The sequence below is a fragment of the Gossypium hirsutum genome, chromosome A08 (genome assembly GCF_007990345.1).
Source record: "Gossypium hirsutum isolate 1008001.06 chromosome A08, Gossypium_hirsutum_v2.1, whole genome shotgun sequence".
NCBI lineage: Eukaryota > Viridiplantae > Streptophyta > Magnoliopsida > Malvales > Malvaceae > Gossypium > Gossypium hirsutum.
The window spans coordinates 114,259,233-114,331,321 of NC_053431.1; the positions used below are offsets into that span (position 1 = coordinate 114,259,233).

Consider the following 72,089-nt stretch of genomic DNA (forward strand, 5'->3'; position numbering starts at 1 on the left):
GTATAAGCCTCATAATATGATGAAATGAAATCAATGATTGTATAAATGCATGCATATGAATTATTTTGATGTTTGAGTTGAACGTATTTTTGTTATAGTAGCTTGAGTTGTTTTGGCGATGTAATGTGACATTGCATACTTGGGTTCGATGATCAAGTTTGATAGGGGGTGTTACATCACCTATCTTTAAAGGCTACTACTAAGCATATATAGTACTTTGGTAGTAGGTATTCCATGCACATGATTGAGAATCGAAGTTGCCTTAAGGAATTTCAAAAAACCATAAAAGGAAAGTGATCTTTGGTGATGGTAAAAAGGGAAGAATCTTTAGCAATGGAGATCCTAAATGTTGAAGGAATGTCACTGTAACGATTCGAAAGTTGGGGTGTTGGAAAACATACTCCCGAGACCCCGCCTAATATCCTGAAAATTTATATAGTAAGATATTATTCTTAATATAAAAAAATAAGGAAAAATAAGGAAATAAGTGACAAAAAGGGAAGTTTTGAGTTATGACAACATTGGGAAGTAAATTATGATATCTTGATTCAGGAAAGGACTAAATTGTAGAAGTGTGAAAAGTTTTATTGCCTAAGACCAAATACTCAAAACTTGAGGGGTTAAAGTGTAAATATGAAAATTTGAAGGCCAATAGTATAATTATTTTAAGGGTGGAATGATCTAGAAACAAAGGAAAATGGATGAATTAGGACCAAATTGAATAGGTGAAGAGTTATAAGGGACTAAATTGCAATTTTACTAAATTAAATGATGACTCAATGATGGAATTTTAAAAGATAATAAAGGAAAAAATGGTCAATTGGAAGAGAGAGAAATCTAGAAAGTAATGATGATGTGGATGATATTTTATAATTATTTAATTAAAATAAATATTATTTTAATATTTTAATGAGATATTTTACTATTTATTATTATTTTATTATTAATTTATTTAATATATAAGGAAGGAAAGATGAAGAATTTCTATCATCTTTTCATCCATCCAATTCACGTTAGAAGAAAAGAAAAGAAAGAAAATTTTCTTTTCTTTACAATTTGGTCCTTCCACCAATAATCCACCATTTTCACTTAGAAATCAAAAGAATTTCCTTAGCTATCAAGAGAGAAAGATGACAAGGAGACTATGAGGAGCTTTAATATCAAGTTATATTCAAGAAATAGAAGCTGGAGGAGAGAGAAAATCAAGTTAAAGATTGAAATCAATAAGACAAGGTAAGAACATCAAGATTTCAATATATTTTTAAGTTTGATACTATTGAAAAAGAATGGAAATGATGTTAACATAAGTTTTCTTATATAATTTTTTACGTTCTTGATATGTTAGTGAAGAGAAAATAAGAGAAAGTAATGAGAAATAGTGTAGAGAAAGAAAATAAGGTTGTTACAAACATGGTAAATAAATATCTTGCACTAAAATAGTTTTGGATAAAAGCAGTAGGCTAACTTTGAAAAATCACCATAAATTTTGGAAATAGAATTAGAGAATTAAAAAATAAATAATTAAATCTTATTGAGTATAGTTTTTATAGAAGAAACGGTGTAAGCAATGGAATTTTTAATTATGAGATATAATAAATTTTGTGAGACAAGGTCAGAATGATTTCGGGTTCCCCTTTTCTAATTTTGGAAAATCATTAAAAATTGGATAAAAATAATTAAGGGCTTAAATTTATATGTTTGAAATCCTTAATGAGTCTATTTTTAAGAGAAATAAGCAGAAACATCATTTGAATCTTGTGACAGCCCAAAATTGACCCTAGTCGGGAAGTGGTTTCGGGACCGGTAAACCGAGTCATAAAAATAATTAGCTGTCATATTTGATGCTTATTGTATGTATATATGCATGTGTGAAAATTTCATATTTGAATTTTGTTTATTTGTAGGTGAATTTTAGTAAATGGGACTTATGTGAAAAAATTTAGAAATGTGCTAGGCAAATGTAAAGTGGCTTATTAATGCATGTTATAGAAATGGTGGGTTTGAATGTCAAATTGCCCAATATTTGAGCTAGTGGCCGGCCATGCTATGAGTGGAAACATGTCACAAACATGTTATGTTAGTGATGTATGTTAGGAACAATAAAATAAGGAGTATGGGTAATAAAGAAATGGAAAAGGGAAAGAATGTGTGTGATTGTTCTTCCCCTCCCCATTGCCGTGAATGTAAGAAAGAAAACAAAAAAAAAAGTGTCCATCTTTCTTCATTTCTCTTGGCCGAATGTTCTAAGGAAGAAAGAAAAACAAGTTGTGTTCTTTGGTTCTTCTTGGCCGAATTGAAAGGAAGAAAAAGGGAGTGAAGCAATCGGTCATCTTAGGTCACTATTAAGGTAAGGAAGTTTGTACTAGCTTTTGAAATTTTAGTTGATATTGAGTGAGTTATCAAGTGATTTTTGTAAACCATGTTCAAATTTTGATTTTGGGGGTGAGTATAGTTTTCGGCTATAAAAGATTAATAAGGGTGATGATTGTGTTTCATGCTAAACTTAGATTAATAATGGTAGTTGCTTACATCTTGATATCTATGAGTTCCTTTCTTGGTTCTACCATAGACCCACGAAGTATATGTTTAGTTGGTGTTGTTGGAGGTTTATGATAGAAGCTAATGACTGAGAGTTTGATAAGTACTATGAGGTTAAACTTCATGAGATTGTAAGCTTGTAAGTTGGATGATGAAATTCATGCTTTGTGAAGGTAAATGGTGTAGAAGGAGCATTCGGCCATGAAAACAAAAAAAGGGAAATTTATGATGAATTAAGTTGGAAGCTATTATAATGTACTTGTGCATTCGGGTATAGGATGAAAAAAAATATGAGATGGCTATAATCAGCCTTGTGATTCGGCTCTTGCATATATATATATTTGCACATGGTGTATTGGTATGATACATATATATATCATCCCAAGGTATATGTTTATATATGGTGGTGGTTTAGTTATGGAGTAAATGATGGATGCATATTGAGTTATAATATGTAATGCATTAGTTAGTAAAATGTATGTCATTTATATGTGGTACTAAGTATATAATTGGCCTCAACGTAGACATGCATATTCGGCCACATGAGATGGATTGGCGTTGCATGTATTCGGTTAGAGGCAAGCATATTGATGCTTTTATCTTGGCTTAGACAATCGGCTAAAAGGAGTGTGGGATAATATGTTGAGTTGATGCATGATTTCACATGTATGTGACTTTAATGTCTAATGTATAAATATGGGCTAAGTGCCTTGTGTTCCTCTTTTCGATGCTCAAATGATTAAATCAATTTATTTGTCTAATTAAGCTCAAGAGCAAAGGGGATCTAAATCCGATAAAGGGAAGGAAAAAGTGGTCGAATAGCTATCGGAATCATTCGACAACATCCGAGGTAAGTTCTTGAGTAATAGAGCTTAAATTATGATTTGGTTAGATCATGTTTTAAGCAAATCAAAATCATGCTCTTTGTGTGTGGCTATTGAGCCGAAATTGCAAGAATGATAAGTGTCTTGTGTTTGAGTTTTGCTAACGAAAACGAAATACGAATGTGCCATGATTTATTGTTAAATGTGCATGGTTATTTGAATGATGTCCGGGCTAAGTCCCGAAGGCTTTGTGCTAAGTGACTATATCCGGACTAAGATCCGAAGGCATTTGTGCGAGAAACTAATTCCGGGCTAAGCCCGAAGGCATTTGTGCGAGTTACTAAATCCGGGTTAAGTCCCGAAGGCATTTGTGCGAGTTACTATAACCGGGCTATGTCCCGAAGGCATTTGAACGAGTAGCTATATCCGGTTAAATTCCGAAGGTACGTGATTTGGGAATGAATGATCTTGCTGTAAAAATTTCAGTTAATACGCTTGAAACATCCCAACATTAAGGTATGTTTCGTATGTGCTTTGAATTAGTTGAGCCCTTACAAATAAGTATTCGCTCAGTTGATAAATGAGCTACCGGCCTTTGGCTAAGTTGATCTTTGTGTATGAATAAAAGGGTTGGTAATGTGAAGTAAGTATGATATTGAAAAATTGTGCATATGAAATTATCCGTTTAGCTACATGAATGCTATACTTTTGTTGTGCTGGAATCCCTTGCTCAAAACTTACTAAGCATAAATTGCTTACTCCGTCTCTTTGATTCCCTGTTTTATAGATTTTGGTTCTCCAGCTATCGGACTCGGGATTTTGAAGTCGAAGTCGCCCACACTATCAAAGCCCCCCCTTTTGGTACAATTTTGGTTGAACTTCGAAATGGCATGTATAGGACTACCCTTTTTGTTGTGGGTCATGGACCCTTTGGATTTGTATAATTTTGGATAGCCATGCGAAAATGACTTATATATGTTTGAGCATAATGTTAAAATCATTTGGTATGGATATGGTTATTGAGAGGTGTGGATATGCTTAACAAGGATTGGCCATGGGAATGGTTAATCACTATCATAATTTGTGCTATTTATGCTAAAAGGGCTAGTTGAATCATGGAAACTATGAAATAGGTAAAGTCTACCTTAAAGGCAGATGCTGACAGCAGCAGTGATGTAGATTTAGAAAATCACTAAAAATAGTAGGAATGGAATTAAATAGTGAATAAATTATGTAAACGAACCTTTATGAATCTATTTTTACAATAAAGTAACGAAACGATCATATGGATAGTATGTTAAGAGATATTCAGGTTCTCGTGAGACAGGGCCAGAACGGTTTCTGGATTCCCTGTTCCGACTTTGTAAATTCATTATAAATTAACCAGAGATAATTAGGAGTCATGCCATATATTTATAGATTCCTCTCTGAGTCTAGTTTCTATAGAAACAAACGGAATCAGTATTGAAGCTCTGTGCAGGGAGATATCCAAGTCGTAATGCGCAAAGGTCAGTGTAGTCGATCCCTGTAACATGGAAGACTTTGACTAATAAACTGTACTAATTGGCCTGACCAAAAATTCTAGAAAAAAATATGTAAATGGGAATATGAGTCTAGTTTCAGGGAAAATTTACGAAACTGATTTTTGAGTTGTGAAACTCAAGATATGATTTTTAAGGTGACAGTGACGCAGTTAGCCAACTGCCTGGAAATTTTTAAAATGGATTGTGCAAAGAAGTGATATAAGTCTGCAAACCCCTCGTGTCCGACTCCGGCGACGGACTCGGGTACGGGGTGTTACAATTTTATTGGTATCAGAGCTACGGTTTAGTCGATTCTAGGACTACCGTAATGAGTTGGGTCTAGCTATACATGCCATTTTATGTGATTATTTGATAGTGTGGTGATTTCTGACATTTGCAAATGTGTTTATTTATAGTAATGGATCCCGATCCCGACCGAGCGGTAGCTGATGATCTTGAGAGTGTAGCGCCTGCTCCCGCACAAGGGACAGCGCCAGTGGACTCTCAACCTAATGCTAGTAACCCGAATGATGAAGCTAGACAAGCTTTCTATAGCGTGATGAATGATTGGTTCAACCAATACATTCGAACTAATACGGCTGTTCCACAACCTCCCTTCCCGACTAATACAACCCCCGCACCTACAATACCTCCGGTAACTGACCAAATAAGGTCAAATAAGCCCCCAGTTGACAGAATCCGAAAACATGGGGCTACTGAATTTAAAGCTACGGATAGCGACGATGCCGAGCAAGCTGAATTTTGGTTGGACAACACTATCCGGGTACTCGATGAGCTATCTTGTACACCCGATGAATGCCTAAAGTGTACTATCTCCTTGCTACGTGATTCTGCCTACTATTGGTGGAGTACTCTGACTTCTGTTGTGCCCCGAGAGCAAGTAACTTGGGAGTTTTTCCAAACTGAGTTTCGGAAAAAGTATATCAGTCAGAGATTTGTTGATCAAAAACGGAAGGAATTTCTTGAGCTTAAGCAAGGTTCCATGTCGGTTACTGATTACGAGCGAAAATTTGTTAGACTTAGCAAATACGCTCGGGAATGTGTTTCGTCCGAGGCTATCATGTGTAAACGCTTCGAGGACGGGCTGAATGAAGATATAAAAATGTTCGTTGGCATTCTTGAAATACGAGAGTTCGTAGTACTTGTCGAGCGAGCTTGTAAAGCCGAAGAGCTTAGAAAAGAAAAACAAAAAGTTGATGTGGGAACTGGAGAGTTTCGTAAAAGATCCTCGGGAAAGTCTCTTCAACAAGCATCGAAGAAATTTCGAGATGATGTGGGCCAGTCTAGAGGCACTTCGGGCCTTCTTAGACGAGATCGTGATCGACCCCCTGTGGGTACACGAGGCACTTCGGTCGCCAGTGTTGGGAATGAACATCGAGACAGAACGGAATGTCGATATTGCGGTAAGTGGCATTCGGGGAGTTGTAGATTCCATGACCGCTCCTGTTACAAGTGCGGATCAGTTGACCACTTCATTAAAGATTGCCCGAGGTCGTCTGAACAGAATGTAAATCAGAGTGGGAAACCGGGTGCTACCACTGCTCGAGGTAGACCATCTAGAAATACGGGCAATGCTAGTGGTGGTCAGAGAGGATCTAGAGATGCTACGACCAGATCCGAGGCTCGTGTGCCTGCTAGAGCTTATGCTATACGTGCCCGCGAGGATGCTTCTTCGCCTGATGTTATTACCGGTACTTTTACTCTCTTTGATACTAATGTAATTGCTTTGATTGACCCCGGTTCTACTCATTCTTACATATGTGAAACCTTAGCATCCAGTAAGACTTTACCTATTGAGTCTACTGAGTTCGTAATTCGGGTGTCAAATCCCTTGGGTCGTACGTGCTTGTCGACAAAGTGTGTAAGGAATGTCCCCTAGTAATTCGAGGTTCCTGTTTTCCGGCGGACTTGATGCTTTTGCCATTTGATGAATTTGATGTTATTCTTGGTTTGGATTGGCTGACCGCGCATGATGCAGTTGTAAACTGCAAAAGCAAGACTATTGATTTGAGGTGCGCAAATAACGAGATAATCCGAGTTGAGTCTACGGACTTAAAGGGGTTGCCAGCTGTAATATCCTCAATGTTGGCCCAGAAATATGTAAGAAAAGGGTGCGAAGCATACCTTGCGTATGTACTTGATGACAAAGAATTAGAAAAGAAACCCGAATCTGTGCCGATGGTTTGTGAATACTCGGATGTTTTTCCTGAAGAATTACCGGGTTTACCACCTGTTCGGGAGATAGAGTTTGGTATTGAGCTTGTACCTGGGACTACGCCGATTTCGATAGCTCCGTATCGTATGGCACCAACCGAGTTAAAAGAGTTGAAAGCTCAGTTGCAAGAATTGACGGATAGAGGTTTCGCTCGACCAAGCTTCTCACCTTGGGGTGCACCAGTATTGTTCGTGAAAAAGAAGGACGGAACCATGAGGTTGTGCATTGACTATCGTCAGCTGAATAAAGTGACAATAAAGAACAAATATCTGTTACCGCGTATCGATGATTTGTTCGACCAACTGAAGGGAGCCTCAGTGTTCTCAAAATAGATTTGAGATCGGGCTATTATCAGTTGCGAATTCGAGATTCGGACATACCCAAAACTGCCTTCAGAACGAGATATGGTCACTACGAGTTCTTAGTGATGCCGTTTGGGCTCACTAATGCCCTACGGTATTTATGGATTTGATGAATCGGATCTTCAGACCATATTTGGATCGGTTCGTAGTTGTGTTCATTGATGACATCTTGGTCTATTCAAAAGATGAGACCGAACATGCTGAGCACCTGAGACTAGTGTTGCAAATTTTGCGGGATAAGCAGTTATATGCTAAGTTCAGTAAGTGTGAGTTCTGGTTAAGAGAGGTTAGCTTCTTGGGTCATGTGGTATCCGCATCGGGTATTCGAGTTGACCCGAGCAAAATTTCAGCCATACTTAACTGGAAGCCTCCAAGAAATATTACCGAAGTTCGGAGCTTCCTGGGGCTCGCCGGTTATTACCGACGATTTGTCAAAGGTTTCTCGATGATAGCCACACCAATGACGAAGCTACTTCAAAAGGATGTTAAGTTCGAATGGACGGAGAAATGTCAGAAAAGTTTTGATCAACTAAAAACTTATTTGACTGAAGCTCCAATTTTAGTGCAACCCGAATCAGGCAAAGTGTTTGTCATTTATAGTGACACATCCCTACTTGGGTTGGGTTGCGTATTGATGCAAGAAGGTCGAGTGGTGGCCTATGCGTCGAGACAATTAAAGCCACATGAGAAAAATTATCCGACCCATGATCTCGAACTAGCTGCCATCGTATTCGCTTTAAAAATATGGCGACATTACTTATTTGGTGAAAAGTGCCATGTATTTTCGGATCACAAAAGTCTCAAATATTTGATGACTCAAAGAGACTTAAATCTGCGACAAAGACGTTGGCTTGAGTTGTTGAAAGATTACGAGCTTGTCATTGATTACCACCCGGGAAAGGCTAATGTAGTTGCGGACGCCTTAAGCCGGAAATCACTGTTTGCTTTACGAGCGATGAATGTGCACTTGTCTGTTCTACCCGACAATGTGTTAGTAGTTGAATTAAAGGCCAAACCATTATTGATTCGTCAAATTCGTGAAGCTCAGAAAGTCGACGATGAATTGGTTGCAAAACGGACTGAATGTGTTCCGAATAGGGAATCCGAATTTCAAATTGAGGATGACGATTGTTTGAGGTTCAGAAGTCGGTTGTGTGTTCCAAGAAACTCAGAACTCATTTCGATGATTCTGAACGAAGCCCATTGTAGCCGAATGTCAATTCACCCGGGGAGTACGAAAATGTACAACGATTTGAAACGTCGGTTTTGGTGGCATAGTATGAAACGAGACATCTCCGACTTTGTTTCGAGATGTTTAATATGTCAACAAGTGAAAGCAGAACATCAAGTGCCTTCAGGATTACTTCAGCCGATCACGATACCCGAGTGGAAATGGGATCGAGTCACAATGGACTTTGTGTCCGGACTGCCATTGTCAGCAAGTAAGAAAGATGCGATTTGGGTTGTTGTCGATAGACTGACTAAGTCGGCTCACTTTATACCCGTACGTACGGATTTTTCATTGGATAAACTAGTTGAATTGTACGTTTCTCAGATTGTGAGATTACACGGGGTACCTATTTCTATCGTGTCGGATAGAGATCTGAGATTCACCTCACGATTTTGGAAGAAATTGCAAGAAGCTTTGGGTACCAAGCTGCATTTTAGCACTGCTTTTCACCCCCAAACCGATGGTCAATCTGAGCGGATAATTCAGATACTTGAGGATATGTTGAGATGTTGCATCCTCGAGTTCAGTAGTTCATGGGAACAGTATTTACCTTTGATTGAATTGCTTACAACAATAGTTTTCAATCAAGTATTAAGATGGCACCTTACGAGGCTTTGTACGGTCGTAAATGCCGTACGCCATTGTTTTGGACCGAGCTAGGTGAAAGTAAAATTTTCGGAGTTGATTTGATTAAAGATGCCGAACAGAAAGTAAAGGTAATCCGTGAAAGTTTGAAGGCAGCCACAGATCGTCAAAAATCGTATGCGGATTTGAAACGAAAAGACATTGAATATCAGGTGGGAGATAAAGTGTTTCTTAAAGTTTCGCCTTGGAAAAAGGTACTCAGATTTGGCCGTAAGGGCAAGTTGAGCCCGAGATTCATTGGGCCGTACGAAATCTCCGAACGAGTTGGTCCGGTTGCGTATAGATTGATTTTGCCCCCTAAACTTGAAAAGATTCACGATGTCTTTCATGTTTCGATGCTTCGACGCTATAGATCCGATCCGTCACATGTGATTAATCCCTCAGAAGTTGAAATTCAATCTGACTTGAGTTATGAAGAAGAACCGATTCGTATCCTAGCTCGTGAAGTGAAAGAGTTGCGAAACAAAAGGGTTCCGTTAGTTAAGGTGTTATGGCTCAAACACGGGATCGAGGAAGCTACTTGGGAAACCGAGAGCTCGATGAAAGAACGATACCCAAACCTATTTACCGGTAAGATTTTCGGGGACGAAAATTTCTTAAGTGGGGGAGAGTTGTGACAGCCCAAAATTGACCCTAGTCGGGAAGTGGTTTCGGGACCGCTAAACCGAGTGATAAAAATAATTAGTTGTCATATTTGATGCTTATTGTATGTATATATGCATGTGTGAAAATTTCATATTTGAATTTTGTTTATTTGTAGGTGAATTTTAGTAAATGGGACTTATGTGAAAAAATTTAGAAATGTGCTAGGCAAATGTAAAGTGGCTTATTAATGCATGTTATAGAAATGGTGGGTTTGCATGTCAAATTGCCCAATATTTGAGCTAGTGGCCGGCCATGCTATGAGTGGAAACATGTCACAAACATGTTATGTTGGTGATGTATGTTAGGAACAATAAAATAAGGAGTATGGGTAATAAAGAAATGGAAAAAGGAAAGACTGTGTGTGATTGTTCTTCCCCTCCCCATTGCCGTGAATGTAAGAAAGAAAACAAAAAAAAGTGTCCATCTTTCTTCATTTCTCTTGGCCGAATGTTCTAAGGAAGAAAGAAAAACAAGTTGTGTTCTTTGGTTCTTCTTGGCCGAATTGAAAGGAAGAAAAAGGGAGTGAAGCAATCGGTCATCTTAGGTCACTATTAAGGTAAGGAAGTTTGTACTAGCTTTTGAAATTTTAGTTGATATTGAGTGAGTTATCAAGTGATTTTTGTAAACCATGTTAAAATTTTGATTTTGGGGGTGAGTATAGTTTTCAGCTATAAAAGATTAATAAGGGTGATGATTGTGTTTCATGCTAAACTTAGATTAATAATGGTAGTTGCTTACATCTTGATATCTATGAGTTCCTTTCTTGGTTCTACCATAGACCCACGAAGTATATGTTTAGTTGGTGTTGTTGGAGGTTTATGATAGAAGCTAATGAGTGAGAGTTTGATAGGTACTATGAGGTTAAACTTCATGAGATTGTAAGCTTGTAAGTTGGATGATGAAATTCATGCTTTGTGAAGGTAAATGGTGTAGAAGGAGCATTCGGCCATGAAAACAAAAAAAGGGAAATTTATGATGAATTAAGTTGGAAGCTATTATAATGTACTTGTGCATTCGGGTATAGGATGAAAAAAATATGAGATGGCTATAATCAGCCTTGTGATTCGGCTCTTGTATATATATATTTGCACATGGTGTATTGGTATGATACATATATATATCATCCCAAGGTATATGTTTATATATGGTGGTGGTTTAGTTATGGAGTAAATGATGGATGCATATTGAGTTATAATATGTAATGCATTAGTTAGTAAAATGTATGTCATTTATATGTGGTACTAAGTATATAATTGGCCTCAACGTAGACATGCATATTCGGCCACATGAGATGGATTGGCGTTGCATGTATTCGGTTAGAGGCAAGCATATTGATGCTTTTATCTTGGCTTAGACAATCGGCTAAAAGGAGTGTGGGATAATATGTTGAGTTGATGCATGATTTCACATGTATGTGACTTTAATGTCTAATGTACAAATATGGGCTAAGTGCCTTGTGTTCCTCTTTTCGATGCTCAAATGATTAAATCAATTTATTTGTCTAATTAAGCTCAAGAGCAAAGGGGATCTAAATCCGATAAAGGGAAGGAAAAAGTGGTCGAATAGCTATCGGAATCATTCGACAACATCCGAGGTAAGTTCTTGAGTAATAGAGCTTAAATTATGATTTGGTTAGATCATGTTTTAAGCAAATCAAAATCATGCTCTTTGTGTGTGGCTATTGAGCCGAAATTGCAAGAATGATAAGTGTCTTGTGTTTGAGTTTTGCTAACGAAAACGAAATACGAATGTGCCATGATTTATTGTTAAATGTGCATGGTTATTTGAATGATGTCCGGGCTAAGTCCCGAAGGCTTTGTGCTAAGTGACTATATCCGGACTAAGATCCGAAGGCATTTGTGCGAGATACTAATTCCGGGCTAAGCCCGAAGGCATTTGTGCGAGTTACTAAATCCGGGTTAAGTCCCAAAGGCATTTGTGCGAGTTACTATAACCGGGCTATGTCCCGAAGGCATTTGAACGAGTAGCTATATCCGGTTAAATTCCGAAGGTACGTGATTTGGGAATGAATGATCTTGCTGTAAAAATTTCAGTTAATACGCTTGAAACATCCCAACATTAAGGTATGTTTCGTATGTGCTTTGAATTAGTTGAGCCCTTACAAATAAGTATTCGCTCAGTTGATAAATGAGCTACCGGCCTTTGGCTAAGTTGATCTTTGTGTATGAATAAAAGGGTTGGTAATGTGAAGTAAGTATGATATTGAAAAATTGTGCATATGAAATTATCCGTTTAGCTACATGAATGCTATACTTTTGTTGTGCTGGAATCCCTTGCTCAAAACTTACTAAGCATAAATTGCTTACTCCGTCTCTTTGATTTTCTGTTTTATAGATTTTGGTTCTCCAGCTATCGGACTCGGGATTTTGAAGTCGAAGTCGCCCACACTATCAAAGCCCCCCCCCTTTTGGTACAATTTTGGTTGAACTTCGAAATGGCATGTATAGGACTACCCTTTTTGTTGTGGGTCATGGACCCTTTGGATTTGTATAATTTTGGATAGCCATGCGAAAATGGCTTATATATGTTTGAGCATAATGTTAAAATCATTTGGTATGGATATGGTTATTGAGAGGTGTGGATATGCTTAACAAGGATTGGCCATGGGAATGGTTAATCACTATCATAATTTGTGCTATTTATGCTAAAAGGGCTAGTTGAATCATGGAAACTATGAAATAGGTAAAGTCTACCTTAAAGGCAGATGCTGACAGCAGCAGTGATGTAGATTTAGAAAATCACTAAAAATAGTAGGAATGGATTTAAATAGTGAATAAATTATGTAAACGAACCTTTATGAATCTATTTACACAGGAAAGTAACGAAACTATCATATGGACAGTATGTTAAGAGATATTCAGGTTCTCGTGAGACAGGGCCAGAACAGTTTCTGGATTCCCTGTTACGACTTTGGAAATTCATTATAAATTAACCAGAGATAATTAGGAGTCATGCCATATATGTATAGATTCCTCTCTGAGTCTAGTTTCTATAGAAACAAACGGCATCAGTATTGAAGCTCTGTGCAGGGAGATATCCAAGTCGTAATGTGCAAAGGTCAGTGTAGTCGATCCCTGTAACATGGGAGACTTTGACTAATAAACTGTACTAATTGGCCTGACCAAAAATTCTAGAAAAAAATATGTAGATGGAAATATGAGTCTAGTTTCAGGGAAAATTTACGAAACTGATTTTTGAGTTGTGAAACTCAAGATATGATTTTTAAGGTGACAGTGACGCAGTTAGCCAACTGCCTGGAAATTTTTAAAATGGATTGTGCAAAGAAGTGATATAAGTCTGCAAACCCCTCGTGTCCGACTCCGGCGACGGACTCGGGTACGGGGTGTTACAAATCTCGTATGAGGAGATAATTAATCCTTAACGAAGAAGGGTCAGAACTGTCAGACAGCATAATTGGGGTAACTTTAAAGAATAAATTATACTTATTGGCTAAACCAAAAATTCTGAAAATTTTATGGTAAGAATATATGTAAATATAGTTTTAGGAAAAATTAGCATATCTTAATTTAGAGTTCTGTATCTTAAGATAAAAATAATTTAGTTACTATAACACGTATGGACAACTTTGAATAAACATATAAGTAAATAGTAAAATTATAGATAATGTTACTTATAAGCATGTTATATACATTAAGGATGTGGAATGGAGAGGAGGAGGAAAATATATATGAATATTCAGCTAGTATGGTTAATTTGCATGTTTCAGGCTCAATGACTAAATTAAATAAAAGTAAAACTTTAGGGGGAATTTTGTAAAAATATCAAAAATGACCAAATTGAAGGGAATGAATTTCTTTATTATCTAAATTAATAAATTGAATGAAATTATTAATTGAATATAGGGTGAAAATTGGGAAAATGGTAAATTATCAAAATGCCCTTAAATCTTGGTATTTCTGCAATTTAGTCAGATAGGTTCGTACAACTTGAATGAGCATGTAAATATGTCAATTTAAATATTGTATTGTATTTTATATGATGTTTGAATTGAATATATGAAATGTATAGATGTTGAAATGAAAGAAATAATACATGTGCTGAAACTACTTGAAAGGGATAAAATCTGTTTGAATATTAGGTTCCGGATGGATATAGGTGATTTCCCAAATGAAAGAGTTCCTGCATGTGTTGCAGAAATAGATAACCCAGACGGTTAATCTGACAAAGGCCTTCTCGAGAATATAAAGTGGATAGGATTCGTTCATAATTCACTATAATACCTCAAAGTGGATAGGATTTGTTCTTGATTCACTATGGTAATTTAAAGTGAATAGGATTTATTCCTGATTCACTGCGGAAACTTAAGGTGGATAGGATTTGACCTGAAAAGGTAATCCTGATTTGCTACGGTTACACAATATATAATTCCTTATAATAACTTAAGGTGTGTAGGATTTGACCTGAAAAGGTAATCCTGATTCACTACAGTTACATGAGATGTGACTCGAGAGAGTGCTTGATGATTAAACGTCCTAAAGGTTATTTCTGAATATGAATTGATGGAATATGGAAATGTACGCTTTGAGTGTTCTGTTGAAAAATCCATCGGAACTTCAATGATTCAACGGATAGAATATTTGACATGAAAAGTATGTTACATGAAACATGAAAATGAATACTAAATGATATAAATTAATTGAAATTATTTTGAAAATTTCGGTAATGCCTCGTATCCTATCCCGATCTCGGGTACGGGTATGGGGTGTTATAACCTTTGTATGTCGAGTTTAAATATATTGATATTATATTTTGGGAAATTACTTTAGAGGTAAATTGAACGTTAATTTGATAACTCTTAATTTTTAAGGGCTATATTATATATATGAAAAAAGAAATAGTTGCTAGGACTATTTGAATAAATAGTCCATTTCTTATGTTAGCCAAATAGAGTTATTGGATGAATATGAGACTAATAGATATAGACATATAGGTGATATCATTAATAATTATAATAGGATATCTATTATATATGAAAGGGAAGTGAATAAATAAAAGAAAAAGGAAAACAATGATGAATAAATTAATAATAATAAGAGATAAAAGAGAGAGTAGGTAAAAAGGAAGGTAGAAAAAGGGAGTAAAAGTTTTCATTCCCTCTTGCTGCCAAAAATTGAAGAAGAAAAGTAAGAATTATGTTCAGTTATGGGGGTTTCATATTTATATAAAAGTGAACGAATCAATCAGACGTGAACCGAGGAACAACGAAGGTAACAGAATAGCTATTGGTCTCACTAATACGACTATTTTGTTAAGGTAAATTCGTGGACTCAAACTTAAATTTGCTTCTAATTATTATTTAAATTGATTTATTGCTAAATTAATTCTTGATATCAAATGTATGCACATTATGGAATTAATGATAAGAAAATAAATGAGGTAGTTATAGAAGTAAATAATCGTACAATTGTCGATATAATTGACTAGCGCTGGGCGCAATTTTTGTCAGCTTGTCTGACTAGTGCTGGGCACACAACTGTTGGTTAACCCGACTAGTGCTGAGCTGGGCTCACAATTGTTATCGTCGGTTAACCCGACTAGCACTAGGTGCTATTATTGTTGGTTTATCCAACTAGAGCTAGGTTCACATTCATTATCGTCGGTTAACCCGACTAGCACTGGGCGTAACCTCTTCTACGAATTACCGCCAGGCACCAGTTGCGACATTGTTAACTGATATTACGATAGAGTTAAATGAATTAGCAAGAGATTAGAATTCTTATTTGGCGAAGTTAGAAATTTATATAAATGGAGATTGGGATTTCATTTAGTTAATAAATGAAACCTATTAATGATAAATTGCTTTACGTGTTACAGGTTAGATAGATAGTAGAGTTGGACTTGGCATCCAGTGAGAATCCCATCCTAAAAGTTGGTGATGTTTCTTCTTTTTGGTGTTTGAAATGTACCTAGGATGCAAATTTAATGATAGTGTCATTTTGTTTATTGAACACTAAAGTACTAGCTGTTGTAAGTGTATATGATGGTAAATACTTGTTGACATTTAATACTATGCTAAAATGATGTTTGTCTTAATGAGTCGAATATGAATGATAAATGAAGAATGTGCATTTAAAAAATTCAATGTTGTAAGTGGTAATGCTACAAGTTTTTAAGTCTAATTCTGAGTTGAATTGAATGCCTATTATATTATGGTCATACACATATGGTTGAATTTAGGTTGGTGTTAATTTGGGTGAGAAATAAGGATTGGAAAATAGCTTATTTTTGTCCACACGGGTAAAGACATGGGCGTGTGTGACACATGGCCTGCGCACAGGCCTGTGGTTTGGCCGTGTGACCCTGTATTTTAAAATGCATAAAAGTATTGCTCAGGTAACTTTACATGGGCAGGGACACGGGCATGTGTCTCAGCCGTGTGCGATGCAGGGCCTAGCACATGGGCGTGTGACTTGGCCGTGTAAACCTTACACTTAATTTGTGAATTTTACAATGTCCACACAGCCTGGGACATGAGCGTGTCTCCTGGCTGTGTAAACCACGCGGCCTGGCAACACGGGTGTGTGCTTGGTCGTGTGTCTCAAGTCAGTGAGTTCTACGGGTATGGACAGGGCTAGGACACAGTCGTGTGCCTTACATCGAATGTCCACACGGCCTGGGACACAGGCGTGTCTCCTGGCAGTGTAAGCCACACGGCTTGGCCACATGGGCGTATGTTCCCTGCATCTTTGAAAAATTTTCTTGAGTACTGGTTTAGCCCCGAACTAATTTTAATGATTATTTTGGACCTCGAGGGCTTATTTTAGAGACTATATGAATGTTTACGAATGGTTTGTGATTTGAATAAAATATGTGCAGGAGATGTTTGATTTATTAAGTTATAAGTCCGGTAATACTCCGTAACCTTATTTCGACGAATGACACAGGTTTAGGGTGTTACAGTCACAATACTAAAATGTGTTTTTAATGGAAGGTTTCAAAGCTAACCTGATCAGTATCAACCAATTGTATGATCAAGGTATGTTGGTGAACTTTACAAAAGAAAGGTACAAGGTAACTAGTAAATTATATAAGTACGTTATAGAAAGGGTCAAGACATTTGATAATTGTTATGGTAACTTGTAAAACCGTAGAATAGATTGGTCAACTTCATGAAGAACCATCATGATAAACCATAAAATTAACACATTTTAATTTCATGCTTAGCATGATTTTGGATTATTTATTATATAATTTAGTGAATTTGATGCTCCTAATTCTTAAATTTAATGTTTCTATACTTAGGTGAGCATAGGGGAACAAAAGGAGTGGAAAATGGGCCAAAATCGGACAAAACAAGCTATTTTAAGGATCCACACGGCCTAGCCAACTCCACATTGGCTGAGCACATGCCCGTGTGAGCCACACAGGATGGCCACGCGCCCATGTGCCCTGCCCGTGTCGATTTCACTCCTTGTTCCCTATTCACGCGAAAAAAGCCAAATTTTAGGGTTTCTGGGCATTTTAAAGTCTATAAATGCACACTAGAAGAGGACCTAAGGGGCACACTAGAGGAGAAAACAGAAATTACTCGAAGAAAGCCATTAGAATCATCTCGGAAGTAGATCGACTTCAAGATTGAAGATCTCCACTTAAATTTCTCTTGAAGTTTATTTGGGTTTTTTATGTCTTGTTGTTTTTCTAAATTTGAAATGTTTCCTTTTACATTATGAACTAAACTGCTTAAATACCTAGGGAAGATGAAACCTATGATGGATTTTATTATTTAATTATCTAAATTACACGATAAATACTTGTTCTTGTTCTTAATTATGTGTTTTTAATCCTTACCTTAATATTTTTAGGATATTAACCCAAGTTTGATGTGCTTATTCAGTGGAGCAAAAGTCCCTGTAGATCTAGCATAATTGAGTGGAGTTGATTGCAATTCTAGAAATAGGATGACATAAATCTGTTCGATTAGAGTCAAATCTAATAGGGGAATCCATAGATCGAGCTAATGCGACGATAGGGGTTTTAATTAGAAAGAGATTTCAGTTAATCAACCTAGATTTAGTTGTTCTTAGTCTCGAAAGAGATATTAACATGATTTAGGGATTTTTATGGATCAAGACAAGTGAATAAATCGTTTGATTCAGAGTCAGAATAATAAGTGAAGTCTAAGTGGATTCTTTTTGATAAACTGTAATTTATACATATTTTTATCCCATGCTTAGCACATGTTTGGATAATTTATCCTTAGATTTGGTGATTCTATGCTCCTAATCCTTTAAACTCATGTTTTATACTTAGGTCAGCATAAGAGAGTAAAAAGAGCGAGAAACAGGCTGAAAATGGAGAAAATGGACCAACATGTGAAATCAACACGGCTTGGACTTCCGTACACGGGCAAACCACACGCCGTGTAGTTCTAGCAGACTCTAACATGGCTTGGACTTCCTTACACGGGTAGACCACACGCTTGTGTCCTTTTAGCAAAATCAAGCATGACTTACATGGGTAAACCACATGCCCGTGTCTATTTAACAGCCTTGAACATGGATTGAAGAAATCGAACACGGACGTGTCACACGGGCATGTCCCTGTCGAGCCCAAGTTTAGTCCTATTCAGAAAATGCCACTCTTGAGGGCTTTTATGCATTCTAAAGCCTATTTAAACACACTAGAGGAGGATTAGAGGGGAGACACGGAGTAGGAGGCAAGGAATTACTTGAGGGAAGCTGGTTGATCCATCTCAGAAGCCAGATTCACCTTCAAGACTGAAGATCTCCCTTCAATTCCCTTCAAGAGTTCTTGGGTTTTCTTTATGTTTTGTTATCATTATTCTTTTGAGATGTGTTCTTTCATAAATATGAACTAAACCCCCTAGATACCTAAGGGGAATGAAACCTAAGACGGATCTTGTTATTATTTTCTGAATTGTACGATAAATATTTGACTTATTCTTAATTCTTGCTTTAATATTCCAAGATATTGATTCAAGTATTGATGTGCTTATTCAGAGGAGCAAAAGTCCCTGTCTAAGAGTAGATCTAGCATAATTGAGCAGAGTTGATTTACGCCTAGAGATAGGGTGACAAGATTTTGTCAGATTAAGGTGAAACCTAATAAGGGAATCCATAGATCGAGTTAATGCAACATTAGGGGTGTTAATTAGAAAGATATTTCAATTAATCAACCTAGGGTTAGTTGTTGTTAGTCTTGAGAGAGATAATAATATAACTTTGGGATTTTTACGAATCAAGTCAACTGAATAAATCGTCTGATTCAGAGTCAGTAACAAGTGAAGTCTAGGTGGATTTTTCCCTTAGGTATTGTCCAAGTCATTCAGTTTTCCCAAAATTTATTTCCCCAATTTAGTTCCTGTGCATTCCTAGTTTAGCAATTAGTTTAGATAAAACAAACTCCCTTTATTTTTAGGCTAGATAATAAAAAGAAAGTTAATACTAGTACTTTTAGTTCTTTTGCGTTCGACATCCCGGTCTTGCCATAAGCTATACTACTGTTCGATAAGGTGCGCTTTTCTTTGTCGTGATAATAGTTAGTTTTCAAGAACGGACATTCATAAATTATAAAACTTATCACGATTCACATCACATCAAGTTTTTGGCACCGTTGCCGGGGAGCTAAGATATTAGGAACACTCGATTTTTATTACTTTAGCCATTTTACTTTTTTTGCAATTTAAATTTTTATTTTCTTTTCTAATTTTTTGTTTATTTGCTTCTGGCAGGTTTTTATAGTGCATGACTAGAAGAAACCCGTCAGGACCATTACTTTTTGACAGTGAGATCGATCGCACAGCTCGTAGAAACCAAAGAGAAGTAAGGCAAAGCCTAAGATACACAGAGGAAGAGCAATAGGACAATATTTCCACCACAACCGAGGAGATGGCTGAAAATCAGGAAAACCCGCTACCTCCTACAATAGCTGCTGATCCAATAAATCAAAATCTTGTTCCACGCACCATGTATGATTTTGCTAAACCTACTTTAACAGGAACTGAGTCAAGTATAGTTAGGCTTGCTGTTGCTGCAAATAATTTTGAACTGAAACCTAACACAATTCAAATGATTCAATAGTTTGTTCAGTTTGATGGTTTGCAGGACGATGAGCCAAACACTCATTTGGTGAATTTCCTAGAGTTTTGCGACACTTTTAAAATCAATGGCTTTTCTGATGATGCCATTCACCTTTGGTTGTTTCCCTTATCATTGAGGAACAAAGCTAAATAGTGGTTGAACTCATTACCGCAAGGGTCAATCACTACTTGGGAACAAATTACCGAAAATTTTTTACTTAAATATTTTTTGCTGGCTAAAATGGCTAAATTGAGGAATGATATCTCTTCCTTTGTGCAAATAGATCTAGAGACACTCTATGATGCATGGGAGAGATACAATGACCTATTGAAAAGGTGCCCTCACCATGGGTTACCACTATGGTTGTAGGTTCAAACGTTTTACAACGGCATAAACCTCTTAACAAGGCAACTTATCGACACAGCTACTGGTGGGACTATCAATAACAAAACACCTGAAGTGGCTTACGAATTTATAAAGGAGATGTCACTAAATAATTATCAGTGGCAAATCAAGAGGACAAAGCCAACGAAAGCAGCTAGTGTTTTTAACGCTGATTTGGTCACCATGCTCTCTAATCAAGTAGAACTTTTGAATAAAAAATTGATGGTTTACTTAGCTCTTCACAGGTTCACCCAGTAATGCAATACAATACAAATGGAAGTGGAGCGAGCAATTCAGAATACCTACCTTATGGCCACAACATGAAACACGAGTAACTAAATTTTATGGGTAATAATCTTCGACCTCAAAATAATCCTTATAATAACACTTACAATGCAGGTTGGAGGAACCACCCAAATTTCTCATGGGGAGGCCAAGGAAATTAGAGACCAAAACATCCTCCAGGCTTCCAACAACAACTTTACCAGCAAGAGAAAAAGCCGAGCCTTGAGGAGATGATGTCAAAATTTATTTCAGTAGCGGAAACCTATTTTCAGAACACTGAAACTGCAGTTAAAAATCAGTAAGCGCCGATCCAAGGACTCGAGAATCAAATTGGGCAGCTAGCTAAAATGATTTCAGAAAGACCGCCAGGAAGTTTACCTAGTAACACCGAACCCAATCCAAAAGAACATGTGAAAGTAGTTACACTAAGGAGTGGGAAGGTGTTAGTTGAATCCGAAAAGAAGCCACCACAAGAAGTTAAAAGAGACAAAGGAGAGGAGGAAGAACCCGAAAACAATGAAAATCCAATGCCAAAGGAATATAAACCACCAATCTCATATCCAACAAAGTTGAAGAAAGACCGCATGGATGCGCAATTTGGTAAATTTCTTGAACTCTTTAAACAACTACTTATTAACTTTCCTTTTTTTGAAGCTATATCACAAATGCCTACATATGCAAAATTTTTAAAGGAGCTTCTAACAAAAAAAAGAAGTTTGAAGACTTATCTATAGTGGAACTTAATGAGGAGTGCTCGGCCATACTCCAAAATAAATTGCCAACCAAACTAAAAGACTCAGGAAGTTTTACTATTCTCTGCTTAATTGGTAGTTTGAATATTGATAAGGCACTAGTTGATTTAGGTGCTAGCATTAATTTGATGCCATATAAAATGTTTAAACAACTTGGTCTTGGGGAACCTAAACCCACTAGGATGAGTATTCAATTAGCTGATAGATCTGTTAAATATCCTAGGGAAATTATAGAGGATGTACTTGTAAAAGTAGATAAATTTATATTCCCTGTTGATTTCGTTGTGCTTGACATGAATGAGGATGTTGAAGTGCCTTTAATCTTAGGTCGTCCATTTTTAGCCACTGCTAGGTCTGTTATTGATGTGGGTGATGGTAAATTGGTACTTAAAGTAGGTGACGAAGAGATTATCTTTAAAATTTATGATGCCATGAGATTTTTTAGGGAACAGGATGACTCATGTTATTTTATTGACTCTATTGATCATGCGACTCAAGATTCTTTTCAGGAAATCATACATAAGGACACGTTGGAACCGTGTCTTGTCCAAGAACAAGAGGGGGATGATAATTCTGAGATAGGAACTGAACTGAATTCCAATGAACCCTCCCCAAGACCAAAAGAATATGAGGGTGTTAAGGTAAACGATGAACTTAAGCAAAAACCCTCTATTGAAGAACCTCCCAAACTGGAACTTAAACAATTGCCGAATCACTTGGAATATGCATTCCTTGGAAAAAACTCTACATTACTGGTAATTATTGTATCTAACTTGCAATCCAAAGAGAAAAAAGAATTACTCAAAGTCTTAAGAGAGCATAAAAGGGTCATAGCTTGGAAAATTTCTGACATTAAAGGGATCAACCCTTCTTTTTGCACCCACAAAATTTTAATAGAAGATGACTATAAACCATGTGTGTAAGCCCAAAGACGACTGAATCCCAACATGAAGGAAGTTGTTAAAGATGAAGTAATTAAACTCCTAGATGCTGAAATTATTTATCCTATTTCTGACAGTTCTTGGGTAAGTCCAGTGCAGGTTGTTCCTAAGAAAGGAGGCTTAACTTTTGTAGCCAATGAGAAGAATGAATTAATCCCAACAAGGATAGTCACAGGTTGAAGAGTTTGCATTGATTATAGGAAGCTAAATGATGCCACGAGAAAAGATCACTTCCCCCTTCTATTCATTGACCAAATGTTGGAAAGATTGTCAGGGCACATGTACTACTACTTTTTAGACGGACTCTCTGACTATTTTCAAATCCTAATAGCTCTTGAAGATCAAGAAAAGACGACATTTACATGTCCATATGGTACTTTGCTTATCGTAGAGTGCCTTTTGGATTATGTAATGCTCTTGTTACTTTTCAGCACTACATGATTGCCATTTTTTATGAACTCGTAGAAGACGTCATGGAGGTATTTATGGATGATTTCTCGATTTTCTGTAACTCTTTCCATCTTTACTTTAAAAATTTAAAATGAGTGTTAATAAGATGTGAGGAAACAAACCTTGTGCTTAATTGGAAAAAATGTCACTTTATGGTTCAAGAAGGTATTGTGTTAGGACATAAAATTTCTAGTAAAGGGATTGAGGTTGATAAATCTAAAATTGAAACCATTAAAAAACTACCTCCCCCTAATTCGGTTAAAGCTATTAGAAGCTTTTTAGGACATGCTGGATTTTATAGAAGATTTATTAAAGACTTTTCTTAAATAGCTAAGCCTTTGACTAAATTACTAGAAAAAGATGTACCTTTTAATTTCGATCATGAATGTTTAGAAGCATTTAATACTTTAAAGGATAAACTGACTAAAGCTCCAATTATAATTGCACCTGATTGGAATTCACCTTTTGAGCTAATGTGCGATGCGAGTGATTTTGCAGTAGGTGCAGTTTTGGGATAGCGAAGAGATAAACATTTTCAACCTATCTATTATGCTAGCAAAACTTTGACAGCAGTACAAGAAAACTACACCACCACAGAGAAAGAGCTGCTAGCTGTGGTTTTTGCATTCGATAAATTTAGGCCATATCTAATATTGTCTAAAGTTGTCGTTTATACTGACCATTTTGCTCTTCGCTACCTTTTGACTAAAACTGATGCAAAACCTCAACTTATTCGATGGATTTTATTATTGTAGGAATTTGACTTGGAGATTAAGATAAGAAAGGAGCTGAAAATATCGCGGCTGACCATCTCTCCAGGCTTGAAAATTCAAGTACCAAAGAGCTAGATGACGTTGAAATAAATGATTTATTCCCTGAAAGACAATTTTTTGCTATATCTGATTCTAAGGTACCTTGGTTTGCAGACATTGCAAACTTTTTAGTCGCTAACATTATCCCAACAAGGTTGACACATCAGAAAAGAAGCGATTCTTTACTGATGTGAAAACTACTTTTGGGAAGACCTTTTTCTTTTCCGTATATGTGCAAATCAAGTTATTAGGAGATACGTTACAAGGACAGAAGCATTAAAGATCTTGGAACATTGCCACTTAGGACCGACTGGAAGATATTACAGTGGAAATAAGAAAGCACATAAAATCCTTGAATCAGGTTTTTATTGGCCCATACTATTCAAAGATGCCAACAGGTATGTTACTTCTTGTGACAAATGCCAACAGACAGGTAGTATCTCCAAATGTGATGAAATGCCGCAGACATATATGCTTTCATGTGAAATATTTGACGTTTAGGGTATCGACTTCATGGGTCCATTCCCTAGTTCATTTGGGAATAAGTACATCTTAGTAGTTGTTGGTTACATGTCCAAATGGGTTGAAGCCCAAGCTTTACCTACTAATGATGCTAGAGTAGTAGTACGATTCCTTAAGAAACTTTTCTCTCAATTTGGAACACCTAGAGCAATTATCAGTGATAGGGGTACTCATTTTTGTAACGCCCAATTTGACAAGACCCTTAAGAAATACGGTGTTCACCACAGAACAGCCACCTCTTACCACCCTCAAACTAGTGGCCAAATCGAAATAGCAAACCGAGAGCTTAAACATATCCTAGAAAAGACAGTAGAGTTAAACAGGAAAGATTGGATGATGAAAGTAGATGATGCTCTATGGGCTTATAGAACCGCTTTTAATACCCCCATAGGAACATCACCTTACAGACTTGTTTATGGAAAATTTGTCATCTACCATTTGACTTAGAACACAATACATTCTGGGCTATAAAATTTCTAAACTTCAATCCCAAACTTACAGGTGAAAACAGGTTGATGCAGTTGAACAAGTTAGATAAGTGGCGAACCAATGCATATGAGAATTCACGCCTATACAAGGAAGCAATGAAGCGCCACCACGACGCTCGTTTAAAACAACGCAAGCAATTTGAAGTATGAGATCTTGTCCTGTTGTATAACTCGAGGCTCAAATTGTTCCCAGGGAAGCTTAAATCATGATGGTCAGGTCCTTTCGTAGTTTAAAATGTCTTTCCATATGGCATAATAGAGGTAAGCCACCCATCACAAGGCACTTTCAAGGTAAATGGACATCGCCTAAAATTTTACAACTGTGAGAATTTCAAAGACGATAAAGAGGAGTTACGGCTCCACGAACTCCCCTAAATATACCTGCAAGGTAGAGTCGAGCTTAAACTCTAAATAAGCACTTCTTAGGAGGCAACCCAAGCACTAACCTCACTAAATAGGGTTTAATTTTTCTTTAACTATTCATAGTCTAACTGCAGGAAATGTTGACATTTGATAAGGGCAAACACGGCCTAACCCACGGGCGTGCCTAAGGCCATGCTCATACCACGGGCAGAGACACGGTTATGCAATACGGCAGTGTGAAAGTAGAGTAAAATTTTTCCCAAAACACGAGATCTGATACATTGTCACGGCCATGCGACATGGCCGTGGGCAATCCTGCCAAATCAACACGGGCGTGCAACACGCCCGTGTCTATAAACCGTGGTCGAAACCAAGAAATTAGCACGGGTGTGGGCACATAAACACGGGTGTGGGAGAAGCGAACGAATTAACACGGGCAGTCGACACGCCCGTGCCCACCACCCATGGTTGAAACTGTCAAAATGACACGGCCATGTGCACCAACACGCCCCGAGGAACACGGCATGTGTGTTTTACTATTATTTTTATTTTTTATCTTTATTTCTATTTTTATTCCATTGTCTCTTATTTAATTTTGAAGACCACCGTCTTATATTCTACCTGCCTTTGTGGTTATCATCGAATTATTCCCTTAATCCTCATTCACAGTGGTGTCTTCTCATTTATCCCTCAGAATCATACCTTCCTTTCAACTTTTTCTTCAATTTTCGCTCTCGCTAACCAAGGATATCGTTCACAATTTCAGGGCAGTTTCACTTCTCTCCCTCTCTTTTGATATTATCTTTATATTACTATTATACATCTTTGTACATTGAGGACAATGTACATCTTGAGTGTGGGGGTCATTTATATCATTATCAGAAAAATCCCTAAATTTTGTCTTGTTCTCATATGATCTTCTCATATCATTATTAGAATGAATTTTGATTAATTTATGATTTTTATTGCTATGTTTTGAATTAAAGCATAGGCATTCATGTATTGATTGTTTAAACTTTAAAGAATTAGAAAATCAAGCATGATAAGTTGATTTTTGAGATTTAAAAAATTTTAGGTTGTTTCCCTAAGTTTAGGTACTATCTTGAGTTGAAATTCTCAAGTTTAAACATAAAAAAACCAATAATTTTTGTGAGATCTTGAGCCTTTAGAGTATATATTATTTCTTTCATGCTCACTTTTATTGTTGCTTTGAGTGATTCAATATTGATCTGTTATTCTAGAACTTACTTGATTATGCATGTCAAGACCACACCATTTGATTTGATATGTCAAGATGATAAAGGCACTTAGGTTTAACCCACTCACTCCATAAAAGCCTACCTTCATAATTAACCCTTAGTGAATCCCCTTGAGCCTAACAACTCATTCATTGGTTTACCCTCAATATTAACCCATAACCCATTATTGTTGAAATCCCCTAAATTAATTTGATCCCTATTTTTGTCGAGATTTGATTTGAATAAATTGTTTAGCTATGTTTTATCTTTGATATTTAGCCTATGTTATTTGATTTGTTCTTAAAAAAATTACAATACATGCATTTATATTCGTAGTATTCTTTGTTTTTGAGCTTAAATGTTTAAATCTATATTCTGAGAAGAAGCTCACTTGTATTCAATTGATGATTAGTTATTTTTCTAGTTAGGTAATTTTTTAATTCAATCTCGATTCTAATCTTTTCTTTCAATTTGTGACCACACCCCCTAACCAAAGCCACGTTACAACCCTCTAAAGACCTATTGATTGATGTTTCATCTCAATATATAGTGGTGGCGATTTTAATTTTATGCAAGCCTATGGTAATAACTTTTCATATTGACTATTGAGTGCCTAACTTGTTGTTCTTAAACACCTCGAGTTATTTGAGTGAATCCTTAGTGAGGATGTTAAAACTCTGTGATATTTTGAATCAAAGGTAATCACTTAGATGAGGGGAGGCACCTATGTTTTTGTGATAAAATGCTCAACTTAGAATGTTTGAAACTTTGATATTCTTCTAGTTAAACTTTCAATGTATGATTACTTATGGATTATTTTGAGATATTATTGATAGGAATTATAAGTTGAGAAAAATAAATTCTTAATTGTGAGTTGAGGATTTTGCTTGAGGACAAGCAAACGCTTAAGTGTGGGGGTATTTGATAAACCGTAATTTATACATATTTTTTATCCCATGCTTAGCACATGTTTGGATGATTTATCCTTAGATTTGGTGAATTCGATGCTCCTAATCCTTTAATATCATGTTTTATACTTAGGTGAGCATAGGAGAGTAAAAAGAGCGAGAAACGGGCTGAAAACAGAGAAAATGGACCAACATGTGAAATTAACAAGGCCTGGACTTCCGTACACGGGCAAACCACACGCTCGTGTAGTTCTAGTAGGCTCTAACACGGCTTGGACTTCCTTATATGGGTAGACCACACGCCCGTGTCCTTTCAGTAGAATCGAGCATGACTTACACGGGTAGACCACACGCCCGTGTCTATTTAACAGCCTTGAACATGGATTGAAGAAATCGAACACGGGCATGTCCCTGTCGAGCCCAAGTTTAGTCTTATTCGAAAAAGGCCATTCTTGAAGGCTTTTATGCATTCTAAAGCCTATTTAAACACACTAGAGGAGGATTAGAGGGGAGACACGGAGTAGGAGGTAAGGAATTACTCGAGGGAAGCCGATTGATCCATCTCAAAAGCTGGATTCACCTTCAAGACTAAAGATCTCCCTTCAATTCCCTTCAAGAGTTCTTGGGTTTTCTTTATGTTTTGTTATCATTATTCTTTTGAGATGTTTTCTTTCATAAATATGAACTAAACCCCCTAGATACCTAAGGGGAATGAAACCTAAGACGGATCTTGTTATTATTTTCTGAATTGTATGATAAATATTTGACTTATTCTTAATTATGTGTTCTTAATTCTTGCTTTAATATTCCAGGATATTGATTCAAGTATTGATGTGCTTATTCAGATGAGCAAAAGTTCCTGTCTAAGAGTAGATCTAGCATAATTGAGCGGAGTTGATTGACGCCTAGAGATAGGGTGACAAGATTTTGCTGAATTAGGGTGAAACCTAATAAGGGAATCCATAGATCGAGTTAATGCAACACTAGGGGTGTTAATTAGAAAGATATTTCAATTAATCAACCTAGGGTTAGTTGTTGTTAGTCTCGAGAGAGATAATAATATAACTTAGGAATTTCTACGGATCAAGTCAAGTGAATAAATCGTCTGATTCAGAGTCAATAACAAGTGAAGTCTAAGTGGATTTTTCCCTTAGGTATTGTCCAAGTCATTCAGTTTTCCCAAAATTTATTTCCCCAGTTTACTTCCTGTGCATTCTTAGTTTAGTAATTAGTTTAGATAAAACAAACCCCCTTTATTTTTAGGCTTGATAATAAAAAGAAAATTAATACTAGTACTTTTAGTTCCTTTGGGTTTGACATCCCGGTCTGGCCATAAGCTATACTACTGTTCGATAAGGTGTGCTTGCCTTTGTCGTGATAATAGTTAGTTTTCAAGAACGGACATTCATAAATTATAAAACTTATCACGATTCACATCACATCACTTTCTTGGGTATTATCTCTCTCGTTGGTTTTCTTAAGTATTTTCCCAATTCGATCTCTGTCGCGTTCATAGTTAATTAGTTTAATTTTAGATTAACACACCTCATTTAATTATTAGGCTAAATAATAGAAAGATAGTTATTATTAGTACTTTTAGTCCTTGTGGATACGAGATTTTGAACTCACCATAGCTATACTACTATTCGATAGGTACGCTTGCCTTCGTCAAAATAATAGTTAGTCTCGTGACCCATGACATCATAGCCTAACAAAGACATAGTGTTTCTTTATTTGTTACTGTAATAATCCAGCAACAACCATCTAGTGTTCCGTAGTTTTTTGAAAAAAATTATTGAAGTAGAAGAACAATTAGAACAAATTGTTAGTGGTGAGGCCATTTTTAAAGACTTGATGTAGTTGCAACCTCAATTACTACAACACCTACAATTCAAAAGAGAACCAAGGCTACAGTGACCAAGCCAATTGAGTCAAAATATGCCAAGGTGAAAGTTCCTGGTAAGAGAAAGAAATCACTCATTCTTAAAAAATTCCTGGTAAGAGAAAGAGACCATTCATTCCTAAGGTTCCCAAGAAGAAGTGAGTTCAAAAGAAGAGAAAAGCCCTTGTTATGGCAGAAGATGGCATGCCACTTGCTGAATTGGCACCATAGGTAACAAAACACCGATATAAGAGACCTAGTACCATTCCTTGTAAAAAAAAGAAACAAAAAGCTCAAATTGCTAATGTACAAAACATTCTAAGAGAAATTATTGAAGCTGCAAAACTTGCACTCAAACCAAAGAAATTAAGATTCTTTATTTTAGTTTACGCAATAAAAGAATAAAGCTAATTGTAATACCCCGAAAATTTTTACAGTAAAATATTATCCGTGATATAGTAAAATAAGGAAATAAAGTGACAAAAAGGGAATTTTTGAGTTATGTCAATATTGGGAAGTATATTATGATATATTAATTCAAGAAAGGACTAAATTGCAAAGATGAGAAAAGTCTTGTTGCACAAGAGTAAATACTCAAAATTTAAAGGGTTGAAGTGTAAATATAAAAAATTTGAAGGACTAATGGTGCAAATATTTTAAGGGTGGAATGATCTAGAAACCAAGAAAAATTGATGAATTAGGACCAAATTGAATAGGTGAAAAATTATGAGGGACTAAATCGCAATTTTACCAAATTAAGTGATGACTCAAGGATGGAATTCTAAAAGATCATGAAGGGCAAAATGGTCAATTAGTAAGAGAGAGAATTCTAGAATGTAATGATTATGTTGATGATATTTTAAATTAATTAATTAGATAAATATTATTTTATTAATATTTTTATGATATGTTTATTATTATATTATTATTTATTTAGTATAAAAGGAAGGAAAGATGAAGAATTAACATCACATTTCCTTTCCCATGCAACCAACGTTAGAAGAGAAGGAAAAGAAAGAAATTTTATTTTCTTTACAATTTGGTCATTCCACCAAAAATTCACCATTTTCACCTAGAAATCAAAAGAATTTGCATAGCTACTAAGAGAGAAACATGTTAAGGAGACCATGGGGAGTTAGAATATCAAGTTGGATTCAAGAAATAGAAGCTGGAGGAGAGAGAAAATCAAGTTAAAGATTAGCATCAATAGAACAAGGTAAGTATATCAAGATTTCAATATGTTTTTAAGTTTGTTATTATTGACAAAGCATGGAAATAATGTTATAGTAGAGTTTTCTTACATAAGGTCCTATGTTCTTGATATGTTAGTGAAGAGAAAATAAGAGAAAGTGATGAGAAATGGTGTAGAAAAAGAAAATAAGGGTGTTATAACATGGTAATTAATATCTTGTACTAAAACAGTTTTGGACAGTAGCAGTAGTCTAACTTTGAAAAATCATCAAAAATTTTAGAAATCTAATTATAGGATGAATAAAATATGAAATTAAATCTTATTAAGTTTAGTTTCTTATAGAAGAAATGATGTAAGCAATGGAATTGTAAATCATGAGATATGATGAATTTTGTGAGACAAGGTCAGAATGATTTCGAGTTCCCCTGTTCTGACTTTGTAAAATCATAAAAAATTGGATAGAAATAATTATGGGCTTAAATTTATATTTTTAGAATTCTTAATGAGTCTATTTTCAACAGAAATAAACGGGAACATCATTCGAATTCTGTACGAGGAGATAATTAATTTTTAGTGAAGAAGGGCCAGAACTGTCAGACAGCAGAACATGGGTAACTTTAAAGAATAAATTGTACTTATTGGCTGAACAAAAAATTATGAAAATTTTATGGTAATAATATATATGAGTATAGTTTCAGGGAAAATTATCGGATCTTAATTTTGAGTTCTGTAGCTATAAATATAAATAATTTAGTGACTATGATGCAGATAGACAGCTTGAATATTCATAAAAGTAAATAATAAAAATTATGGATAATGTTACTTACAAGTGTGTTATCTACATTAAGGATGTGGAATGGAGAGGAGGAGGAGGAAAAATATGTATGAATATTCATCTAGCACGGCTAATTTGTATATTTTAGGCTCAGGGACTAAATTGAATAAAAGTAAAACTTTATGGGCAATTTTGTAAAAATGTCAGAAATGACCAAATTACTGAAATGGATTATTTTATTATTTAAATTACAAAATTGAATGAAATTATTAATTTAGTTCAAGATCGGGGAAAACATGTTTTAAGGATTAAATTAAAAAGTGTTGAAATTATGGAAAATTCTGATATTTTATAGAATTCATGAACTGTTATCAATACATATGAGAATAATACCTGGAAATAAGGATTAAATTGCAAGAATTTTATTTTCCCTGACCCTAAGGATGAAATCGTCATTAATTAAAAGTTTAGGGGCAAAATGGTAATTTTTCCTAGACATTAATTAAATGCATTAGAATATGAAATGAATGAAAATGATGATCAAATTTATTTATAAAGATCCGGACGACTCAAATATGAGACTTGATCGTAGAAAAGAAAAGATATTGGATTAATAAAATTATAAACACAAACAAGCAATGAGGTAAGTTCGTGTAACTTGAATTATATTCTTAAATGCTTGAAATGTATGTTATTGATGTGAAAATAATTTGAATGTTCATTGTATATTGTATGAAAATTGATGGAACATTGATATATTTGATAAAAAGGGGAAGAAATCCCGGTTGAATAAAAGGAAATTTCGATGGATCTCTGAAAAGAAATTGACGGTAAAAAGGATCTAGCCTCCCGGTTGAATAAAAGGAAATTTCGATGGATCTCTGAAAAGGAATTGACGGTAAAAAGGATCTAGCCCAGACAGGTGATCCTATCCTAATATAGCCCACCCGAAGAATACGTGTAAATGGATTTAGCCCGGATGGGTAATCCAAATTAAGGTCTGAATTTAGCCTGGACTGGTAATTCAGATCCAAGCTCATTAGAGTAATTGTCGTTGCAGGGGATTTAGCCTGGACTGGTAATCTCGACAATACTCTATGAGTTTATATTACAGGGGATTTAGCCTGGACTGGTAATCCCACTGTAAGGATGAGGTTTGCGGGAGTGTGCTCTCTGATATGAAATGTGTAAGACCATGGTTGAAAGATACCATGGCAACCTAATATGAAATGTGTAAGACCATGGTTGAAAGATACCATGGAAACCTGATATGAAATGTGTAAGACCATGGTTGAAAGATACCATGGCAACCTGATATGAAATGAATAAGACCATGGTTGAAAGATACCATGGCAACATGACGGGAAATGAATAAGACCATGGTTGAAAGATACCATGGCAGCGTGACATGAAATGAATAAGACCATGGTTGAAAGATACCATGGCAACATGACAGAAAATGAGTAAGACCATAGTTGAAAACACTATGGCATCATGTCAAAGATAAATAAGACCGTGGATGGGAGACACGATGACATCTATTGACCAATTGATATTCAGGTAATATGTATCAGATGACGAATGGTTATATGAAATAGTTGTGTAAAATGTTTACAAGAACTGGTCATATGGAAATATATGCACAAAATAGTTGTATGAAATAATTATGAAGATAGATAAACAAAATAAGAATAAGTACATGGAATATAATTTATGTTAAGTTTGATATAAACTTTACCAGAATAAATATACATAAAATATATGGAAATGATGGTGCATGAAATATTGATATAACGAAATGATTGATATATACTTATGAAGAAATGGTAAGAGAATGATATGTTTCATGACATGTACATATATGATTATCTTTGATATGTTGATACAAGGAAATTATGTAAGTAAAGACAATTATTAAACTCAAGTGTAACATGTTGAGAAAATAAGTATATAAATGTTGAATTTATATGAAATATATGCAAGTATACTAACAATGATGTTGTTTGACGTTTAGACAAGTGTCAAGCTATTGATTGAATGGTAACATGTTTAATTATAAGAAGTATTGAAATGGTAAGTACTTAGATGAAAATAAAATTTAAGATTTTGTAAAATTTTTTTATGATCCCGATTTAATTCTGGTTGATTTTTAATGTATGTTTGGGGCTTCGAGGGCCCAATAGAGAGATGTTATGATTATTTTCAAAATATGAATAATAAATGACTCAAAATTATTTGAAAATATTCAGTAAACTCTGTTAATGCCTCGTACCTATTCCGGTAATGGATATGGGTAGGGGGTGTTACACTAATGGCTCAAAAAGGCTTCATCAATGAAAGGAATGTTTAGGAAGATGAGTTTTTTTTTTTTTTAGCATGGAATTGAGATCATTCTAGAGGGGAATGATCTAATGTTCTCATTGGCCTATGTCAAGAATGTAGTGCTTGAATTCTATGTAAATATCCCCAAGGTGATCATTGATAAAGATTATAAGCATTTTATATAGGCTTATGTGTGCGAACACTACTTCACCTTTAGCTCTACAACCATCAACAAGTTTCTACCCTATACAAGAGAAGATGCTAATAAGTTTCTCCTTGACTATGATCACTTTGCATCACAATTTACCAACAAAGTCAAATCCACTTGACCTAAAGGTCAAGATTTCAAGGATTGGCTACGATCACAACTATACAAAAGAAGATGCTGATAAGTTTCTTTACTACAAGCTATTGTAACCAAAATTGGCTACCATCCAAACAAAACATGATTGTCAAAGGTTTTAAATCTTACATCACCTCGAGCAACAATTTAATGGATTAGATCACGTTGAATATCAATCAAGCAATGGCTCTTTTTGAAGACTTTATGTGTGATCTTGTTATTTTAAATGAGGAGATCTAGTTTCTATAGAAGTTCAATATTTGAATTTCTCTAATTATTTTATACGATATAAAAGTTTTATTGAAGCACGATTTCAGGGCATATCATGTTCATATCAATTGAAGATTAATTGCAAGCCTATAACGCCTACTTAAAGAAGGCTTGCTTACTTGATTTTGTACAAATTAAAAAGAACACTTATTTGTTCATTGTAAATAACTTGTTCTTAGTGCAATTGCTTTGCAAACAAATTGTTTTGATGACAATTTCTAATTAAGCTTTGAAGGAGAATTCTCTTAATTGTTGATGTAATTACAATTTAACTAGTTGAAAAATAACTCACCATTTTTATGTAAACAACTCATTATTTTATACCGATTAATTAAAAGATATTATAAATATTATAAATTGTAATATTTCTACCAAATGAGATATGGTTGTCACAATTTAGGGTACTTGATATCATTATGTTGGCTGACGAAAATGGGTAGATGATACTGTGGATGACAGTTAGAATGGTAGCCCCCAAAACGCAAAAACCAAGAACATGTGATTATAAACACAATTGTTTGTTTGGTGGCTTACATTTATAATTCTCCAATAGATAAGATAAGCTAAGCAGGATTTTTCTTATGGCATTCTTCAATGATGGTGTTTCCTTAGTAACTCAAGGTTGCCGAAATTATTTTATCTTTAATGAAATCCCCGTAAGCTTTTGTTTTGTGAAAAAGAAATTCACAGCCTTTTGGATCCTATATATCCTCGTTCCTCAACACTAAATTAATTGGGTAAATTACATAGTGATTAAATTATTAGTAAGTTTATATTTTGGTTACTTAATTATAAAAAGTTATAAAATAATGATTGAATAGTTTAAAAGTTTTCATTTAAGTCATTTGGTGTTAAAATTGCTTTTATATATGACCTTCTTTATTCCCATTACCTGTACCAATCAAAAGTTCTTCTTCCATTTTTCTTTTACAATTCAATTTTTTTCATAAAACAGTTTCAAACACCATGAATCAATGAATCAAAATTCAAATAGCTTTCTTCTTTGAACTCTGACATTGATTGTTAGATCAACTTAGATTTAATATATGTTCTTTTACTCATCGATGTGTATTGATACACCGTACTGATTGTCAAATTATCACTTGCTGAATTTTTAAGAAAACTTAGCAACTTAATGATTTAAATAAAAAAACTTTCGCATAGTTTAATAATTCAAAAAATTTAGCAACTTAATGATTTAAATAAAAAACTTCCGAATAGTTTAATAATTCAAATGAAATCTTTGTAATAATTTAGTAACCATTTTGAAATATTTTAAAATTGAATGAATAAAACATAAATCTTAGTAATTTAGTATAATTTACCTTAATCAAATTGAAAACAAATTAACCTAAGTGATGTCTACCTCCATAAGTTAATAAATTCGTTTTCATTAAAAAAAACAAATATGAATTTGTTTGTATTGTTGTAATAAGAAGAGACGTTTTTGTCCTAAAATATTCTATGATTTTTACTTTGAGAAAAAGAAATCAATTGATTGAAAAAAAAATACATGATCACTTAATCAAATACCATCGTTGGATTAATAAAAGAAAACTTTAATTAATTTTAAACACATGTAAAACACATATTAGAGCTCACATCTATTAAATTTAGCTTGAATAAAATGTTGATATACGTAATTCTTTTACTATTAATTTTATATTTTGGTATAGTGGAAAACAGTTAGGTGAGGTGGTTGGGTCCATTCACATACGCAATGAATTAAACGTGATAAATGTGAACCCTTCCCTTTGTAGTTTTCTAAAACAAATTACTGTGTAAATTATTTAAAAAACATTGAAAAATCTTAATAACATAAGTAATTAGTAGGTTTAAATACTTTGAAGTTTACAAACTTTAATTTTTTTCAAGGCGATTAATGTAAAGATCATTGATGGATTAAGGAAAAAAGCATTGTTATTATGAGATTGATTTTGGTAGCCGTCACTATCATTCATTACAAGTGGGCTTCAACACAATTCATCATGCAAAGTATTATATGGGTCCCTCACTTATTTCATAATTAAATAAACTATCCTTACTGTTCATATTTGAATCCTTATTTTCCAAATAATAGAATTAGGTTGCTAAGAAATCTAGCACTGTTCCCTTAGATAAATAAAGATTATCAATTAGACGGGTGTGATGAGTCATTTCATCACAAATTCTGATGGCTAAATAGAGTGTACTTCTCTACTATAATGTTTCCTGCAGTATGGGATCAAAACCTTTTCGAGCAGCACCAGAAAAACAAGTGTCCAGCAGTTCTCTCAAAAGCCTCGACCAGACATCAGAAACTCACGTGTGGTAATGCTATCCACGCAATTTTTACTCACTAAACCAAAAAATAATTAAAAATAAAAAGAATGCTACTTCGATAGTTTCACACGCGTGAGAAGGGTGTGCATACCACGCGACAATATAACGCTGTACAAATTTTTTCGATTTAAGGAATATTGTATTAAAATGAAAGATATATACTTTAAATTATATCAAGTGTATAGTTTTTTTTTTAAAAGATTATAAGTCAAATAATGTTTCATATTAAAGAGTTCGCAAATTGTCTACAATTTTTATTTATCGCACCATTCTCTCTAATTGTATTATATCCTACGATATGATGTAAATTTTTTTTTCTATTTACATAATTAACATCGATCTTATAATATTTGAGTTCATAGTCTAAATAGTCTTTAGCTTTAATTATAAAAATTTCTATAAATTTAATTTGAAGAAAATTTTATACTAAATTATATCACTTTTTATAATATCTAAATTTAATAAAAATTAATATAAAATTTAAAATATATAATCTTTATTAATTTTTTTTATAAATTGTCTAAAACTTTCATAATATTTTTTATAAATAAATTATGATAAAAAACAATAATACTTTTTATGAATAAATATATTATTTTTATAATATATAACATGAACATATAAATATGTTATATGAATAAATTTTTAGTCATAATCTTTTATAAATAAATATATTATAAATATAATTTATTTTTTATAATAACTTTTTACTATAACCATTCTAAAAATGAATAAGTATTTATACTTATAATATAATTTTTTTAATTTATATAAAAAATAATTTTAAAAATTGAATTTCGAATCTCCCCTTCAGCTAAGAGTCGAAAAATATAATTAAGGGATGCTCCAATTTAGTGGGAGCCACAATTAAAATAGCTACCAAACAAATCAGTTCCCAAGTTCCCTCTTTTTTCTTTCATTTCAGCCGTGAATGAATTGCAGATCTTCATATATATAAAGTTGGCTCTTTCTTTTTGATTGTGATCCATCACCCAACACCCATTTCTCACCACAGCTTCACCAAACACATCACTCTTAACTTTTTTTAACTTTATTCATTTTGTTTTGCTAATTTAGGTAAAGATTATATAGGCTTACTCATGGCTTACGAGGCTTGTCTCCAGCATTAAACCTTGTTCCAAGGATTCTCTTCATCAAGCTTCATGTGTTTGTTTGTTTGTTTGTTTTCCCCCCTCTCACTACATTTTCAAAGTGGTGTTTTAATTTCTCAAGCAATCTCTTTGGCCAATCCGTTGTCTTTGGCAACGTTAAATTCTATAAATCTTTCTTGTTTTCTGGAATCAAAATTATTCTGATAGTTACAATCGTTTTGTTTTTATATATGTCAGGATAATTTATATGTATTATGCAGTTAGGGTATCGTTAAACCAGTGGGGGTTTAGGTCAGGGTTGGTGTTTAAAAGTCGTTTGAGAGTTTCGCATACTGACATAAATGGAGTGCAGCTTTTTTAGTTCAAAGTATATGCCAATGTCTGAGATAGCACGTCTTGAAAGGACAAATTCAAGCCAGTTTTCGAGTTTCAGGCCATTGGTTGAAGTTAAATCCACCCCACACTTCAGTTCTTGCAGAGGTAATTTTAAATTCTTATACTTTTAATTAGAAGGGCCTGGCAGGTTATGTTCAGTCAATTCAATTTTTGTCCGATTCCTGATGTAAAACAGAACATAAAGTTGAGGATTAGTTGTCCTGTTTTGATTCTGTTTCATGTAGGGAAATGATTAGCTTAAGATGCCATTGATTGGAAAGTAATGATTTCAGGTATATCTCCGAAGGCTTCTCATTCAAGTACTCCGAACTACAGTTATGTGCCAAAGCAAGCTGTCAGTTCAGTTGATGAAGAAAAACTTGGAGCAGGAAATTTATTATATCAGATTAATGGCACAAATTCAAGTTTGTTTTCGAGGAATTTGAGAATATTGGATTCTTTTGATGATGAATATGGTGGAGTCATTGTTGATTCAGAAAGATTACCAGCTAATTCAACTGTCTTTGCTTCCATGCTTAGTTTCTCAATTTCTCACTGGAAATCAAAGGTGATATAAATCTCTGTCTGTGCTTTGTTTTCTTTGCCTCCCAAGTCTTTAACCATAGTGCTTCCCTGTATTTATATTGTGACGGGTATGTCACAACCTTTGGTGACAAAACCTCGAGAGACATGTAGGTATTTAAGAAGGACAATTTTTAGGTGAAGTCATGACATAAAAATGCAACTTTTTATTATCAAGAGATGGCCGGACAGCAGTAAGTTTAGGATATTACTGATCTTAATTCATTATCTGCAGGGAAAGAAGGGAATTTGGCTGAAGTTGCCAGTGGAAAAATCAGATCTTGTTCCAGTTGCTATCAAGGTATCTTCCAGACATTAAAACATGGCACAAATGTTTCACTGGCTTCACTAAACCTATGTTATCCAGACTTGAGTGCTCATGAACTACATATAAGTCTTATATGGTTTCATACCTTATAAATGTTGGATACTGATACTTTTAGAGAAAATAGAGAGATTGGAAGTAGATGAGAACTTAAGCGGTTGACAATTAGCACTTAAGTTGGATGAATTGACAAAAAGTTGAGGGAAAGAAGGTGAAACTGGAGAAACATTTTGCCTATATTTTGCATTCAATTCACTCTTTCAATAATCTTCGATGCAGGAAGGGTTTGAATATCACCATGCAGAGAGAGGATACGTAATGTTAACTTACTGGCTACCTGAAGGACCCAGCATGCTTCCTGCCAATGCTTCACATCAAGTAGGCGTTGGAGGATTTGTCATCAATGACAAAAACGAGGTACCATATCACTTGCGCTTCAGCTGACACTGCAGGAAGAGAAGAACCACTATTAAGTTATCTGTCTTAAAGTTGAGTTATAATTCAATCATTTGCAATGATCAACTACAGGTTCTTGTAGTACTAGAGAAATACTGTGCTCCCCAATTTGTTGGACTTTGGAAAATACCAACAGGTTTCATTGTTGAGGTATAGTTATTTGGTTCGAATTCTATTGAAAGAAAGTAGAACTCAAAATCAAAGCAAAGATTTTTTCAATCAATACACTTTTTATTTGGTTTGGCAGTCAGAGGAGATATTTACAGGAGCTGTAAGAGAAGTCAAGGAAGAAACTGGGGTAAGTATTTCTGTTTGATAGATCTCCTTTTAGGTACTATTCTGAATTAGATCTTATAGTTAGTTCAAAGTATTTAAAGAGTCTGATTAGGCTAACGCGTTGTACTTGCAGGTTGACACTGAATTTTTGGAAGTAGTAGCATTCAGGTAACAGATTACAACTGATATTTTTGATGTCATCGAATCCTATCGAAAGTTTCTTGTATGGTAATCCATGTAATATAAATTTTTGGTATCTGGTTCTTAATATTTGGCAGGCATGTGCACAATGTGGCCTTTGAAAAGTCTGATTTGTTCTTCATCTGCATGCTAAAGCCTGTATCAACTCACATTATGGTTGACGATCATGAAATTCAAGCAGCCAAAGTAAGTTCCTCCCTACCCTACACGTATTCGAAAAGAGATGTTTAGTGCTATGAAGCAGATATCTTGTTGATACTATTAGATTGGCTATTATTGCAGTGGATGCCATTAGTTGAGTTTGTGGAGCAACCATTGATTCAACAAGATTGTATGTTCAAGAAAGTGATTGATATCTGCATTGAGCGTCTGGGGAAGCGTTATTGCGGGTTATCTGTACATCAAGTGGCTTCTACATTTGATGGCAAAACATCGTCTCTGTACTATAATGTCATCGACTCACAACATAACAACTGTATAGGCAACTGAAACAGATCCTGATCTCACTGCCTAGTGAATGTACTTTCTAATCCACGGGAAGCTTAAGATCTACACGATTTATGACCTGTAATTACCACTATCTTAGTAATGTACATATTATGACTTTGAATGTAAGATCATGAGATCTTGTATTGATAATTGAAGATTCCAGGGAATGCTTACATTTGACGTTAACTCTTCAATTGGAGAGATTAATCAGGGAAAAATGAATATTAGGTTAAGCAGCAATGTTATAAAACATATAAATATCCGCTAATTAATTATTTTCTGTTGGCAAACCTAAGCATATTTAGTTGGTAGTTAATAATATGTCTGCAAATTCTCTTGTCCCAAACTTGTAAACTAATATTGATGTTTTGGGAGCTGTAGTCGTCACATGACAATATGCTACAATGCTGGACAAAACATAGCTTAAAATGGTCATAAGAAATTATTACTACTAAATGTCACTATAATGACAATTAATTAGTACATTTTATTACACATAATCATTTTAAATCTACCCAAACTGATAAATCTCTTTAAAATTTGAAAATTATAATGATAAAAATTCCATTTTTAACTCCCCTTAAATTTATAATTTATTTTATATAAATATATAACATTATATTTTACATTGAATTTCAAGAAATAAAAACTCTTAGAATTATTTATGAAAATATTAAACTTTTTAAAAGGAAATAAATTCCTTTTTTTTCACCCAATAAATTTTTTGAAATCTAAAAGCAAACAAAAGAGAGATCAAAGTCAAATAATTATCAACAGATTAACCCCTTAATCCAAGCTATTTTTCTAATATTTCTTTTAACTATTTTAAATAATTAATTGATAATTGAAATCCTAAAAATATAAAATAAATGTTAAGACCAGAGTTCTTTACCTTTTTTATACCAAACAAATCAAGCTTCAACTTCACTTTACCTGCGAAAAAGCTTCACTCATTCATTCATGCATCTCCTTTTTTTTCCTCTAAGAAGAACAAGAGAGTTGCTTGAATTGAATTGCCTCAAAACTCTTTGATGTCTGTCCCAGAGCTGTTTCCTTTAACTTCTCTTTGTCTCCTTTTCTCTGTAAGCTACAAAGCTTCAATTTTTCCCTAATATTTCATTTTTTATGCTTTCATTATTGTAATTTCCTGGATTTATGGCTGTCTTTCACTATATTAGTGTGCAAATGTTTACTTTGTTGATTTTCTCGTATTTTTTTATTTGGGTTTCCTGGGAAAACCTGGGAAAAGGGAAAGTTGATTCCCTTACCTCTTACTTTTCTCAAATTGAAAAATCCCAACTCTCAAAAGCTGTTACTTTTCATCTGTTTTGCTTTGTAACCAAAATTAATTCTTGGGGATTTCGTCTTTCTGGGTATTTATGCTTAGACTTCTAAGTAGTAGATAATTATTTGTATAATAACCTAATCTTGACTCCTTGGTGATACAATCCTTATATTTGTTTTCATGGTTTGGTGCAGAAGAAGAGGAGCCTGTGATATAGATTGAAGAAGCAAGTTAGATTTAAAAAGGACAATGCGGTTGTTTCCATCGAATTCGAGTAAGGGTCAGAGTAATGGTGGAAGCAATCGTGCTTTGTTGCATCTCAATGTATATGACCTCACACCTATAAATAACTACCTTTACTGGTTTGGGATTGGGATATACCACTCGGGTATAGAAGGTATTATTTCTCCTTTATGATAATTGTATTTTTTTATATATATTTTTTCATGTGAACTTCGATTTTGCTGTTCAGATATGGATATTATTAAGTTGATTTGCATAAATAGCTTTGGACATACGGGCATGGCAGAATGTGATATGGTTTTCTATACCGACACTCTTTATATGCATAGAAATCTTTACCTTGATGGCAGTAATTAATCTCATTTTGCTATCACTGTTTAATAAATTTGTTGAGAGTTACCAGCTTATGATGATTTGTCATTTATTCGAAGTTAATGTTAACCTTTGATTTTCTCCCGCCTTTTATTTTCTGATTTCTGTGGTTTTAACCTATTCTGCACTAATTTAATCAGTACATGGTTTGGAGTACGGATTTGGAGCACATGAGTACCCCACAAGTGGGGTGTTTGAAGTGGAACCAAGAAGTTGTCCCGGCTTCATATTCAGAAGATCAATAGTATTGGGCAGCACTAACTTGTCTCGTTCAGAATTTCGGTCACTTATGGAGCAGCTTTCCCAGAAGTACCATGGGGACACGTACCATTTAATTGCTAAGAATTGCAACCATTTCACCAATGAAGTATGCATGCAGCTAACTGGAAAGCCTATTCCTGGATGGGTAAATAGGCTGGCTCAATTAGGTGAAGAAATTGTCTGCTTTCAGTTTAATGTTATCTTGTACTTAATCACTTAACCACGATGACTTCTAATGGCTTTAGATCACATATCCGTATGGCATGGTTATAAAAGTTATCTCATTGTTAGATATTTGAATGTCTATACTTATATTTCTTCATTTTATGAAGAATTTTGAATGATGGGATGAAGTAGCTCCCAACTCTTCTTTTTTCTAGTATATGTAAATGGGTTTTTGTCCTTTCATGCAATAAATTGATCTGATGAGTGAAGTTTTTAAAGTTTCAGGTTCATTTTGTAACTGTCTACTTCCAGAAAGCATTCAGGTTACTGCAGTTCGACATCTTCCTGATCATCCAGCATATTCCGGTAAGCTTCTTCTAGCAACCATACCATTTACCATTTTTTACAAGTTTCACCCATATGCCTGCAAATGATTCAGAAGTTTGGTTACTTTCAATATGAATTCGTACTGGATCCTCGGTGATGGATCAAAAAGCAATTGTTTGCCAAGGTTATTGACGATTATGTTTTTGATCAGGCTATTTTTCCAACGCAGATGATGAAAGATCAAATTCTGCTGCAACATCTTTAACAGGAGAGAGCGATGAAGAGGATGCAAATCATCATCTCTTGACTACACAAAACAGTGATGTCGCATTTCTAAAAGAGAAGCCACTGAGGTTTGCCAAAGAACTCCTCTGATTTTTCCTCCAACTATAACTGTTTCTGTTGTGAGTCTTTCTGCCATGTGGTCCGAAATGCCACTGCAATGACGCTGATTACTTCCTTTTCATTCTTAAAGCATGATAATGCCCCAACTTATTCCTTTACTAGTGTGACCATTAAAGCCAAATATTTAGATTCTGTATTATTAGTTGCATTTCCTTTCTCCTTGTGAGGAAATTATAATAATTTTCTGGTTTCTTTTGTTGATGGGACATGAGTTCTTGGGTGTGTTTCTAGGTTAGTTTAAGCCAAAAGGCTTTAATAGTTGCGAACATATGAATCTGCATTGATTTGGATGAAATGGATCCATGGCTATGGCCATTGTTTATAATTGACAACATTTACCAACTGAAGTTAGCTTCTTTTGTTTTGAAGATGCAATAACTACCAGTTACACTCGATCGAGTAATTACAATTCACACTAATAATCAGAATATATCTAGACCAAAAGACGATTGTGACTTTTAACTCAATCATAGCGGCTGCAAAAATGCCATTTATGCCCCTTTCTGGATGCGAGAGAGAGAGGGAGAGAGAAAGAATAATGAGAAACTCGTTTTTCTATTAAAAAATTGCAATAAGAATAAAAAGTCAAACCCAAAACCCCTCCAACAAGGAGCAAAAATAAAGAGATTTTTCAATCTTCCCGTGGCTGAGTCGAAATGTGGGGGAGTCTGCAACTATAAAAAAAACTTTCCCTTATGATGGAAAGTAAGGGAAAGAATTATCCTTCCCTTTGTTTGAATAGCTCAATTTTTAATTGGGTAAATTATCTGGGCGGTCACCCAACTTTTCAACTAATGTGGGTCTGTTTTTATTTGTCTAATAATAAATTTAACCTTTTAATATATACGCATTTTATCATTTAATCTTAAATCTAAAAATTTAACTCTCGGTATTACAAAATTTTTCATTTAGTTCTAATTCTAAAGACATGAGTTCATATTTTATTAATCAAATAATAATTTTAGATGCAATCAATGTTAATTATAGAGGCAAATATCAAATTCACACACTAACTTAGATTTAATGTGCAATGTGATATGTAAATTTTAATTTGATTCAATTATACATATAATACTTTGATTTTGATTCAATTATAAACATTTAAAATAAGTAAATAAATTCAGCAGTTTTCATGTGAGGCAAATAATTTTTCTTTTTTGTATATGCAAAAAGTAAACCTAAAATGATATTACATCTAGTATGGCATTAATGATTTGTGAAAACTGAACTAAATTTAATATTTATTTATCATATTGTAAAAAGTCAAAGTTCATGTATCAAATTGAATATTAAATCATAATTCATGTACAACTTTGAAATATATCCCTGAAGATTTTGTTTTTTAATTTTTTACAAATAATCTCCCAAATTTAACCCCAACCTTTAATTTTTGTTGTCTAATAACCAAAACCTTTAAAAGTTAAATTCTAGAATTAGGAGACACTAATAAGAGACTCAATTGAGAGGAATATTACTCATGTAAGTTGCAAAATTCAATAAATTTAGTTCAGGGCAAACTAGAGATCAAAATCTACTTGATTTATATTGCAATGTTTGTAAATTCATTGCTAAGGTTCGCTGTGTAATCTCCAGGTAAGTTCACAACTTCACACAATGCTGTGTGGTTTAAATGTATAGTTGTGCATTTCAATTATTTGCATGATTGATATTGGATTTAGAAATCATTCAAACAGCTCCTATCATATTAAATTTGCAGGATTTTCCTCACCCTCTCATCAAATCCCAAAACTATTTTTTTCCCTTTATTTTCACTCTTTTCTTATCACTTTCATCCTTCATCATATCAAAAGTTTCAATAATTCAAGCTTTGGATCACCATAAACCATGTTTTCAAGCACCTCTTTCCAGTTTCATATCAGTTTATAAATCTTTTTGACTCACCTTTCCAACTTAAAGATTCCACACTCTTCTTCACTGATTCATCATAGTACACTTTGGGCTTAAAGGTCCCCCACCTTGCTAAGCGTGACCCAATGCATAAGAATAGTTACTTGCCAAGAAGCAAAGGTGACTTGGTTTTATTTTAGGATCTGTGTTTTGCTTTGGGTTAGTGTCATATTTAACCTTTAAATTATGGCAAATAGCGGTATATTAGTAGTATTTTGAAAATACGAAATGTGAAATTTAATGTGTATATCAATGGTTATAGTAGAGGATTGCTTGATGCTGGACCTATAGAGAAATCAAAAGCAACCATGATTCCTCAAGTGTTGAAAAAGTCATCACAAATATTCAATGGCGCTCCAAAGAAATGAACTTTATAATTATATTATGGGAAAAGAAACGAAACTCAAGCAAGCATCTGAATAATTAAGATAAACTATGTAATTAACCTACCCTTGCACACTACAAGGAATGAATCTCCTTTCCTTTATTCTTAAACCTTCATCTTTACCTAAAAGAGAAAAACGACCTTGGAACATCATTACTTGTTTAGCTTTGATTTTCCTTAACAATCTCATTCATTTTCGCAATTTTGATTGTCGAAACTAACACAAATGGATGAAATATTTATGGCCATAGAGAAGTCTTGTAAAGAAGTGGCCTTGGAGTGGAGTACCAAAGAAAAAATGAGGGGGTTTGACCATTTTCTTCATGAACATCCATTGAACTTCTGTGATACTCACTCGTTGCTCAAAGAATTTCTTAACTGTTCGGGATGTGGCGAAGGCTTATCGGGTTTGATCTGTGCATGCAGTACCTGCTACAACTTTTTCCTCCATAAATCCTGTGCCGAGCTTCCAAGAGAGATCCAAAATTTCTTTCATCCATGCCCTCTTCTCCTCAACATTCTAAATTCCTATACATGTAATGCTTGTTTCAAAGAAGGCTCAGGTTTTACCTACCGCTGCGTCAAGTGTGATTTTGATATGCATGTTAAATGCGCCCAACGACCCACCATACAATCACAAGGGGATGAAGAAGAGCTTATTCAACATTTTACTCACTGGCATCCCCTAAAACTTGTTCCTCCCAATAATCATTTGGAGGTTGGGTGCGCCATATGTAACAAGCTCTGCTTTGTCAACGCCTCTGATACTTCCGCTTATGGTTGCCAGGATTGCAACTTTTATGTCCACCATTCATGCATGATCGATATTCCACGCCAAATCAATCATTTCTTTCATCGGTCATGTCCTCTGGTTTTACTCACCAAAAAACCTTACCAATGTGAGGGATGTGATGAAGCTAGCTCAGGCTTGGCCTTCTGCTGCGGAAAGTGTAAATTCCAATTGGATGTCAAATGCGCCTTGCTTCCGACTGTAGAATCTAAAGACGCCGAAAAGATTCAACATCCAGCCCACAAGCATCCACTAGCACTCCATGAAAGCAAGGAATTCGGCACTGAAGTTCGATGCAGAGCTTGTGGAGAACATTGCTTGTTAGATCCTTGTTTCGGTTGTAGCAAAATATCATGCACCTTCTTTCTACATAGAAAGTGTGTTGTTGAGTTGCAGCCGGAAATACATCATCCTTTTCATTCCCTACACCCTCTCACTCTACTCCGTGACTTATCTTACCAGTGTAAGGTTTGTTATGAAGATGTCTTAGGGTTGGCCTATTGTTGCGTACAATGTAAATTCCAACTGGATGTCAAATGCACCTTATTTCCGACTATAGAGTCCAAAGATGCTGATAAGATTCTACATTGTGCCCACAAGCATCCCCTAGCACTTTGTGACAGCAAGGAATTAGGCGATGAAGTTCGATGCAGAGCATGCGCAAAGAGTTGCTTTGCTCCCTTCTTCGGTTGTACGGAATGCAACTTCTTTTTACACAGATCTTGTGCTGTTAAGGTACAAGAGAAAGAGATCCATCATCCCTTTCATCCCCTACACGCTCTCACCCTCTCATCACCCCTACCACTTCCTCATCATAAAGCCTTTCAATGTTCTTCATGCCTGGGGTTGGATGACTGGTTTTTGCTGCGGTATCGTTGTGCCAAATGTGACTTTGAGCTTCATATCGATTGTTCTAAGCCTAAGGTCACAATACCCGACTTCAAGTATGAACGTCACATACACTACCTCTCTTATTTTGATAACACACTTGCCCCTGTTGAGTGCAACATTTGCCATGAGCATGCTCAAACGGGCTTCTTTCGATGCGTGGCTTGTGCATTTAACATCCATATCTACTGCATTCGCTCAACACCAAAGACAATAAAACATCAACGCCATTTGCATCCTTTGACTGTTACAAAATCGCCTTTCCAATATGAAATGATTTCCTCTGAACATGCAAATTGCTCAAATGATGAGTTCTATTGTGATGTTTGTGAGAAAAGAAGATATAAATTTGAATCAGTTTATTATTGTCCAGAATGCAAATTTATTGCTGAGGTTCGCTGTGTAATCTCCGAAGTAAGTTTACATTCTGAATTCTGCATAGCTTGTTCATTTATAATTTCCATTCTATTATCAATTCTAGCATAACTAATATTACGTTTGATTTCAGCTATTACCATCCTTAACTATTTCAGAGGAGCAGACTACGGAGAAAGGCACAGTCGGTTCCAGAAATGAGGGCAGTTCTGCAGTAGAAGAAACCATTGGGAATCTAAATGATCAAATTGCAAAGTCTAAGCAAGAGAGAAAGGCTTTAAAAAAAGAAGTTGAGAAACATCGAGAAATATTAAAGGGTCTTGAGGAGGAACTAGAGCAGAAAAATTGGGAAGTAAGAAAACTTAAGACTGATTGTTTCTTGTACAAGTATCGCCTCAGCCTCGACATGAAAGGACATGAGAATCCAACTAAAGCTTCTGCTGATCTGCCTTGACTTCGCAATGAGAAATGAATACACTGTTTGTCTTGGTAAATGCAGTCGAGAAGCACTTCTATTTACCTTTGCTTCCCTCCAGTAGAATAAGGATGTGTTTGGCTTCAAACTGATCCCTGAGCCGACACCAACTTGTGTTGTTCGCCAGAATAAAAGCAGTCCAGTTCCATTTGTATTCACTCCACGTGTTTCTCACAGAAACTATAATTGTTGGCATTCATGAATATTTGTATTTAGTGGCAAGTAAATTTGTTATATGTTCCAGTGGATCTGATATGATCTTGTGTTGAGTTTGGCTAGAAATTTTATGACCGATAATAACATCACTGTTTATGCAGACAGACCTTTATACTGAAGATCGGATTGGTTTAAAGAGCTTAATGATGCTGGAAGGGTCTACTTATGTTAGTGTCTCAGGTCGTCATCTTAGAATTTCCAGAAAATACATGAAAAAACATGTTGTTATTAAAGTCTAGGATTCTATAGGAGTTGAGAAACAAAACTAAGCGATCACAGCAGTCTTGAGCATTAAGCAATAGAGACTTGCTGAACAAACAAAAGAATCGAGCTAAGAAGAGCAAGAGCAGATTGCTTGAGTTAAACCAAAACAAGAAGAAATTTAGCTGAATGATTCATCATCATATATCAGAAAGAACAAAACATTACATATACAAGTAATTAACTTGTCAAAATGAAGAATGTCACCTAAACACACCTAACTCCAGTAACAATGTCTTGAAACTCATAAAACATTGCTTGCACACTTGGTTAAGCTGATTCATTACAAACATAGTTCAAATGTAACTAAGTAACAAAACATCAAGCAAACAACAAAATGACAGCTGCATGTTCTTCAGCTGCAACCTACATGGCTCAATTCCAAGGGGCTGCATGTAAGCCATCTTTTAACACTCCTCCTTGGCTTTCATGCTGCAAACACCCAATCTAACTCTCAGATTCTTGAACCTTGTTACACTAAGATGCTTTGTCAATATATTAGCCAACTAGTCTTCTGAATTGCAAGGAACCAGTCTGATTTCTTGAGATTGTTCCATTTCCCTAACAAAATGAAACTTGACTTAAAATGCTTTGTTTTCCCATGAAACACTAGATTCTTTGCAATTTCAATAGCATATTGATTATCACTTCTGATCTCTATTTCTTCTCTTTGGTGCAAGTTCATATCTGCCAAGATCTTCCTTAACCAAATTGCTTGGTTAACAGCTCCTGCAGCTGCTACATATTCTGTTTCAGCTGTTGATTGAGCAACAATAAACTGTTTCTTTGAGTTTCAACAAAAAATAGCTGATCCAAGGGTGAACAAATACCCTGAAGTGATTTTCATGTCATCAATTGATCCTGCCCAATCACTGTCATCAAAACTAAGAAGCTTTATGCTATCAACCTTGTTGAACATAACTCCAAAGCTTAAAGTTCCCTTGATGTACCTCAGTACTCTCTTTGCAGCTTGAAAATGACTCACATTGCAACAATGCATGAACCTGGATAGGAGATTGACTCCAAACATAAAGTCTAGCATTGTGGATGTTAAGTAGAGCAAACATCCCACTAGGCTCCTATAGGTTGATTCATTCACTTTCTCGAAATCACCTTGGCTAGACAGCTTTTCTCCGACAACAACTGGAGTACTAGTTGCCTTACAATTTTGCATGGAAAATTTGTTTAGAACTTTCAAGGCAAATGCCTTCTGACTGATGAAGATCCCTTGTTGAGTCTGAGATACTTCCATGCCAAGAAAATAGGACATTTCACCCAAATCTGACATTTCAAACATATTTTCCATTTTGCCTTTAAAATCAATCAGCATAACATTGTTTCCACCTGTCACTAACAAGTCATCCACTTACGAGACTATAAGTAGTGTTTCATCACCTTTCTTCTTCACATACAGTGTTGGTTCACTGAGGCTCCTCTCGAACCCCAAGCTTGTTAGGTAGTTGTCAATTCTGTCATAACAGGCCCTTGGTGCTTGTTTTAAGCCATATAAGGCTTTTCTCAGCTTATACACTTTGTCCTCTTCACCAGCAACCTTAAAACCCTCTGGTTGTTCAACAAATATCTCCTCATCAAGAAAACTATTGAGAAAGATAGATTTCACATCAAGTTGATATTTTTTCCACTGCCTTTGAGCAGCTAATGCAACCAGTAGTCTAATTGTATCAAGTCTTGCCACTGGTGCAAATGTTTCAAAGTAGTCAATCCCATATTTCTGACTGAATTGTTCACTACTAACCTTGCCTTCAGCTTTTTCAAAGTCCTTTCAGCATTTTTTTTGCTAGAAACACCCATTTTGTAACGACTCGAATTTTACGGTTATCGAAAAATGTATTTTCAGGTCTCCGTTTCTAAAAGATATGTTCGTAAATATTTATTAAAAATATTTATGATGTTAAATTGAGTGGTTAATTAGGCTTTAATTAAGTGAATTTAGCTTAATTAAGAGTAATTAGGAAAAATGACTAAATTGAATAAAGTGTAAAAGTTTAATTGTATATTAAAAGAAAATAAAAAGGACCAAAATGACAATTATGCTATTTTTCCTAAGTGAGGCCGCAAATGATTTTTATGCATTTATATTAAATTATTATTATTTATTATTTTGGTTTTATATTTGATATTTATTAATGTTATTTTTATTAAATTGATATTATATTGTGAAATAAATTAAAGTAAAGACAAATGTATGGTAATAAAAATATACACGTGTAATAATTATATTCGTACAATTGGGATATATTTATTTAATTACTTTTTATTTAAGTAAATAGATATTTATTATTTATTATTAAGTAAAAGATATTTATTAATTAAATAATTATATTATAAGATTTTTATGTGATAAATAAATTAAAACATGACAAATGTATGATGATGATATAGTACATGTGTAAATATAAGTAATATTACACTTGTAATAAATATATTGATTATTAAATAGATATTTATTAATATTTTATATTATTAAACAAATAAAGCATAAAATAAAAGAAAATTAAACAAATAAGGAAACCAAAACAGAATAGGCTATTCAAAAGTACCAGGGGAAAAAGAAGAAAAGAAAGAAAAAAGAAAAACTAGGGTTTAGAAGCTTTAAGCTTTAATTGATAAGTCAACTAAGTCTTTTTTATTTAAATTTGATGTTTTAGAAGCCTTAAAACAAAGTTTTGTTGAAATTAAGTTGAGGTTTTGAAATTTTTTAAGTTTTTGAACATAGTTCATGTTGAACAAAATAATAAATTAGGGGTTTAATTGAATGAATTTCAAGATAGAATTGAAAAAGGGGATCGAATTGTAAAGTAAGTTATAAGTTTTACATAGTAGGGATTAAATTGAAAGAAGTTTTAAATTAGGATTTTATTATGAACACTTGATAGTTAAATTGAATTCGATAGGAATTTGAATAAGAATGAAGTATGAATTAAGTTAGTAAAGTGAATGAGTTAGTTAGGATTTAATTGAAAATAAGGTATAAATTGAATAAAAATTCAATTATTTGTTATAATGAGTGCTGTAATTAATGGTATAATTATTTTAATTTCCGTAGCTAACATTGTGCCGGAAATCTCAGGCAAGAAAGGACAAGGCAAAGACAACGAGGGTTAGCTCGAAAATTACGGTTTGTATTTCTATAATCCGAACTTAAAATATAATTGTTGAAATTATTATTTAATATGTATGTTAATTGCATTGAGATGATTATTTGAATTGGAGTGAACATTGGTTGGAATTGAAAGGTGAATTTAATTATCAATTGTTTTATTTTGATTAAATGTTATGGTAAGCAATTAAGGTAAGTATTAATAATTGTTATTGAATTGAGTTGATATGAATATGTGATTATTGTGAAATTTGAATATTTGTTATTGAAAAGTAAAGTGAATTGTATTTAATTGAAAATATATGTGATTAATTGAAATATGTATTGGTTAAAAAAATTGAAAGTGAATTGAAAACTCTATTAACAGTATTCGGGCTAAGTCGGATATAATTGGCATGCTATAGGATTGGAAGCGTTCAGGGATACTTTGACCTTGAGTCGATGAGGTACTATAATTGTCGTACTGTTACTGTTCAGGATTAATTCCGATGAGGTACTCTGTACCATACTGTTACTGTTTATCTCGACTTGGTCGATGAGGCACTATGTGCCGTACTGTACTGGTGTGATGGTTGGATTTGTGTATCCGTCAGTGTCCGAGCCATGTTAATAGGGGTAAATAAAAGTATTGAATGACTGACTGTTACTGAATAACTGATTGCTACTGAGCAAATGTGATAAACCGTAATTCATATATATTTTTATCCCATGCTTAGCACATTTTATTGATGATTTTTCCTTAAAATTGGTGAATTCGATGCTCCTAATGCCTTAATTTAATGTTTTATACTTAGGTGAGCATAGGAGAGTGAAAGAAACGAGAAACGGGCCAAAAATGGAGAAAATAGGCCAACGTACGAAATCAACACGGCCTGGACCTCCTCACACAGGCAGACCACACGGCCGTGTCAATTTGGCAGAATCGAAGCATGACTCACACGGGTGGACCACATGCCCGTTCCTATTTAACAGGCTTGACCACGGCCTTAAGCAATCGCACACGGACGTGTCACACGGGCGTGTTCCTGCCGACCCCAAGTTTAGTCTAATTCGGAAAAGGCCAATTTTGAGGGTTCTTAGGCATTCTAAAGCCTATGAATACACCCTAGAGGAGGAGAAAAAGGAGGACACAGAGAAGGAAGTAGGGAACTGCTAAAGGAAAGTTGATTGATCCATCTCAGAAGCCGGATTCATCATCAAGACTGAAGATCTCCCCTCAATTTCCCTTCAGGAGTTTTGGGTTTTTCTTTATGTTTTGTATTCATTATTCTTCTGAGATGTTTACCTTTTTAGTTATGAACTAAAACCCCTAAATACCTAAGGGGAATGAAACCTAAGACCGATCTTGTTATTATTATCTGAATTGTATGATAAATATTTGACTTGTTCTTAATTATGTGTTCTTAATTCTTGTTTTGATATTCCAGGATATTGATTCAAGTTAAGCTCTTATTCAGAGGAGGAATAGGCCTTGTCAAGAGTACATTTGTCAAAATTAAGCAGAGTTGATTGTGCGCCTAGAGATAGGGTGACAAGATTTTGCTGGATTAGGGTGAAACCTAATAAGGGGATCCATAGATCGAGTTAATGCAACCCTAGGGAGTTAATTAGAAAGAGATTTCAATTATTCAACCTAGGGTTAGATGTTGTTAGTCTCGAGAGGGATAATAATATAACTTAGGGATTTCTACAGATCAAGTCCAATGAATAAATCGTCCAATTCAGAGTCAAATAACAAGTGAAGTCTAGGTGGATTTTTCATTAGGTATTGTCTTAATTCAATCGTTTTTCCAAAAGTAATTCCCCAATTCTATTTTCTGTGAATTCTTAGTTTAGTTAATTAGTTATAACAAACCCCATTATTCTTAGGCTAGATAATAAAAAGACAGTCATTACTAGTACTTTTAGTTCCTCTGGGTTCGACAATCCGGTCTTGCTAAAACTATACTACTGTTCGATAGGTACACTTGCCTTCATCGTGATTATAGTTAGTTTCAAGAACGATTCATTATAAATATTTAAAACCTGTTATCCGTAGTTGCTCCATAGTATTTAATATTCTATTGTAGAACAAGTAATCCAGACATACAATATTTTTGCTAAAGCAACACTTTTTAAAGTATGTGATTTCTATGCGTGCTTGAAAAATTTTGAAATTTCAATATTCTTAATGTAAAAAATTAAAAATGATTTTTTTCGTATTTAAGGGTATAATTGTTTAACTCAAAATGACTTCTGAAAAATGATTTCTGGAAAATGACTTACGCTGCTAGAAAAGTTAATATTTTCTAATGTTTGGATGAATTTGTGGAAAATATTTTTTATTGTTTGACATATTTCTTAAAAATATTTCATAAAAATTGTTTTCAATAAAACAAACATACATTTGAGATTTTCTTATCTTTTCATTGTTTAATTGAGTTTATTTTATATCTATAATTTTATATTTTACATTGTTTTTGCATATATTAAAAATATTTTGTTAATTTCAACTTCATTACAATGTCATTTTCTTAGTTGCATGACTAGCAAGTGAGTATTTTTTATTTAAAAATGTGTTAATTTTTATATAAAAATAAAATTACTTATAGAGGAGTTTTTTTTCCCGAAAAATAATTTATGCTTTTCAAAAGGATAAACCATTTTCCGTTGACCAAATTATTTTTTGTGAAACAAACACAAGAAAATGTTTTTTTACATTTTCCGTAAAACCTTTTACATGTAAACAAACGGACAATAAGTATGAATTTATGTTTTATATATTTTATGAAATGCTTGTTTATGATCCAATACTTTAAATAAGATTGAAGAATGAACAACTTGAATATTTTTACTTAAATATGTATATCTTTCATAACATATGTAATTGATATGATTAAAAAGTAGTAGTCATTTTTAAATATTTTATTTTATTTGGTGACCTTTACCAAATGTACTACTTTGCCTATTAGATTATTAGATTATTGTTTTTGGCACTAGTGACTCAACATTTGGATATGTGGTATGAAAAACTTAGAAAAAGTTAAATATACATGTATTGAATATATATCCAAATGCATATGACACAATTGGTGGCTATTTGATTCTTTGCGGATGAAATTTTCGATGGAAATCTTGATTATAGTAAATAGGATAATGTGATGTCTCTAATTAATATTCCATAAAACATTTCTAGGGTATTTTATTGTTATGTTGATTAAATTACAAGGTTGATCTTAGCTATTATAAGATTTTAATAGCATCCTTTATATTTTTTGAGTTTTAATAGATTTAGAGGATCATATTTCTATATTTAAGTTTGAATAGATATGAATAATAGTGCTTTCTCGCTTTAGTTGTTAGCTTAGAATATATAACTTGACTGAAATAATTATGAGAAAGTTATTATTGTGGAAGTTCAATGATTATCATCTACATGAATGATTAAAAGTGAAATATCTAATTGCAAAAAATTCTCTCGACTCTTGAATTGTATAATAATTTGAAAGAATGATTTGACCATTAGAAAACAATAATAATCTCTAAAGTTTGTTATGATTGAAATATATATGTACTCCTACAGCATCAATATTGTGAAAAAGGTTTTAAAAAGTATTTTGGTCAAGTTTTTGGCACCGTTTCCGGGGAACTAAGATATTAGGAACACTCGATTTTTATTACTTTAGCCATTTACTTTTACTGCAATTTAAATTTTATTCTAATTTTTATTACTAATTCTTCTTTTTCCCTTTTTCTGGCAGGTTTTTATAGTTTATGACTAGAAGAAACCCATCAGGACCATTACTTTTTGACAGTGAGATCAATCACATAGTTCGCAAAAACCAAAGAGAAATAAGGCGAAGCTTAAGATACACAGAGAACGAGCAAGAGGACGATATTCCAAACACAACTGAGGAGATGGCTGAAAATCAAGAAAATATGCCACCTCCTGCAATTGCTGTTAATCAAAATCTTGCTCCGCGCACTATATATGATTATGCTAAACCTTCTTTAACAGGAACTGAGTCAAGTATTGTAACATCCCCTAACCCTATACCGTCGCCGGAACAGGGTTACGAGACATTACCAGTCAGTACAGTCCAATTCCGGTCATTAATTAAAATAAATATTCACACACATCCTAGTTTTAAGATGTCATCCCTTCAATGGGCCCTCGCGGCCCAATATGAACAGTAAATTCAATTCGGGACTAATTTAGAATCACTACGAATTTTTTTGTAAATTTCAAAATTCATACTACATACCGTTGCCAACCATAATTTACTCATTTCATCAATACTTCTACAACCTAAATGACTCTCATAAAACATCCTAGGTACATGCCATTACCAATACTCAACATACTTTACCTCATTGAATTCGGGATCGACCTGGAATGCTGATTCAACAGTCTAGCGTTAACTTAACTTGCACACGAAAACAAACCGTACGCTGAGTATACACTCAGTGGTATTTCTATAATCTGAACACTTAAACAATTATAAAACATATTAATTTATATATATATTGAACTATTCAAACTCAATGAGAATTCAAACATTCACTTTCCAACCAATGTTTTGGTCTACTTTAAATTCAAAATCATTTATTATTTTTCAATAGCAATTAATCAATCAGTAATGTTCATTAACACTCAGAACAATTATTTATTCAGTAACAATCAATTATTCAATAATAACCAGTTATTCAGTATCGATCAATTGATCGGTTATCCAGTAACAATCAATTATTCAGTAAAATCAGATATTCAGTAACAATTAAGTTATTCAGTAACAGTCATTCATTCAGTGACAATCAGTTATTCAGTAATGATCAATTATTCAGTAATATTCAGTTATTCAGTAACAGTCTAATATCCAGTAACAGTCAATTATCCGGTAACAGTCAATTATTCAGAAATAATCAGTTATTTTATACTTTTATTTACCCCTATTAACATGACTCGGACTCAGACGGATACACGGATCCAACCAACACACCAGTATGGCACATAGTGCCTCATCGGCCGAAGCCGGGACAGTAATAGTAACAGTAGCAGTACGGTACACAGAGTACCTCATCGGAACAAATCCGGAACAGTAACAGTAACGATAACAGTAACAATATCCAGCACACAAAGTGCCAAATCGGTAACAGTAACGGTAACAGTAACCAGTAACAGTATTCGGCACATAAGTGCCTGATCAGTAAGCCGGCAAAACCCGTACTCTTCCATATCCTATGGCATGCCAACTATATCCGACTAGCCCGACTAGTTAATAGTGTATTTAATTCACTTTTCAGTTTTCAATTAATTCATATTTTAATTAATTAACTATATATTTTCAATTCAATATAATTCCATTCACTTTTCACTAATAAATATTCAATTTCATAATAATCACAATTTTCTATCAATTTTATCGCACTTCCAACTACATATATTTTCCAATATAACAAATATTTATTATTCAATTTCCACATCAATATTCATTTCAATTCAAACATCTATATATATTCATAAATTAATTCAATATAAATTTATCACACACTAAATCAATTCATTTCAATTATAAAGACACAATACAAATGATTCCCATCTTAATTATTTATCATAACATTTATCCAAAATTCAATTACCATAATTGCATAATATCTCATTCACACACATATATATTTATAATCTATAATTCAATTTAATTCAATCAATATAAATTCATCACATACCAAATTAATCCATTTCCATTATAAACACAATAGTTCTCACTTCAACATTTATTAATTGCATTGAATAAAAAAAATATAACAATTAATAACTAGGTTCGGATTATAGAAATACAAACCGTAGTTTCTAAACTAACTCCCGTTGACTTTGTCTTGTCCTTTCTTAGCCGAGATTTCCGGTACCATATTGACTACGAAAGTAATACAATTCATAATCATTAATACATTACTAATTTATATCTTGAGTTACAGAATTCTAAATTAAGATCATCTAATTTCTCCTGAAACTAGACTCACAAGTCTTCTTACCATAAAATTTTTAGAATTTTTCATTTAGCCATTAAGTATATTTATTCTTTAAATTCACCCCTGTTCTGCTGTCTGACAGTTCTGACCCTTCTTCACTAAAAATTAATTATCTCACAGTGCAGAACTCGAATAATATTCCTGTTGATTTCTCCTAAAAATAGACTCATTAGGGATTCTAAAAATATACTTTAAGCCTCTAATTATTTTTCTCCAATTTTTGGTGATTTTCCAAAGTCAGAACAGGGGAACCCGAATTCATTCTGACCTTGTCTTATAAAACTCATTATATCTCATAATTTACAATTCAATTGCTTACACCGTTTCTAAGAAATTAGACTCAATAAGATTTAATTCCATATTTTGTTCATCCTCTAATTAAATTTCTAAAATTTTTGGTGATTTTTCAAACTTAGACTATTGCTGCTGTCCCAAACAGTCTTAATGCAAAATGTTGATTTTTTTTACTTTAATTTCAATTTAATCCTAACTAAATTTACTTACTTTTCTATCTTAATTCATACTTTATTTCTACTCAATTTTTAACTAAACTTAGACATAATTATCTATTTTTCATCATAAAACCATAATTTTGAAATTCTTTCAATTTAGCCCTTAAAGCATAAAACTTATGATTCACTTTACAATTCAATCCTTATTTCATTTCTAACTTGAATTTCTATCAATTTAGCCCTTAATTCATCTTTTTGTTCAACAAGAACAATGTCTTATAATCAACTATCTTACAATATATCAACTTAACTTCATCAAAACCTTGTTCTAAAGTTTCTAAAACATAAAAATTAAGTAAAAAGGGCTAAATTGACTTAAGTAAAAAGGGCTAAATTGACTTACCTATTTAAGCTTCAAGCATCAAACCTTCAATTTTCCCTTTCTTCTTTCTTTTCTCCTTTCTTTCTTTCTTTCCCTGCTTTTCGTTTTGCCTATTCTGTTTCTATTTCTATTCTTTTCTTTCTTTATTTCATTAAACCATTATATATATAATATAATAACTTAATAATTATCTATAATAAAAATCTATTTAATAACAAATATTCTTTTAACATTTGTATCCATTTATAATATCACACTTGTCTTTCACTAATGTATTTATTATATAAATATCTTTTACTTAATAATAATATATAATTTAATAATATACTTATATAATAAGTAAATATCATGTATTTTACAAATGTTCATATACTAATATTACACATGTCACTTACATACCATACACTTGTCAACTTTTTATTTATTTTTCACATAAAAATCTTATAATATAATTATTTAATTAATAAATACCTATAAATAATTAATATCTATTAATACTTAAATACAAGCATTACAAGTGTATGTATTTTTTTATTAATACACTTGTACCCAATCATTACCACACATTTGTCTTACTTTTATTTATTTATCATATAATATTAATTTAATAATAATAAATACACTAATATTTACTTAAATAATAAACAAATACATACATGTATTACAAATGTGTGTATTATATTTATTACACTTGTATTTTATTTTTGTCATATACTTGGCACTCTTTTTGGCTTATTTACTTATTTAGTCCTTTCAATTTTTTTATTCTATAATTAAACTTTCACACTTCGTTCAATTTAATCCTTTTATCCAACCATCCTTAATTTAAGCTAGTTCACTTAATTAAAGTCTAATTAACCACTCGATTAACTTCGTGAATATTTTTAATAAATATTTACTAATCCATTTTTCAGAAATGGAGACCCGAAAATACACTTTTTGGGTAACGGTAAAATTCGAGTCATTACAAGTATAGTTAGACCTGCTATTGCTGCAAATAATTTTGAATTGAAACCTAACATAATTCAAATGATACAACAGTTTGTTCAGTTTGATGGTTTGCAGGACGAGGATCCCAACGCTCACTTGGCAAATTTCTTAGAATTTTGTGATACCTTTAAAATTAATGGCGTTTCTGATGACATCATTCGCCTTCGGTTGTTTCCTTTTTCGTTAAGGAATAAGGCTAAACAATGGTTGAACTCGTTACCACGAGGGTCAATCACTACTTGGGAACAAATGACCGAAAAATTTTTATTAAAATATTTTCTGCCAGCTAAAACAGCCAAATTACGTAATGATATCTCTTCTTTTGTGCAGATGGATTTAGAAACACTCTACGATGCATGGGAGAGATATAAAGACCTTTTGAGAAGGTGCCCTCACCATGGGTTACCGCTTTGGCTATAGGTTCAAACGATCCATAATGGCCTGAATCCTTCGACTCGGGAGATGATTGATGCAGCTGCTGGAGGAACTATCAATAAGACACCTGAGGCGGCTTACGAATTTATTGAGAAGATGTCACTGAATAACTATCAGTGGCAAGTTATTTGAACAAAGCCGACGAAAGCAGTCGGTGTTTTCAACCTCGACGCGGTTACTATGCTGTCCAACCAAGTAGAACTCTTAAATAAAAAGATTGACGGTTTGTGTGGTTCTACCCAGGTACATCCAGTGATGAGGTGCGATTCGAATGGAGGAGGAGCGTGCACAGAATATCAACCTTTCAGCCCTAGCATCAAGGAGGAATAAGTTCAATATATGGGTAACAATAATTCTAGATCGCAAAATAACCCATATAATAATACTTACAATGCAGGTTGGAGGAACCAACCAAAATTTTCATGGGGAAGCCAAGGAAACCAGAGACCATCTCTAGGCTACCAACAACCACCCTACCAACAAGAAAAAAAGTTGAACCTTGAAGAGATGCTAACAAAATTTATATCGGTGGCAGAAACTAGTTTTCAGAATACCGAGACGGCACTTAAAAATCAACAAGCATCGATCCAAGGGCTCGAAACTCAAATTGGACAGCTTGCCAAGCTGATTTCTGAACGACCACTAGGTAGCTTGCTAAGCAACACAGAATCTAACCCAAGGGAGCAACTAAACGCGATTACTAGTCAAGATGAGGAAGGGTTAGTCACATTTGAACCAGAACCAAGGCAAGAATCTAAGATAAGAAAAGGTAAAGGTGAGGTAGACCACAATGAGCAGAAACCGATAAGTATAGAATACAAACCTCGTGTGCCATACCCTAATGCGACAAGGAAAGACCGCTCAGATGAACAATTTGGTAAATTCCTTAAACTCTTAAAAAATTACATATTAACTTACCGTTTATTGAAGCTCTATCGCAGATGCCAAATGCAATGAAATTCCTAAAGGAGCTTTTAGCAAATAAGAAGAAGTTGGATGAGGCTTCGTATGTGAAGCTAAACGCAGTTTGCTCAGTTATTCTATAGAATAAACTACCCAACAAACTAAAAGATCCAGGGAGTTTTATGATTCATTGCAGTTTAGATGCTAATAATGCATTAGCTAATTAAGGGGCTAGTATTAACGTCATGCCTTACAAAATGTTTAAACAACTAGGTCTTGGGAAACCCAAACAGACTAAGATGAGCATTCAATTAGCAGATAAAACTATAAGATTTTCTAGGGGTATTATTGAAGATGTGCTAGTTAAAATCGATAAATTTATATTTCCCGTTGACTTCGTTGTTCTAGACATAGAGGAGGATAACAACACTCCTTTGATTTTAGAAAGGCCCTTTTTAGCAACTGCTAGAACGACTATTGATGTCGGCACAAGTGAGGTCACACTTCACGTGGGAGATGAAACAATCACCCTTCAAGCTCGCAATTCCGGCAACATATCGAAAATTAAAGGTGATTGTTTAAACCATTCTACTAAAACTGACACTATGGTGCAACCTACTTTGCAGGAAATAAGTTTGAAGGAAGTACATGAACCATTTTCAAGCAATAGTAAAAGACCTATTCATAAAGAACGATGGCTACAAATCGAGGAGCTAGATGAATGGCGGACACATAAATCGAGAACACACGATAAACCAAAACTATGCCAAAACAAGCTCAATACCTTTCCAAATCAACTTAAGGTTGAAGATAAAGTTCTATTCGATGCCGTAGATCCTCACATTGTCACTACCAAACCGAATGAAGACATTCCTCTTACGGTACTTAGCTTTTTCCTATTCGGTATAGTTGAGGTAAATCATCCTAAGTTTGGCACTTTTAAGGTAAAAATACCCTTCTAAAACCTTATTTTGATGATATTCACAGCAGGAATGAGGAGTATAAACTCCTCGAACCACCATGACCATTCAATGGAAAGGTAAGTCGAGCTTAGACTATAAATAAGCGCTTCTCAGGAGGCAACCCGAGCATTAACAATATTAATTTCTTTAAATTTCAGTTTTAACATCTAACATACTAACCGACTCATGGAATGCAGGCTTTCAAAAGTATACACGGCCAAAAACACGGGCGTGCTTAGGACCGTGTGGAAACAGGGCAAATATTTTACCCAACACGGGCTACGATAAATCGCCACGGTCATGTGAAAACAACACGGGCGTGAAACTTCATACATGGGCGTGGGAGAAGTGAACAAAGACAGACATGACCGTGCGACACGGCCGTGTGCACCAACGCGCCCAAGGTACACAGGCGTGGGGAAAGTGTTAGTCGTGCACCAAATTTAAAATTCGCGAATCACACGGGCAAAATTAGGGAAAACACGGGCGTGCCCTCTGGCCATGTGTCCCAAAATCTATAAATACCCTTCACTATTCATCATCTTCTTCACCCAAAATCCCTAACCCTAGCTGCTGCAAGTCCACACAGCCTCCCTACCACGCCCGTGCGCCGCCTCCAACTCCATTTTTGACGCCTATTCTTATCTTTTTAGTTTTTTTTTACCCTTTTCTCTTTTATATTACTGATTTCTAATGCTATTTATCATAGTTATCTACATTTTTCATGTTATTTTCATCCTCCTATCACTCAAATTTCGTATCTAGACTAGTTATCATCTTTTTCATGTTGAAATTCTTACTCATTGCATGATCTTTCTGCTCCATTTGACTAGTTTAAAGTGAATATTTATGGTTAGGATAATAGAAATACTCATACCTTTCGAGTTGACATTTTTTATCAATAAAATATGCTACATAGAATTATTTTCCATTTTTTATGAAACTCATACTATTATCATGCTAATAATACACCATAAAGTTAATTGTTTTTGATTAAGTTTACTAGTAGTTGTGACTGAGATTATTAGTTTTAATTTATGACTTTTTCTCTTTTGAATTTGTTTTCATCTTACTTTGAACATTCATCACAACGACATAATGGTTTGGCTTGCAAGTATACCATGTCGTCTTCACGAGGAAAGAAAGCCGCCGTCCCTACTTCAAAGAAAAGGAAGGAATAGTCATCCTCCTCAGGTCCTACTGCGAAAATTCGTCACCCTTTCCTACGGTTCCCCATTGGGCCCCAAGAAGAACTTTTCTAGATTCTACAGGCCCTACCCTTGGAAGTGGGCCGCTGTATAGACTGGGCCGCGCGAGAACAAGTCCAACTCGCTGATGCAATTTGGGCCCTCTTCACCACCGATCCTTGGAGGCTTTTCTTTTAGATTGTCTAGCCGACATATCTCAAACTCACGATGGAACTCTGCTCAACGTTCCATCTTTAGACCGTGATGGCTCACTTTGATAACCCGAGAACAATCCAATTTCGCCTCGGCCGTCTAGTCCGCCAGTTGAACATCCTAGAGTTCGGAACCGCATTGGGCCTTTACACTGAGAAGTTCATGGAGGAGAATGAACTCCACGCTCTCAATCGCCATATTCATCACTCTCCTTCATGGTGTTGGAATGCCCCCGTCCCCGGTGCTGCCTCCTACAATCCTAGCCGCTCCAAGGTATCGGCTCTCCCTCCATCTCTGAGTTACTTACACGCCATTTTAGCTCATACGTTAACAGGAAGGCGAGAGAGCACTAGCGCCATCAACACTCACGACGCCTACTTTCTATGGTGTATGTCACACGGGCACATCATAGACCTTGCTTATTTCATTTCCCTCGCCATTCAACAATAGACAGAGCGGCATAGGAAGGGGGTCATCTCCATTGGGCCCTATGTAACGAGGCTGGCTTGACACTTCGGGCTCCTCAACACAGCAGCCCAATCATCCTCCCTTACTCTCATGGGCTAGATGTCTCCACAGGGCATCTCGAGCATGCTAAGTATGAGGATGATTGAAAAACGACGTGGCACCTTCCCTCCTCAGTACCATCTCGCCCAATCCACCGAGGAGGAGGCCCCCGAGGATATTACTGATGATGTCACTTCACGTTATGAGGACCCACCATCTCAGCCACCACCACCCTCTCGTCCAGTTCATGCGGCGGCTTCATACGCTGACATCTCTGAGCGCCTAATTCGATTTGAGCAGTAGTGTTTTCAGCACTTCGATCACATTGATGCTACACTACACCAGATTTGTCAGCACTTTCACATCACATCGCCACCCCCACCTCGCGAACCATCTAGCGATGAAGATTGTTTAAAAACTTTTGTTTATTATTTTATGTTTTTACTTTACTTTTATTTTAAAACTATTTTTTATTTTTCTTTCACCTTATTTTTATTAGGACTTATAATTATTATTTTACAATTTTTAATTTCGGCTAATTCATATTGAGTACTTACTCTTCCTTATATATTTCTTAAAAGAGTTCCTGATTCTATCATAGTTATAAAGAGCTCCAAAGCTCACTATTACTCAGGAACTTGAAACTCCACTAGGAAAGGTTCTCCACGACTGTCATGTCCTGCTCGACCACGACCATAGCTACCACCAGATATAATATTCTTTTGGCGTAGGACTTATGGACTAATGAACCTCTACCACCGCCGGAGTATCTTCCTCTACCCTCACGCCAATTATTCTCCAAAACTCCAGTTCAAGGAAATTCATTCATCACTCAGGAAGTTTCACTTCTCTCCCTATCTTATTTTTCTATTCTTTTCTATATATCTATCTTTGTACATTGAGGACAATGTACATCTTAAGCGTGGGGGGTATTCATTTCACTATCAGAAAAATCCTTGAATGATTGCCTTGTTCTCTTGAAAAGCTTTCATATCATGTTTAGGATAAATTTTGATTGATTTATGATTTTTATTGATATATCTTAAATTAAAATATAGGCATTCATGCATTGTTTAATTAATCTTTAAGACATTAGAGAATTAAGCATGATAAGTTGACTTTTAAGAATTTAAAATTTTAAGTTGTTTCCCCAAGTTTAGGTATTACCTTGAGTTGGAATTCACAAGTTTGAACGTAAAAAAGCCATAATTTTTGTAATGACCCAAATTTTAAGGTCATTGGAAAAATTGAAATTTTCGGGTCATTATTTTTGCAAAATGAATTTGTAAATATTTATAAGAAATATTTACGAAGCTAGTAGTGTAGTTGATTAGACTTTGATTAAGTGAATTAGCTTGAATTAAGGCTAATTTAGTGAAAGGACTAGATTGAATAAAGTGTGAAGGTTTAATTATAAACTGTAGGAAAACTAAGGAACTAAATTAGCAATTAGGCCATAAGGTGACAAATGTATGGTAAAAATGAATAAAATGTGTAAAAATATAACTAGTACACTTATAATAAACATGTGTATTTACTTATTTTATAAGAAAATAATAATAATGCTTAAAGTATATTATAATTATATAATATAATAAAGTAATTAAATAAAACAAATAAAATAAAAGAATGAATGAAAACGAAACAGAGTAGGGAAAGAAAAAAAGAAAAAGGGAAAGAAAAAGAAAAGAAAAATTTAAGGTTTTAGAGTTCCAAGCTTGATTGGTAAGTCAATTTGATCCCTTTTCTTGTAATTTTGATGTCTATAGAATCTTAGGAAAGAATACTACTTGAGTTATGTTGAAATTTAGAAAGTTACTGAATTTTTAGATGTTGATTAAGTTGAATAAATGGAAGAATTAAGTGTTAATTTGATGGAAATTCAAGTTAGAAGTGGGAGAATGATTAAATTGTGAAAGAAAATATAGGTCTTGCAATAATAGGGATTGAATTGAGAAGATGTTATAATTAGTGTTTTATGCTGTAAATTTAAGAGTTAGAATAGTTTAAAATGATAATTGGATGAAAATATAGGATTTGTTTTGAAGAAAAAGAATGGTTATGGTGAAAGGATTAAATTGGAATTTAAGTAAAAGATACATGGAAATACAATTATTAAATAATATATATTGATAATTTTAAATGTTAAATTTTATGTAGCCAACGTAGTACCGAAAACATCATCGAAAAAGGGAAAAGAGAAAGTGAACGAGGATATCGAGTAAACTCGAGAAATTCAGTTTGTGTTTCTATAAACTATGCTTAATGATTTAATACAATGTAATTGCTATTATTAGTAGTTAGAATGAATAATGAATGATATGATAGAAATTATTATTACTTTTGTATTGAAATGTAATGATTTGTACACTCTATTAACAAGTGTCGGACTAGTCGGATATAATTGGCATGCCACAGGATTAGAAGTGTTCAGAGATATTTCGACTGTGTGTCGATGAGACACTATATGTGTCAACTACTGTGACTGTTCCGGATTTGTTCCGAAGAGGTATTCTGTACCTGACTATGACTATTACTGCTACTATTACTGTTACCCTACAGTGTATTCCGGTTTTGGCCGATGAAACACTATACATTATCCCCAGTATGTGGGTTGGATCCGTGTATCCGTCCAGGTCTGAGTTATGTTAATAGGGGTAATTGAAAGTACTAAAGACAAAGACTAACTACTATTGATTATGTGACTGTGACTGTTATACAAGTATTGAAAGATATTGAATGATATGAAAAGTATAAAAAGAATTGTTTAAATACATTTAAGAGCTATAAGTTAAAGGTAAGTGATGAAGCTAATAAGATTATGAAATAAATAGTTAAGTTACAATGTATATGCATAGCTTATTATTGTTTTAAGTATTAGTTTATAGAAATACCACTGAGTGTATACTCAGCGTACGGTATGTTTCTGCGCGTAGGTCTAGGTACGAAAGAAAGTTAAGGACTCAGCTTCCAAGCTAATCCCAGACTCAAAGTGGTGAATACTTTTCTTTTGGTAAAATGGCATGTACCTAGGTTATTAAGGTGTTATTTTGTATATGATAGTGTATAAACATGAAAGTTGTTGAAGCATGGTATGAAATATGCATATTTTGGAAGTTAAACTTACATGAGTTTGACTAGTATGATAATGTTGTATAATTTTGATATGAATTTTGGTACATAATTCTTAAGAGGTATTGAAGTGAATGAATGAATATTTGCCAAGTTTGAATGGCATATTGAATGATATTTTATTTAAGAACTATTAGTAAATTTTTGGGCATGAAATAGATGTGTTTAGCATGTGAAAATAGCTTAAAAATGATCAAAAATCATGTTTTCACAAGGCCAGGTCACATGGGCGTGTGCCCAAGCCGTGTGAATAAGTCAGAATCTGCCTATGTCCCAGGCCACACGGCCATGTCCTAGGCCACACGGGCGTGTGCCCCTATCTTCAAGGAAAAATTTCTAAAGTTGCCAGTTTAGTCCCGAATCACTTCTAAAACATATATTGGGCCCCGTAGACCCATATTAGAGATTTATGATGAAGTTTGATGAATATTGATCTGGAATGTAAAGTTTTTTACTCAGTTTTGTATAAATGTTAGTGTATAAGTCCGGTAATACCTCGTAGCCCTATTCCGGTAACGGCTTGGGGTTAGGAGGTGTTATAATATTTGTGAGATCTTGAGCCTTTAGAGCATCTATTATTTCTTTCATGCTCACTTTCATTATGAGTGTGTCAGTATTGAATTGTTATTCTAGAACTTGCTTGATTATGCATGTCAAGACTAAACCATTTGATTTGATATGTCAAAATGATAAAGGCACTTAGGTTTAACCCACTCACTCCGTATAAGCCCACATTCATAATTAACCCTTAGTGAACCCCCTTGAGCCTAACAACCCATTCATTAATTTACCTCGATATTAACCCATAACTCATTATTGTTGAAATCTCCTAAATTAATTTGATCCCTATTTTTGTTGAGATTTGAATTGGAATAATTGCTTTGTTATGTTTTATTCTATTTTGTAATTTGACTTGTTTTAAAAAAAAATACATGTATACATATTAGTAGTAGTGATCTTCTGAGCTAAAGAAGTTAAATTCCATATTATGAGAAAAAGCTCTGTTGTACGCAATTGATGACTAGTCATTTTTTTAGTTAGGCAATTTTTCAATTCAATCTTGATTCTAAGGTAATTTTTCAATTCAATCTCGATTCTAACCCTTTCTTTCAGTTTGTGACCACACCATCTAACCAAAGCCACGTTACAACCCTCTAAAGACCTTTTGATTGATGTTTCATCTCAATTTATAGTGGTGGAGATTTGATTTCATGCAAGCCTATGGTAATGACTCTTCATTGTTGACTATTGAGTTCTTCATTTATTGTCCTTAAACACCTCGAGTGATTTGAGTGAATCTTTAGTGAAGATGTGAAACTCAGTGATATTTTGAATCAACGGTAATTACTTAAATGAGGGGAGACACCTATGCTTTCATGATAAAATGCTCAACTTGGAATGTTTGAAACTTTGATGTTCTTTCAGTTAAATTTTCAATGTAAGATTACCTATGGATTATTTTGAGATATTGTCGATAGAAATTATAAGTTGAGAAGAATTTCTTTTGAATATGAGTTGAGGATTTTGCTTGAGGACAAGCAAATGCTTAAATGTGGGGGTATTTGATAAACCGTAATTCATACATATTTTTATCCCATGCTTAACACATTTTAGGGATGATTTTTCCTTAAAATTGGTGAATTTAATGCTCCTAATGCTTTAATTTCATGTTTTATACTTAGGTGAGCATAGGAGAGCGAAAGAAACAAGAAACGGGCCAAAAATGGAGAAAATAGGGCAACGTACGAAATCAACACGGCCTGGACCTCCTCACACGGGTAGACCACACGGTTGTGTCAATTTGGCAGAATCGAAGCACGACTCACATGGGTGGACCACACACCTGTGCCTATTTAACAGGCTCGACCACGACCTTAAGCAATCGCACACAGACGTGTCACACAGGCGTGTTCCTGCCGACCCCAAGTTTAGTCTAATTCAGAAAAAGGCCAATTTTGAGGGTTCTTAGGTATTCTAAAGCCTATAAATACACCCTAGAGGAGGAGGAAAAATAGGACACAGAGGAGGACGCAGGGAACTGCTCAAGGAAAGCCGATTGATCCATCTCAGAAGCGGGATTTATCATCAAGACTAAAGATCTCCTCTTAATTTCCCTTCAGGAGTTTTGAGTTTTTATTTATGTTTTGTATTCATTATTCTTCTGAGATATTTACCTTTTTAGTTATGAACTAAAACCCTTAAATACCTAAGGAGAATGAAACCTAAGACAGATCTTGTTATTATTATCTGAATTGTATGATAAATATTTGACTTGTTCTTAATTATGTGTTCTTAATTCTTGTTTTGATATTCCAGGATATTGATTCAAGTTAAGCTCTTATTCTGAGGAGGAATAGACCCTATCTAAGAGTACATTTGTCATAATTAAGCGGAGTTGATTGTGCGCCTAGAGATAGGGTGACAAGATTTTGCCGGATTAGGGTGAAACCTAATAAGGGGATCCATAAATCGAGTTAATGCAACCCTAGGGAGTTAATTAGAAAGAGATTTCAATTATTCAACCTAGTGTTAGACGCTGTTAGTCTCGAGAGGGATAATAATATAACTTAGGGATTTCTACGGATCAAGTCCAATGAATAAATCGTCCAACTCAGAGTCAAATAACAAGTGAAGTCTAGGTGGATTTTTCATTAGGTATTGTCTTAATTCAATCGTTTTTCCAAAAGTAATTCCCCAATTCTATTTTCTGTGAATTCTTAGTTTAGTTAATTAGTTAGTTATAACAAACCCCATTATTCTTAGGCTAGATAATAAAAAGACAGTCATTACTAGTAGTTTTAGTTCCTTTGGGTTTGACAATCCGGTCTTGCTAAAACTATACTACTGTTCGATAGGTACACTTGTCTTCATCGTGATAATAGTTAGTTTCAAGAACGATTCATTATAAATATTTAAAACCTGTCACGAATATCACATATCAAAATGATTGTTACTGAATAACTAATTGCTACTGAATGATTGAATGTTACTAAATGAAACTAATAAATTGAATGACACTGAAAAATATTGACTGATATTGAGCTTGGATTATAGGGGTTGATAAACGACAAATTATACATGCTTTTACCCCAAATACTTAGCATATTTATGGATGTTTACTATTAGATTTGTGGATTTTGGTGCTTTTAATCAGGTTATTTCATGTTTTGTACTCAGGAGAGCATCAATGGTAGCCAAAAACGAGCTAAAAAGGGACAAAACGGACTAAATCGAGAAGACCACATGGCCTAAGCCTTGCCACACGGGTAGCTCACACACCCGTGCCTTTCGAGGGTGTCGACCAAGGTTTACACGACTCATACGGCCTGGCCATTGAGCCCACACTGTCGTGGCACACCGGGGTGTCCCTTTTTCAAGGAGTTGTATTTTACACGGAAAAAGGATACTTAGGGGGCAAGAAAGCCAATCAAAAGCCTAAATAAACATCCTAAGTATGACCTAGAAAGCGGATTTCTCTGTAGAACTTTTCTGGAACACAGAACCACAAGCCAGAAATTACTTGAAGGAAGCCAGATGATCCATCTTAAAAGCCGGAGCTACTCCAAGACTGAAGATCTTTATTAGAATCCCTTTAGGGGTTTTAGAGTTTTCTTTATGTTTTATTATTTTCATACTTTTGAGATGTACTCTTATTTTATTATGAACTAAAACCCCTTAGATACCTAAGGGGGATAAAACCTATGATGGATCTTGTTATTATTATCTGAACTGTATGATAAATACTTGATTTGTTCTTAATTATGTGTTCTTAATGCTTGAGTTAATATTCCGGGTATTAATTCATGATTTGATGTGCTTATGCAGAGGAGGAATAGACCCTGCCTAAGAGTAGATTTGGCATAATTAAGCGGAGTTGATCGGGCGCCTAGAAATAGGGTTACGAGATTTTTCCAAATTAGGGTGAAACCTAATATGGGAGTCCATAGATTGAGCTAATGCAACCCTAGAGTGTTAATTAGAGAAAAGTCTCGGTTATTCAATCTAGAGGTTAGACGTTATTAGTCTTGAATAGGGATAATAACATAGGTTAGGGAGTCTCACGGATCAAGTCAAGTGAATAAATCGTCTGGTTCAGAGTCAGATAATAAGTGAAATCTAGGTGGATTCCTCCTTGGGTATCGTCTTTATCAATTGCTTTTCTTCAAGTCTTTTTCCAAACTTTCTCTTTGCTTTGATTAAATTAGTTAATTAGTTTAGATAATTAGTTTAATAAACAAACCTTTTTATTCTTAGGCTAGATAATAAAAAGATAGTTATTACTAGTACTTTTGGTTCCCTTGGGTACGACATCCTGGTCTTGCCATTACTATACTATTGTTCGATAGGTGCGCTTGTCTTTTCGTCCTGATAATAGTTGTCTAGGTTTGATCTTCATTACAAAAATTTATTACTTGTTATGAATCACTGTGATCAAGTTTTTGGCGCTGTTGCCGGGGAACTGAAATATTAGGAACACTAAATTTTTATTACTTTAGCCATTTATTTTTCTTGTAATTTAATTTAATTTAATTTAATTTTACTATTTATTAATTTACTTTTTCTTTCTCTTGGCAGGTTTTTATAGTTTATGACTAGAAGAAACCCGTCAGAACCTTTACTTTTTTACGAAGAAATCGATCGAACAGTTCATATAAATCAAAGAGAAATAAGGCGTAGTTTACGATACACAGAAAACGAATAAGAAGACAAGCTCAACCTCCAACCGAAGATATGGCTGAAAACCAAGACAATCAGCTGCCTCCTACAATTGCAGCTAATCAAAATCTTACTCCACGTACTATGTATGACTATGCTAAACCCTCTTTAACAGGAACTGAATCAAGTATAGTTAGACCTGCTATTGTTGTGAATAATTTTGAATTAAAACCTAACACTATTCAGATGATACAGCAGTTTGTTCAGTTTGATGGTTTACAGGATGATGATCCCAACACTCACTTAGCAAATTTCATGGAAATTTGCAATACATTCAAAATCAATGGCGTTTCTGATGATGCCATCCGTCTTTGGTTATTTCCCTTCTCACTGAGAAACAAAGCTAAACAGTGATTAAACTTGCTACCACGAGGGTCTATCACTACTTGGGAGCAAATGACCAAGAAATTTTTACTAAAATATTTTCCGCCGGCTAAAACAGCTAAATTACGCAATGATATCTCTTCTTTTGTGCAGATGGACTTAGAAACACTTTACAATGCATGGGAAAGATACAAGGATCTATTGAGAAGGTGCTTTCACCATGGGTTACCTCTATGGATGCAAGTTCAA

The 72,089-nt window shown here is 34.3% G+C and overlaps 3 protein-coding genes and 2 non-coding genes across 12 annotated transcripts; 3 read left to right on the forward strand and 2 right to left on the reverse strand.

The window, feature by feature from the left end:
- Positions 1 to 20,332: 20,332 nt before the first annotated feature.
- On the reverse strand, positions 20,333 to 20,439 carry LOC121205687 (small nucleolar RNA R71). The gene has a single exon (XR_005900763.1). It is a non-coding gene; the product is annotated as a small nucleolar RNA R71 (small nucleolar RNA).
- A 16,802-nt stretch (positions 20,440 to 37,241) lies between these two features.
- On the forward strand, positions 37,242 to 40,331 carry LOC107939539 (nudix hydrolase 8). Of its 2 annotated transcripts, none has more exons than XM_016872883.2 (9): positions 37,242 to 37,927; positions 38,116 to 38,390; positions 38,640 to 38,705; positions 39,009 to 39,146; positions 39,258 to 39,335; positions 39,433 to 39,483; positions 39,595 to 39,629; positions 39,740 to 39,848; positions 39,945 to 40,331. In XM_016872883.2, the coding sequence occupies exons 1-9, from the start codon at positions 37,789 to 37,791 to the stop codon at positions 40,149 to 40,151; spliced, it is 1,098 nt and encodes a 365-aa protein (XP_016728372.1). In that variant the 5' UTR covers positions 37,242 to 37,788; the 3' UTR covers positions 40,152 to 40,331. The 2 variants fall into 2 exon arrangements, with proteins under 2 accessions (XP_016728372.1, XP_016728374.1); XM_016872885.2 differs by having other exon boundaries at positions 37,294 to 37,927; positions 39,928 to 40,331.
- A 705-nt stretch (positions 40,332 to 41,036) lies between these two features.
- Positions 41,037 to 43,410, forward strand: LOC107939545 (deSI-like protein At4g17486). 7 transcript variants are annotated; one of them, XM_016872890.2, is made up of 5 exons: positions 41,037 to 41,233; positions 41,631 to 41,833; positions 42,192 to 42,479; positions 42,757 to 42,843; positions 43,016 to 43,410. In XM_016872890.2, the coding sequence occupies exons 2-5, from the start codon at positions 41,686 to 41,688 to the stop codon at positions 43,177 to 43,179; spliced, it is 687 nt and encodes a 228-aa protein (XP_016728379.1). In that variant the 5' UTR covers positions 41,037 to 41,233; positions 41,631 to 41,685; the 3' UTR covers positions 43,180 to 43,410. The 7 variants fall into 7 exon arrangements, with proteins under 7 accessions (XP_016728379.1, XP_016728382.1, XP_016728381.1 ...); XM_016872893.2 differs by having other exon boundaries at positions 43,034 to 43,410; XM_016872892.2 differs by having other exon boundaries at positions 42,763 to 42,843.
- Positions 43,411 to 45,574: 2,164 nt separating this feature from the next.
- LOC107939544 (uncharacterized) lies at positions 45,575 to 48,414 on the forward strand. The gene is made up of 2 exons (XM_016872889.2): positions 45,575 to 47,594; positions 47,689 to 48,414. The coding sequence occupies exons 1-2, from the start codon at positions 45,729 to 45,731 to the stop codon at positions 48,007 to 48,009; spliced, it is 2,187 nt and encodes a 728-aa protein (XP_016728378.1). The 5' UTR covers positions 45,575 to 45,728; the 3' UTR covers positions 48,010 to 48,414.
- An 11,344-nt stretch (positions 48,415 to 59,758) lies between these two features.
- LOC121205914 (small nucleolar RNA R71) lies at positions 59,759 to 59,865 on the reverse strand. Its single transcript, XR_005900987.1, has one exon. It is a non-coding gene; the product is annotated as a small nucleolar RNA R71 (small nucleolar RNA).
- Positions 59,866 to 72,089: the final 12,224 nt, after the last annotated feature.

Excerpts from the sequence above, each read along its gene's own strand:
- LOC107939539 (XM_016872883.2), top strand. The coding sequence starts at position 37,789 with ATGGAGTGCAGCTTTTTTAGTTCAAAGTATATGCCAATGTCTGAGATA. Across the intron at positions 38,391-38,639 it reads TTTCTCACTGGAAATCAAAG|GGAAAGAAGGGAATTTGGCT; the intron begins GTGATATAAATC and ends CATTATCTGCAG. Across the intron at positions 39,849-39,944 it reads ATGAAATTCAAGCAGCCAAA|TGGATGCCATTAGTTGAGTT; the intron begins GTAAGTTCCTCC and ends CTATTATTGCAG.
- LOC107939545 (XM_016872890.2), top strand. The coding sequence starts at position 41,686 with ATGCGGTTGTTTCCATCGAATTCGAGTAAGGGTCAGAGTAATGGTGGA. Across the intron at positions 41,834-42,191 it reads ATACCACTCGGGTATAGAAG|TACATGGTTTGGAGTACGGA; the intron begins GTATTATTTCTC and ends TAATTTAATCAG. Across the intron at positions 42,844-43,015 it reads TGATCATCCAGCATATTCCG|GCTATTTTTCCAACGCAGAT; the intron begins GTAAGCTTCTTC and ends GTTTTTGATCAG.
- LOC107939544 (XM_016872889.2), top strand. The coding sequence starts at position 45,729 with ATGGATGAAATATTTATGGCCATAGAGAAGTCTTGTAAAGAAGTGGCC. Across the intron at positions 47,595-47,688 it reads TTCGCTGTGTAATCTCCGAA|CTATTACCATCCTTAACTAT; the intron begins GTAAGTTTACAT and ends GTTTGATTTCAG.